The sequence below is a fragment of the Oncorhynchus mykiss genome, chromosome 1, assembly GCF_057628025.1.
Source record: "Oncorhynchus mykiss isolate SJ-2025 chromosome 1, ASM5762802v1, whole genome shotgun sequence".
In the NCBI taxonomy this organism is placed as follows: domain Eukaryota; kingdom Metazoa; phylum Chordata; class Actinopteri; order Salmoniformes; family Salmonidae; genus Oncorhynchus; species Oncorhynchus mykiss.
Genome location: NC_143022.1, coordinates 78,845,735 through 78,913,520, shown reverse-complemented (window position 1 = coordinate 78,913,520; position 67,786 = coordinate 78,845,735). Strand labels below are relative to the sequence as shown.

At 42.2% G+C, this 67,786-nt stretch overlaps 2 protein-coding genes and 1 long non-coding RNA gene across 18 annotated transcripts; 2 read left to right on the top strand and 1 right to left on the bottom strand.

Annotated features, from left to right (window-relative positions):
* Nucleotides 1-7,750: 7,750 nt before the first annotated feature.
* Nucleotides 7,751-35,896, bottom strand: LOC110529500 (pleckstrin homology domain-containing family A member 1). 16 transcript variants are annotated; one of them, XM_090241068.1, is made up of 14 exons: nucleotides 35,773-35,896; nucleotides 26,333-26,550; nucleotides 23,903-23,959; nucleotides 23,749-23,794; nucleotides 21,154-21,251; nucleotides 20,641-20,772; nucleotides 20,361-20,501; nucleotides 20,169-20,237; nucleotides 14,790-14,854; nucleotides 14,622-14,685; nucleotides 14,380-14,469; nucleotides 13,929-13,999; nucleotides 12,589-12,663; nucleotides 7,751-9,749 (listed from the first exon to the last, which is right to left on the bottom strand). In XM_090241068.1, exons 2-14 carry the CDS (start codon nucleotides 26,471-26,473, stop codon nucleotides 9,524-9,526), a joined length of 1,275 nt encoding a protein of 424 aa, XP_090097194.1. In that variant the 5' UTR covers nucleotides 26,474-26,550; nucleotides 35,773-35,896; the 3' UTR covers nucleotides 7,751-9,523. The 16 variants fall into 16 exon arrangements, with proteins under 16 accessions (XP_090097194.1, XP_036841375.2, XP_036841376.2 ...); XM_036985480.2 differs by lacking the exon at nucleotides 12,589-12,663; XM_036985481.2 differs by lacking the exon at nucleotides 12,589-12,663 and having other exon boundaries at nucleotides 7,751-9,746.
* A 2,898-nt stretch (nucleotides 35,897-38,794) lies between these two features.
* On the top strand, nucleotides 38,795-43,956 carry vkorc1 (vitamin K epoxide reductase complex, subunit 1). The gene is made up of 3 exons (XM_021611729.3): nucleotides 38,795-39,097; nucleotides 40,157-40,266; nucleotides 41,280-43,956. The coding sequence occupies exons 1-3, from the start codon at nucleotides 38,910-38,912 to the stop codon at nucleotides 41,489-41,491; spliced, it is 510 nt and encodes a 169-aa protein (XP_021467404.2). The 5' UTR covers nucleotides 38,795-38,909; the 3' UTR covers nucleotides 41,492-43,956.
* A 13,403-nt stretch (nucleotides 43,957-57,359) lies between these two features.
* LOC149985652 (uncharacterized) lies at nucleotides 57,360-64,815 on the top strand. The gene is made up of 2 exons (XR_016497253.1): nucleotides 57,360-57,790; nucleotides 64,070-64,815. It is a non-coding gene; the product is annotated as an uncharacterized LOC149985652 (long non-coding RNA).
* The last annotated feature ends 2,971 nt before the right edge of the window (nucleotides 64,816-67,786 follow it).

The following is a 67,786-nucleotide window of genomic DNA, read 5'->3' as shown; positions in this document are numbered from 1 at the left end:
AAAATTTGATTTTATGGGAAGCTATTGCATGTTTTATTAAAAACAATGCAACTGCATTTGCATCTGAGCTGAATAAATCACAATTAAAAAAGATATCTGAATTGAAAAAAATGTTAATGACACAAAAAGCAAACACTTTCTTCAGACCAGGTAGTGACTACTCTTTTCAACCTAGTCTGAGAGCATTTCGTATTATTCTGTACATAAATCCGATAACCTTTATTTGGTATAATATGTGACGTTTCGTATGCTATGTAGTAATTTGAGGATGTCCATCGCCCATTTCGTATTATATGTTACGAATTAGATTCGAATTTGCAACCTATGGGATTTGACTCCAATTTCATTCAGATTATTAAAATACTATATGCCAATACCTCGCCATAGTAATAACAGGCAATACCTGCTCTGTTCCTTTGAGAATCATTCGAAGTAGCAGGTAACGTGATCTCATCTCACCTTCGCTACTTTTATTGTCGATGGAGCCCCTGACACACACACAAAAAAAATAGACCAATATCTCTCAATTCTACGGATCACGTCAATTTATTACACACCGACAATATCTTACTTTATCTAGACAATGTACTGCAATCCCTCCTTAACGCTTTAAAAATCATGGACAAATTCTTCATCTCCATCTCAAGGTGTAAAATAAATCTAACCAAATCTGCCCTACTGCCTCTCAAGACCCCGATGAGGACTCCATCTCTACTTGTGAAATCCCAATCGTTTCCCATTTTAAATATATGGGAATAGATATACAGTATTTCCTTCCTTCCTAAAATCATTGGCAGAAACTTTAACAGAACACTCAAATCAATTCAATATCCCAGTTGCTTTAACTGGCAGAATATCGATTGTAAAAAGTAATATACTGCCACAGCTGAATTTCTGTAGCTCAATGCTTCCCTTGTCTCCCCCTTCTGGCTATTGTGATAAAAACCATAGTGCAGTTTCAAAATGTATATGGCAAGCTAAGTGATTCCAGATCAAATTAACAAACTTGGAAAGAGGGAAAGACGTAGGACTATCCATACCAAACTTAAAACTGTATTTCCAGGCACTAGCATTTAGTCCACCCTCTGGCTGAGTATAGAGATACATATGGTGTCTTCTATTGCCCTGGAAGAGGTGGTCTTCACTGATATACCTTAAACAATGTAAACTACGCTTTGGTCCTATTATTGCTCACACAATTTCTATGGCATGCCCATACTCCAAAAGGTTCCTATAACGCCTTGCGATCTGGGGGGCGACCTTTTGCATCAACCCAATGGTCGAAATGTTGAATCCTTCTCTTGCCAATATCATGGACAGTAATGGTTTGAGAACATTCCAAGATTTGAAAGACACTTACACTTATTTAGAACTCAGGTCAGCTACGCTGGCCTATGGAGCACCTTGGGAAATCCAACTACCGAACCATCCAATGATGGGATTTAGAAATAAATTATCTGGGCTCCCGAAAGGACTGATCTCTATAATACAATGAACAAAAATATAAACACAATATGTAAAGTGTTGGTCCCATGTTTCATGAGCTGAAATAAAAGATCCCAGAAATGTTCCATATGCACAAAAAGCTTATTTTTTTTCTCTCTCTCATATTTTGTGTACAAATTTGTTTACATCCCTGTTAGTGAGCATTCATCCTTTACCAAGATAATCTATGTACCTGACAGGTGTGGCATATCAAGAAGCTGATTAAACAGCATGATCATTACACAAATGCACCATGTGCTGGAGACAAATAAAGGCCCCTCTAAAATGTTTAGTTTTGTCACACAACACAATGCCACAGATGTCTCAAGTTTTGAAGGAGTGTGCCATTGGCATGCTGACTGCAGGAATGTCCACCAGAGCTGTTGTCAGATCATTTAATGTTAATTTCTCTACCATAAGCTGCCTCCAATGTCGTTTTTTAGAATTTGGCAGTACATCCAGTTGGCCTTACAACCACAGACTACGTGTAACCACGCCAGCCCAGGACCTCCACATGTTGCATGTTGTGTTTATACTTTTGGAAAGCTGATATTCTGAGCAAGCCATGAAAAGTACTTGAACAGAATATGGAATAATATGACCTTGGAATCCCATAGTCCGAACCATCAACATAAACATTTAAAGTTTGTTTGCAGACTCTATTTATACGAAGGAAATGTTTTACGATGAAATTGGCCCCAACTTCCAACTATTCACCGTGTCTCCTAAATCAGGCAGGCACATTCCTCCATATGATGCGGGAGTGCCCTGCAGTTGAATGCTGCTGGTGACAAATTATACAGTAAATATTCAATGCAGTGCATCTATTATGTTACTTAACACCGTAGCTCTTTAAATATCTCAAACAATCAGAGATGATTACTGATGGCATGCAGCACAGCCACAAAAATGATGTTGGCTCTTAGATGGCAATCACCTCACTCTCTCCCAATGCGCCAGTGAGTACAGGTACTGTTAGAAGTTATAACGTTAGAATTATCGACAGCGAGACTGAATGGTGCTAGTCAAGAAACATTTGAGGCCTGGACGAATATACTTGACTGTGTAAAGAATAATCTCAGCTAAAGCCCAACACATACATCACATGCAAAAAAAATATACAGTATACACTGAGTGTACAAAACATGAACACCTGCTCTTTCCATGGCATAAACTCATCAGGTGAAAGCTATGATACCTTATTGATGTCACCTGTTAGACTCTGTATGTATTTCTTACATTTTTTATTTTAAAGTGGCAGCCTACAGGTCCATGTTTTATGTGGTCCTGAAAACATTTGCATTTATATTATATCTTTAAACATTTAAATGTAGCTGTTCAGAGAATCCATTCAGGTATGTGTGTGCCATCATAACATTGCTCACGACGAACTAATATGATAATTCCCCAATCAATAGGAAGCTATACATATAGACCGTCTACAGCAGGAGAAATCACAGGAGAGGTCATGAAGCATGTATAATTCTGGATTCTGGATTTTCAGCTCTAAACATGCTGTTTTTTACTGTTTCCTACATGACTTAGTCACTCTTGGCAACTTACTCAACTCATATAATCGGGCTACAAAAATAACAGAGAGGGTTGTTGTGAGGCGTTCTAGGATTGCTGTGGGTTATAAACCATTTCTAAAATAATTAGTTATCTCAATCTTATTTTAAAAAGTACACACTTTGCCCATTCATTAATAATTTCATGTGCGGTCAGAAACGAAACAATCAACAGAAACCAATATTTGAGGGAACTTGGGTGATGATGAATCATTACCAATTTTGTAAGCAAAGCTAACATTCAAAGCCTTTTCATTCAACCAACATTGTTCATAAGATCATTAGCAAACAGTTTTTTTGTGGTTTTCTAACAGAAAGCTTAAACTGTTTTCTGAAGTTGTACAAATTAAAGACTAAACAAATTGCTCTCATTAGAAGAAATATTGGCCAATTTCTAGCATGAAAAGCATGTATTCCAATGTTATAGCTCGTGGCTTATATACTGTAGTGTAGCGAACAACAAATCTCTGTCAAGTTGGATGCCTGTGGTGGGCTGTAAAAGATCCAGTAAACAGTGGACCAATGAATCACTGCCATAAACTATGATTGGTTATGGGCCAGGGATATTTTAATGACTATGGTTTAATGAGGTGGTTGGACCAATACTCAGGGCCCAGGCATTGAGATGGAGGTTGCCTAAGGTCCCTTGTGGTGCTATGGGGTTTGTCTAACATGCTCCTCCCATAACCAAAGGGGTCTTGCATTGCTTTGTCTTGCATTGAAAGGGTGAGGGTATGTGGAACAATAGTGACACTTGAGTTCATGAAGTTTGGTGCTATAAACACTCTTCCCATTGGAATGTATAGCTTTGGAGGACAATATTATGTTGTGGAAATGACATGGCAACCTTTAAGGTCAACATCAACCCATTAAAACATATTCAGATGAAAACAACCTGCTTTAGGTTATACCCTAATAAGTTCAATAAGATGAGATTTGTCTTGTTAAATTGGACCCATTGTTGATGTGAGCTGTATGATTCCGAATGAGCACATGCAGAGGTCTCTCTAGGGCCAAACAGCCACTATATTAGTCAAATAAAATTTGCACATATGCACATATTTAGCAGATGTTATAAGGGGCATTGACTAAAATACAGTAGAGTAGAATAGAATAGTGTATACATATGAGATGAGTAAAGCAGTATGTAAACATTATTAAAGTGACTAGTGCTCCATTACTAAAGTGACAGGTGATTCCATGTCTATGTATATTGAGCAGCAGCCTCTAAGGTGCAGGGTTGCGTAACCGGGTGGAGGCCGGCTAGTGATGGCTATTTAACAGTCTGACGGCCTTGAGATAGAAGCTGTTTTTCAGTCTCTCAGGCCCCGCTTTGATGCACTTGTACTGACCTCACCTTCTGGATGATAGCGGGGTAAACAGGCCATGGCTCGGGTGGTTGATGTCCTTGATAATCTTTTTGGCCTTCCTGTGACATCGGGTGCTGTAGGTGTCCTGGAGGGCATGCAGTGTACCCACGGTGATGCTTTGAGAAGACCATACCACCCTCTGGAGAGCCCTGTGTTTGCGAGCAGTGCAGTTGCCGTACCAGGCAGTGATACAGCCCGACAATAAGCTCTCGGTTGTGCATCTGTAAAAGTTTCTGAGGGTCTTAGGGGCCAAGCCACATTTATTCAGCCTCCTGAAGTTGAAAAGGCGCTGTTGCGCCTTCTTCACCACACTGTCTGTGTGGATGGACCATTTCAGATCGTCAGTGATGTGTACGCCGAGGAACTTGAAGCTTTCCACATTCACTACTGCGGCCGTCGATGTGGATAGGAGCAGTCTCCCTCTGCTGTTTCCTGAAGTCAACGATCAGCTCCTTCGTTTTGTTTACATTGAGGTTATTTTCCTGGCACCACTCCTCCAGGGCCATTACCGTGTAGGCTTTCTCGTCATTGTTGGTAATCAGGCATACTACTGTTGTGTCGTCTGCAAACTTGAGTAGGAGGCGTGCGTGGCCACGCAGTCATGGGTGAACAGGGAGTACAGGACGGGGCTGAACAAACACCTTTGTGGGGCCTCTGTGTTGAGGATCAGCGAAGTGGAGGTGTTGTTTCCTACCTTCACCACTTGGGGGCGGCCCGTCAGGAAGTCCATGACAGTGTGCAGTGCAATGTCGATTGCATCGTCTGTGGATCTATTGGCGTGGTAAGCAAATTGAAGTGTGTCTAGGGTGTCAGGTAAGGTAGAGGTGATATGATCCTTAACTAGCCTCTCAAAGCACTTCATGATGACAGAAGTGAGTGCTATGGGGCGATAGTCATTTAGTTCCGTTACCTTTGCTTTCTTGGGTACAGGAACAATGGTGGACATCTTGAAGCAAGTGGGAACAGCAGATTGGGATAGGGAGAGATTGAATATGTCCATAAACACTCCAGCCAGCTGGTCTGCGCATGCTCTGAGGACGCGGCTAGAGACGCTGTCTGGGCTAGCAGACTTGCGAGGGTTAACATGCTTAAATGTCTTACTCACGTCAGCCACGGAGAACGAGAGCCCACAGTCCTTGGGAGCGGGCCATATCGGTGGCACTGTGTTATCCTCAAAGCGGGCGAAGGCGTTTAGCCTGTCTGGGAGCAAGATGTTGGTGTTTTTTTCCCTTTGTAATCCGTGAATGTCTGTTGTCCCTGCCAACAGTGGCGATTTTAGCATGTAAATCTTGGTGGGGGAAAAAAATAAATATGTGGCATGCAAGGCCACTACACTACACAACACTAAACAATACATTATTACACTATAACGGTGACAGACAGTGCACACAAACTGTAAAGCTGTCCCAACAGCAGTCCCAACACCTTACCACTGCTACAGCTGGCTATCAGCAGAGTCTTGTCTGGCAGCGAAACAGTTCATTCATTCTCATTTAATGCCTTTAAAAAAAACATTGCTGATTTGGCTGACTTGCTTAAACAAATGTTGGTTTCTACTGACAATTGAAATGTACAAACTATGGCATACAACAAGCGGATAAGAAGCAATCGGTAATTTCGAATAAGACATTAATGAGCAAGTTAGGATGGACGCAGTCAATATAACTATTTGTTCAGCACTTTTGAAATGCACAGCAAATTCAGAACATGGGTGTTCTCCCTGTACACCAAGTCAGAACCATGGGATAAATAAAGCAGACAATGAAAGCTCTTACAAAATTTGATGATTACATTTCTCTAAAACAGGTTATAGGCTACATGTACACCACCAAGTTAGAACAGCAGGCGAAATTAAGAGGGGAAAATAGACCAAATTATTAGGGTGAGGCACATGGGCTAATAACAGCTTACTACACAACATACACTTAGTATTACTTTCTTAGCTACAGTATACATATCTCCCTGGCATATTACATAATTTATGCAGTAGCATATAAGACATTTTTGGAGCCACCTTGTTGTGCTGTGCTCACTTGAACAGGAAGGTGGAGCGGCGGTCCTTCCTGGCGGTCCTTCTTGGGTAAATTTTGTCATCAACGTCTGGCATTCTCTGGATTTATGGTGCTTTCAAGACAACTGGGAACTCTGAAAAAAGGTTGAATCATGATGACATCATTGATCTTCAGGTCGTAGCTCTAGAAAGATGCCCGAGTTCCCGATTTACAATTCCGAGTTGGATGACTGTTCAAAATTTATTTTCTCAGTCTGACCTAGTTTTTCCCCCAAGTTCCCAGTTGTCTTGACTCACTGAAGTCCGAGACTTCTCAGTTCCGAGTTGAATTGCTACTCCACTTTGTCTCTACTGACGTTTTGCCTGTTTGATTGCCTTATGGAGGGAATAACTACACTGTTTGTATTCGACCATATTCCCAGTCACCTTGTCATGGTTAAATGAGGTGGTTCGCGCTTTCAGTTTTGCGCGAATGCTGCCATCTATCCACCATTTTTGGTTTGGTTGGGTTTTAATAGACACCGTGGGAACAGCATCCCCTATACACTTCCTGACAAACCCAAGTCACCGTGTCCGTGTAAACGTCAGTGTTATTCTCTGAGGGTACCCGGAACATATCCCAGTCCATGTGATCAAAACAATGTTGAAGCATGGACTCCGATTGGAGTCTCTCAGAAGCCCAACAAAAGTCACTGTTGCAGGCCAATAAAAGCATAAACAGACTGGGCTACCTCACCCACTTCTTACTGGCCCTGAGTCAATCCAGATGTAGTCGTTTCTGTTTTCCACAAGCAACCGTATTGCATCATCATTGGTCACTGTGAGCCTCCATTTGACTAAACACAACTCATACCACCACACCCTGTTCAGACTTGACAGGTCAATGATTGGACACACAAATAATGCTGACTGACCATCATTACCAAAGTTCAGTCTGTATAGGAGGGAGTCAAATGTAGTGGCATTTCTACCCTGGGAAGAAAGTTAACCGTGTACATTTCACCACCAGGGGGCAGAGTGGTCATACAATTAAGTGTGAGGCTACGTAAGAGCAGTTGAACCATTTCTTAGTATTTAGAAGTTTATTCCAGTTTTTTATGCATTCATAGAATTGTCTGCTTTATCTGGACTTCCTCCTTGATTTTATTTCAAAATGTGTTAATGACTAGTGGGAGTTGTATGAGCTGCTGCTGATCTTGATTGAACTGATTTGCAATAATTTAATCAACACATGAACATTATCAAAGTATTTCTTTCAAGTCATCCACGTAATAAATAGCAACACAATTACAATCTAGTACACAAGACAAAAAGGATTAGAATAACATTTTATTTTTATAGAATTTATGGCACTTTAGCAGCTATATGGTTTTGCAAAACCACTACTGAGAGCTATTGAAATAAGACCTTTGAGTAGTATTGCTGGGTTAACCTCCACTACCTGGCAATACAGGCACAGGGAAGTTCAAACGGAAATATACATCTTACCACATCATTTTACAACATAAAATAAAACCATCCCATACAAACTGTTGAAGAAAACCAATGATATCACACGCACAAAACAGCAGCTGTCATTGTCATAACTCAACAAATAGGGCAGCAGTCATTAAAATGGTTGAAGCCACTGTACAGTATACAGGTCTGAAGAGGTCAGGCAGGTTTGGTGACCAGTATTTATTTAAACATCATCTCTGCAAGACACTCTGGCCATCCCTTCCCTAGTAGTGACTGCTGTTGACTTTGGTCCCGTACTGAAGCCACCTCACTCTGTCGCTCAACTCACTCCCCCACTAAGCTCCTATTGGTACAAGTCAGAAGATAACCCCAAAACAGTACCCTGCAGGATTAGGCAAACATCCGTGGATCGTTGCACGAAATGAGTGCCTTTTGCTTCCCTTTGATATGTTAAGTAAAAATTGTGCACCAACAACACATTTAAGTCTGTTATATTAAATGAAGTAGCCTTTAATATAGACAACACAAAGAATTCAATAAATCAGATTTTTTTGCATCTGAATAAAGACTTGCTAAAGTTGAAAATGTGCTCTTTATGACAGAATGCTAATTAAGGTCATTATTTTTTTTTTTTTACCACTTTATACTTCTCAAAAAGGCACCGAAGTGGTGGAATGACCCACATGGCTTGCTTTGGAGCTGCACAGTCCTCTCGTACCAGTCCACAGTGTGTGCCAACAACTTTCTAACTATAATACTATGGTGTGGATCTTGAGTGGTATTGTAAAATCAGAAAAAGGAAATGTCTGTTAGAATAATTTGGGTCATACACCATACAGTAAAGTAAAAAAATAAAGACAATGTTCAATAAGAACAACAGTGAATGTATGAAATGACCAGGCATGATTATTTCTGTAGCTTGACAACTATTCCCTCAGACAATATAGCTTGCTCCCTTAAAATATACACTCACTAACACACAAATTGTTGAATTAATCTTTGTGTGTAGTCAGGAGTTGCAGGTAAAACTCTTCATTGCATTTTAAATCTAAATGTGTAGGCGAACATTAACGTTTGATCTGAGGTGGGAGAAAATGGCGTATCTTTGGCATAGAGCTCAGTGTGAATCCCACCCCACCCACACACCTGATTGCATGACTTTATGCATGTGTACACAGGCCTCAACTTCAACTGAGCAGATGACTAACAATGAAACACCAGGAGAGAACGCAACCCCTCTGTCCCTGAGTGACTTTCAACTCTAATATCTGACCAGGGTTGACTAGTTGGGTTAGGTAACGAGATGGATGGAGGTCAGACATATTATACAGTCATTCACTTTGGCATGGAGTCCAGTTCCTGCTTTCTGCCATTTCTATCCAGATTACTTCTGGTCAGTTTGGTGGAGGAGACCAGCAACCCCCTGGTTCTGCTTCTCTCGGTTATTCAAAAGCACTCCTCTCATTTCCTCCATTATCACTGTTGTCACACATCATCTCCTAGTTTGTTGGTAGGGGTCAGACTTCACTGACTGGCAGGTCGGTAGGGTCCAAGTCAAGGGGGGGGTTCTGGTGTGTAGCCCTCAAAGGTGCTGCACCGTCTCCATGGCGACTCGAGTGTGGTGGCAGCAGTCACTTGGACAGGCGTGTCTCCTGCAGTGACAGTCGGGCGTGGCTGGGTCGTGGCAGGAGGCTCATGAAATGCTCGCTGTCCCACGCCAGGCTCCGGGCGTGCGCCGCCCGTGACAGCAGGGCACTCTGGGTAGGGTGGCACTGCAGATATGGGCGAGCGAGGGACGGGGGGCCCCGGGTGGCTGCTGTAGAATGTGGAAGAGGAGGAACAGCCACAGTGCTCCTGCTGAGAGAGGACAGAGGGGTGTGTCCCACAGAATCACAGTCAGACAGGCACCAAGGGTGGTGACGAAAATCTAATTTGGAAAACAGTTGTGAATAGAGTCAGTGGCAGACTTGTGGTGTAGCGGCTGATGCAGCAGCGGTGGTACTAGTAGCAGACAGTAGAAGTGCTGGTAAAGCTGTGACGGTGGTAGTGCAAGTAGTAGTAGCAGTAGTGCTTGTTTTTTTTAAGTTAGTATTTCACTGTCATTTCACTCTCTGTAAAAACAAGAGGGGGTGAGGAATAAAGAAAGACCATGTCAGTGGCCAGTTGGTGGTGTTGTTACGGATCTGCCCCTTTAAAAAATATATATATTTTACATTTTCGCCTAAAATGACATACCCAAATCTAACTGCCTGTAGGTCAGGCCCTGAAGCAAGGATATGCAAATTCTTGGTACCATTTGAAAGGAAACACTGAAGTTTGTGGAAATGTGAAAGGAATGTAGGAGAATAACACAATAGATCTGGTAAAAGATAATACAAAGAAAGAAAAAAAACATTTTGTATAATCATCTTTGAAATGCAAGAGAAAGGCCATAATGTATTATTCCAGCCCAGGTGAAATGTAGATTTTGGCCACTAGATGGCAGCAGTGTATGTGAAATGTTCTAGACTGATCCAATGAACCATTTCATTTCTGTTAAAAAAATTGCCCATGTGCTTAATTTGTTTATTATTAACTTTATGTTCAAAATTGTGCACTCTCCTCAAACAATGGCATGGTATTATTTCACTGTAATAGCTACTGTAAATTGGACAGTGCAGTTAGATTAACAAGAATTTAAGCTTTCTGCCAATATCAGGTATGTCAATGTCCTGGGAAATGTACAACCTCATGGTATTAGCCTACGTTAGCTCAACCGTCCCGTGGAGGTTGTTAAGGAGGGAGCAAGCCAAGTAGCACTTATTAGATGTTAACCCAATCCATTCACCCAGCAAAAACAGTTTGTGAACATAAATAAAATAAAGCCTGATTGCCCATGCTGGCATTTCAAATCCCCCCCCAATCAGTTCAAAATGATATGTAAAACATCAAAGTCATCATAATTCTGTACCATTAATTCAAACATGCAGCCGGACAGAGAACATGTAAAAATGTGCAGTACCAACCGAAAGTTTGGACACACCTACTCATTCCATGGTTTTCCTTTACTATTTTCTACATTGTAGAATAATAGTGAAGACATCAAAACTACGAAATAACATATATGGAATCATGTAGTAACCAAAGAACGTGTTAAACAATCTAAATATATTTTAGATTTAATATTCTTCAAAATAGCCACCCTTTGCCTTGATGACAGCTTTGCACACTCTTGGAATTCTCTCAAACAGCTTCACCTGGAATGCTTCTCCAACAGTCTTGAAGGAGTTCCCACATATGCTGAGCACTTGTTGGCTGCTTTTCCTTCAATCTGCAGTCAAACTCATCCCAAACCATCTCAATTGGGTTGAGGTTAGGTGATTGTGGAGGCCAGGTCATCTGATGCAGCACTCTCCTTCTTGGTCAAATAGCCCTTACACAGCCTGGAGGTGTGTTGGGTCCTTGTCCTGTTGAAAAACAAATGATAGTCCCACTATGCCCAAACCAGATGGGATGGCGTATTGCTGCAGAATGCTGTGGTTACCATGCTGGTTAAGCGTGCCTTGAATTCTAAATAAATCACTGACAGTGTCACCAGCAAAACACCCCCACACCACCTCCTCCATGCTTCATGGTGGGAACCTCACATGCAGAGATCATCACCTACTCTGCGTCTCACAAAGAAAGAGGTCGGAACCAAAAATCTCAAATTTGGACATGTCACACCAAAGGACAGATTTCCACCGGTCTAACGTCCATTGCTCATGTTTCTAGGCCCAAGCAAGTCTCTTCTTCTTATTGGTGTCCTTTAGTAGTGGTTTCTTTGCAACAATTAGACCATTAAGGACTGATTCACACAGTCTCCTCTGAACAGTTGATGTTGAGATGTGTCTGTTACTTGAACTCTGTGAAGCATTTAGAGGTACCTACCTGCAGCAGAGGTAACTCTGGGTCTTCCTTTCCTGTGGTGGTCCTCCTGAGAGCCAGTTTCATCATAGTGCTTGATGGTTTTTGCGACTGCACTTGTAGAAACTTCAAAGTTCTTGACATTTTCCAGATTGACTAAACTTCATGTCTAAAAGTAATGGACTGTTGTTTCTCTTTGCTTATTTGAGCTGTTTGTTCCATAATATGGACTTGGTCTTTTACAAAATAGGGCTGTCTTCTGTATACCACCCCAACCTTCTTACAACAAAACTGATTGGCTCAAACGCATTAAGAAGGAAAGAAATTCTAGGGTTGCTACTTTGAAGAATCTCAAAAAGAGAATTTGTTTAACACTTTGTTGGTTACTACATGATTCCATGTGTGTTATTTTATACTTTTGATGTCTTCACTATTAAAAGAAGAAAAAGAAAAACCCTGGAATGAATAGGTGTGTCCAAACTTTTGACTGGTACTGAAAGAGCAGTTTAATTACATGACAAGAGGCAGACCATTCAACAGAAACACCTACACCATAACGGCCTGTGTGAGAGCAAACAAAGGGCTACGTGATTCTTCAGGTATGCTAGGTCGGTTAGTTCAAGAGCTTCCAAGTGTACATATACAGTGGATGTCATCATACAAAACATAAACATAAACAGCTAAATAGTTATTTATGTGAAGATGATTGTGGTTTAGCTCCCAAAGATAAAGTTAATTCTCATTTTCTAAATAAAGTTTGAATTTAACTGGGTTATGCAAGTCGACGGTGTGAGAGAGTAAACAGAAATACAGGCAGCGGACAGGAAGTAGAACTAGTGACAGGCAAGATGTGAGACGTCTAAGACAGGTATACAGCTGCAGGAGACTGCAGAGACACAGAGAGAGAAAGAGAGACAAGGAGAGTGCGAGTGCACATATGAAGTGATAGACAGAAACAGGAAACAGGTCTGTACAACATTTTTTACACAACACTGCAGCACATCTTAGAGAGGTAGCGTCCCAATTCTCATGAAGTGTGCATTCATACACTCCCTCCCTACGACGCATTTAAAAAGAATTGGGTGTTTCCACCATATTGTCCTTTACTTTTAAATCCATCAGGGGAAGGGAACAAGTGCACACTAAGGTAAGATTCAAATCAGGCTGGCTCCATTATACACCCCTTGGACAATCAATACGAAGACCATCAAAAGGGGAAACCAGTGTTTTATACCTTTTCTAAATTGTGGTAGTACCAGAGATGCGTTAGTACAGATTTCAAATGTGTGTGTGTGTGTGTGTGTGGTAAGGGTTTTCAAAGTTGCAGAGGGATGTTTAAAACGTTTTGTCATCTTCAAATGTTAACAGAGCAACAACAGCAAATTACATTTTATGAATTTAGTAGACGCTCTTATCCAGAGCAACTTACAGGAGCAATTAGGGTTAAGGTGCCTTGCTCAAGGGCAAAGACAAATCTTTCCCCATGTCGGCTCCTAGCGACCTTTCGATTACTGGCCCAATGCTCTAAACCGCTAGGCTACCAGCGGTTAAGAGCGGGATGAGTGGGTGTGGAAGTGAATGGGAGGCCGTGACTAGCTGCAGAGGTCCAGGGAAGTTACTCAGAGTCAGATGAACTCTTGGATACCATGTTTATGTCTCTGCGTGCTGTATGAAGGAAGTTAGCGGTAGTATTGTGAGCCAATGCTAACTAGCATTAGTTGTAATGACAAAGTCTACAGGTACGGTAGCATTGCGAAACTACCACTAACGTCCCTAACACAGCACACAGAGATCAAAAAATGTATCAACGAGTTCATCGGACTCTAAATTCCAGAGTTTCACAGTATCCCTTTAAGATACATTAAGTTAAGGGAATGAGTTTATGGGACTAACCCCAGAGCTGAGGTAGAGCATGAACAGGACGACAGGAAAGGCAAAGAAGCAGAGGTAGAGGAGAGAAGGTCTGAGTTGGAGTTACAGAATGGGCAGCAGGGTGGAGAGGTTAGAGCCCACACAGGGAGGTAATTTACAGTTTGGTTTTTAGGGAGGCAGAGTGGTGACTCTCCAGTCCACTCCATGACATCAGAGACCAAAGGTTAGTGAAAAACAACAGTACAGAGAAGAAGCTTTGGGGAACAGGAGCTGACATACGTGCTGCACTCCCCGATTCGGGCCGTATACCTCTGTATACAGGGGTTCGACAGCCGTCTGGCTTGCCGCATCTGCAACAACACAGTGGACAGCTGGATTAGAGCAGGTTGGGAAGGGCCAGGCTTGCCCACAGTACAGGGGGAAAAGAGAGGGAGTGGAAGAGAAAAGAGGATATGTGGCGACTGCACTACCCATACTATGCCAGGGGGGCTAACACCTACAGTAGAAGGGGGACCAACCTCTACCCTCTGTAGTGAGTACAGAAAGTGACACACTTTACACTCCTCCCTGCATCTTCACTGTTTGTGTGTGTTGGGCTGCCATGAACACGTGACACAAATAGAGAACAGATCAATGTGTTTCTACTAAGGACCAGACAGGCGGGAGACTGAAGAGCCAGAGGGCATGCAGTAGCCCTATAATCCCAGTGACGTGGTGGGTGGTTACGTACTGTGGCTGCAGATCTCCCAGGTCCCCGCTGGGCTACGATGGCCCCAGAGACAGCCTTGATCCAGCTGTGCATCTCCTCTGGACTGTCAGCCTGCAGGGAGAGAGGAGACAGGGGACAAAAGGGGCAAATTGTAAAGGGGGAAAGTCAGAGGTGAGAGAAATACATATACTGAGTGGGATATTTCTTAATATTAATCTAGACATATGTCATAGAAAAAAAATCTGTGTTTAATCTCTTCTCACCTGAATGTAAAAGGTCCTAGAAGTGGTGACAACCTCAAAGAGATTATCCCTCATCATGATGTCACTGGAAATACAAATATAAACAGTGATCAAAATTAAAGTTACATGCAATATATGTGGATGTAGAGGCTTCCTTCAACCATGACAATGCTGAGAGTTGTGCAGTACCTCTGTTTGCACTCCTGAACTTTGTGGACCTCCTTCAATGGAATAATTCTCAGAGGGTCCTTCTCCTGGAGAGAGAGAGAGGGGGGGGGGGGGTCAAGAGGAATATAAGTAATTACATTCTATTTTAAGAACTCCAAATTAATAACAAACTGTTTTAACGTGCTATAGCTCAGTTCTGGTGACTTTTTAAAAGGACATTCTACTCCAAAATGACGGAAATGCTGACGATCTAAAATATAATGTCCACCTCCAGAATCGAGCTAAAGAACATATTATTATTAAATTTTTTCACCTTTATTTAACCAGGTAGGCAAGTTGAGAACAAGTTCTCATTTACAATTGCGACCTGGCCAAGAAAGCAAAGCAGTTCGACACATACAACAACAGAGTTACACATGGAGTAAAACAAACATACAGTCAATAATACAGTAGAAACAAGTCTATATACGATGTGAGCAAATTAGGTGAGATAAGGGAGGTAAAGGCAAAAAAAAGGCCATGGTGGCGAAGTAAATACAATATAGCAAGTAAAACACTGGAATAGTTGATTTGCAGTGGAAGAATGTGCAAAGTAGAAATACTACTTTGTAGTTCGTTCCAGTCATTGGCAGCAGAGAACTGGAAGGAGAGGCGGCCAAAGGAGCAATTGGTTTTGGGTTAAAGTATTTGTAAAAAAAATATTATAACATAGGAGGGGGACCAACCTCTACCCTCTAACCTTAAGTCCATATTGTCAGGTATGCTATTAGCAATAAGCATTATTGAGAGGGGGAAGAGAGAGAGACATAACGTTCTGTGTGGATTTCCAGTGCTTAAGTATGGATTTCCTACCGCCTTGCTGTCCTTTTCCCCCATAGGATTCCAAGTTGAAGAAGACCCGTTTTGATCTCCTTACTAAGGGTTAGTATATCCCCTGATAATGACCCTTTTCGTCCAGTGGAAAAACTAAAAACTATCTGTTACTGGCAGAGAGATGTGGAACTCTTTCTTATAGGTCTATTAACTCATTAACCGCCTGGTGATGTCACCAAGAAGGCCAAAACTGTCAAGCAGTCTTTTCAAACAGCTCTTACACTAAAAGGGCATTATTGTAATTTTCACAATATTATACCAAACTCAGTGTGGACATATATTTAAAAAATATATATATAAAACAAAAAAAGAAATGTTTGAGTACACTGGGCTTTAACCTCATCTGCCCATTCCTGCTATTTACAGGGTTACCGTGGAGACGCTGATGGATTTTACTAAAACCAACCCCCCTCCCCACACACACCAATGTAGCTTCTCTTTCAACATTTTGCTATGTTACAGCCTTACTCTAAAATAAATGACACACAACAACCCTTAATGACAAAGCAAAAACAGTTCATTTGAAATTTTTGAAAATGTATTACAAATTCAAATCTAAAATATCACATAAGTACTCATAAGTACCCTTTACTCTAGAGGTCGACCAATTAATCGGAATGGCCGATTAATCGGAATGGCCGATTAATTAGGGCCGATTTCAAGTTTTCATAACGATCGGAAATCTGTATTTTTGGGCGCCGATTTCCGATCATTTTTAAATTATTTTTTATACCTTTTATTTAACTAGGCAAGTCAGTTAAATAACACATTCTTATTTTCAATGCCTGCCTAGGAACTCAGGGGCAGAACGACAGATTTTCACCTTGTCAGCTCAGGGGTTCCAATCTTACAACCGCACAGTTAACTAGTCCAACGCTCTAACCATTGCACTCCACGAGTAGCCTGCCTGTTATGTGCATGTAGTAGAAGCCAAGGTAAATTGCTAGCTAGCATTAAACTTATCTTATAAAAAACAATCAATCATAATCACTAGTTATAACTACAGATCCAGTTTAGCAGGCAACCAGGTGAAATTATCTCATTTCTCTTGTGTTCATTGCACGCAGAGTCAGGGTATATGCAACAGTTTGGGCTGCCTGGCTCATTGCGAACTAATTTGCCAGAATTTTACATAATTATGACATACATTCAAGGTTGTGCAATGTAACAAGAATATTTAGACTTAGGGATGCCACCCGTTAGATAAAATACCAAACGGTTCCGTATTTCACTGAAATAATAAACGTTTTGTTTTCTAAATGATAGTTTCCGGATTCGATCATATTAATGACCAAAGGCTCGTATTTGTGTGTGTTATTATGTTATAATTATGTCTGATTTGATAGAGCAGTCTGACTGAGCAGCAGCAGGCCCGTAATCATTGATTCAAACAGCACTTTCGTGCGTTTTGCCAGCAGCTCTTCGCAAGCACGGCGCTGTTTATGACTTCAAGCCTATCAGCCTAATGGCTGGTGTAACCAATGTGAAATGGCTAGCTAGTTAGCTGGGTGTGCACTAATACTGTTTCAAATGTCACTCACTTTTAGATTTGGAGAAGTTATTCCCCTTGCGCTGCAAGGGCCGCGGCTTTTGTGGAGCGATGGGTAACGATGCTTCGAGTGTGGCTGTTGTCTATGTGTTCCTGGTTCGAGCTCAGGTAGGGGCAAGGAGGGGGACGGAAGCTATACTGTTACACTGGCAATACTAAATAAAGTGCCTATAAGAACATCCAATAGTAAAGGTATATGAAATACAAATGGTAGAGAGACAAATAGTCCTATAAATACTATATTAACTACAACCTAAAACCTCTTACCTTGGAATATTGAAGTCTCATGTTAAATGGAACCACCAACTTTCATATGTTCTCATGTTCTGAGCAAGGAAATTAAACGTTAGCTTTTTTACATGGCGCATATTTTACATGGCGCATATTTTTACATGGCACATATTACTTTCTTCTCCAACACTTTGTTTTTGCATTATTTAAACCAAATTGAACATGTTTCATTATTTATTTGAGGCTAAATTGATTTCATTGATGTTTTATATTAAGTTAAAATAAGTGTTAATTCAGTATTATGGTAATTGTCATTATTACAAACTAAAAAAGGCAGATTAATCAGTATCGGCTTTTTTGGTCCTACAATAATCAGTATCGGTATTGAAAAATCATAATCGGTCGACCTCTACTTTACTCAGTACTTTGTTGAAGCACCTTTGGCAGCGATTTCAGCGATGAGTCTTCTTGGGTATGACACTACAAGCTTGGCACACCAATATTTGGGGAGTTTCTCCCATTCTTCACTGCAGAGCCTCTCAAGCTCTGTCAGGTTGGATGGGGAGTGTCACTGCACAGCTATTTTCAGGTCTCTCCAGAGATGTTCGATCGGGTTCAAGTCCAGGCTCTGGCTGGGCCACTCAGGACATTCAGAGACTTGTCCCGAAGTCACTCCGTTGTTTTGACGGTGTGCTTAGGGTCGTTGTCCTGTTGGAACATAAACCCTCACCCCAGTTTGAGGTCCTGAGAAGGTTTTAATCAAGGATCCCTCTGTACTTTGCTCCATTCATCTTTGCCTCGATCCTGACTAGTCCTCCTAGTCCTTGCCGCTGAAAAACATCCCCACAGCAGGATGCCGCCACCACGTTTCACCATAGGGATGGTGCCAGGTCTCCTCCAGACATGACACTGGGCATTCAGGCCAAATAATTCAATCTTGGTTTCATCAGACCAGAGAACCTTGTTTCTCATGGTCTGAGTCCTTTAGGTGCCATTTGGCAAACTTCCAAGAGGCTGTCCAGTGCCTTTTTACTGAGGAGTGGCTTCCGTCTGGTTTCCGTCTGGCCATAAAGGCCTTATTGGTGGAGTGCTGCAGAGATGGTTGTCCTTCAGGAAGGTTATCCCATCTCCACAGAGGACCATCGGGTTCTTGAGCACCTCCCTGACAAAGGCCCTTTGGCCAGGTGGCCAACTCTAGGAAGAGTCTTGGTGGATCCAAACTTCTTCCATTTAAGAAGTGTGGAGGCCACTGTGTTCTTTTTTTTTACCCCCCTTTTTCTCCCCAATTTCGTGGTATCCAACAGTTTTTAGTAGCTACTATCTTGTCTCATCGCTACAACTCCCGCGCAGGCTCGGGAGAGACGAAGGTTGAAAGTCATGCGTCCTCCGATACACAACCCAACCAAGCCGCACTGCTTCTTAACACAGCGCGCATCCAACCCGGAAGCCAGCCGCACCAATGTGTTGGTGCGCGATGAGACAAGGATATCCGTACCGACCAAGCCCTCCCTAACCTGGACGACGCTATGCCAATTGTGCGTCGCCTCACAGACCTCCCGGTCGCGGCCGGTTACGACAGAGCCTGGGCGCGAACCCAGAGTCTCTGGTGGCATAGCTGGCACTGCAGTACAGCGCCCTTAACCACTGCGCCACCCGGGAGGCCCCGCCACTGTGTTCTGGGGACATTTAATGCTGCAGGCATTTTTTGGTACCATTCCACAGATCTGTGCCTCAACACAATCCTGTCTCGGAGCGCTACAGACAATCCCTTTGACCTCATAGCTTGGTTTTTGCTCAGACATGCACTGTCAACTGTGGGACCTTATATAGACAGGTGTGTGCCCTTCCAAATCATGTCCAATCAATTGAATTTCCCACAGGTTGACTCCAATCAAGTTGTAGAAACATCTCAAGGATGATCAATGGAAACAGGATGCGCCTGAGCTCAATTTCAAGTCACATAGCAAAGGGCTGAATGCTTATGTAAAAAAGGGATGTTTTTTTTTTTAATATAAATTTGCCAACATTTCTAAAAACCTGTTTTCGCTTTGTCATTATGGGGCACTGTGTGTAGATTGATGAGGAAAATGTGTTATTTAATTCATTTTAGAATAAGGTTGTAACGTAACAAAATGGGCAAAAAGGGAAGGGGTCTGAATACTTTCCGAATGCATTGTATATTAGACTCTGGGAATTCCCTCCCTATGGCACTCTTAACCTGAATGCTCCTCGAGAGGAATATTTCTCTCACACACAAGCTGACTAGGTAAATAGATAAACTATTTTACAATGGGGTTGTCTGATTTTTCTATTCATTATTTGTTTTGTTTGCAGAGGAAATGTAAATGTGGACTGTTTTAGCCACTTCAAAGTGCACCTTGGACAATTATTATTTAAAAAATAAAAATGTAATGCACGGGTCTTTTGGACTCCTTTCTGTTGAGCAAAACCAACTTTCAAGGCCTTATTGATACAGTATTATTTGGAACGCAAAGAAGACAAGGGAGAAAAACTGTCCTTGGGCATTGTTGATGATAAATAGACACATGCTGGAGAAAAATTTGGGCAAGCATGGAAGTTCTTTGTGGAGTGTGTGTGTAGTAGGGCACATAGACAAGGACATGCTAGGACATGTGTAGCAGAGGCACAAGATTCCAGGAACATGAGGTGGAGCATGCCAGGACAAGCAAGTGTGTGAGTCATAAGTCATTCTAGTATGCTTTCCAGTGTTGATGAAAAGGACTTACCAGGTCTGATTTGAAGTAACTCATTGAGTTCTCCTCCAGTAAGAAATATCTCCTTTTCCAATTCCTCATCTGGGGAAAAAGAGCATAAAAACACACATTCCTTCTTCATTCTACTGCCCCCCTACTGTAACACTCCAGACCTCAAACTAAGAGCCCCCCCTACTGTAACCCACTATAGTCCCCTGCACTCACCACAGCTCCCTGCTTCACACAATAGCCAGACTTAATGACCGTCTTGTCTTGGGTCGGCCTGCCCAGGAAGTATGGCAGCTGGTTGTGGGATCTCTGCAGCAACTCTCGCTCGGAACCCTCCTGGCCCTCTCCCCTTTCCTGCTTTTGGGTTGGGGGGGGGTACACCTGAGTTGTGTAGTCCCCTAAAAATGGTCTATAGATGCTCAAACTATCAACTGCAACTCTACTGAAAATGAACTAACTAGGGTTAGGGATAGATAGGGGGGCTAGCCTTGCCTACCTGCATCTGAGTTATGATGGGAACTCCCCCGATGATGTCAGTCCTGTAGGAGACCTGCTTCTTGGGTCCCAGGTTGTCCAGAAGGGCTTTCTGGGTCTCCACATTCTGTTGGCCATCATAGGATTTTGGCACCTGCAAGAGAAAATGGTGTGAAAAAACATTCCTAACATGTACAGGATACCTTGATTCCTCCTGTTTTACTACTTTTACTGATTACTCCTGCTTCTAGCTCTGTGGTCGGACCAGCGACCTTTCGGTTACTTGCCCAACGTTCTAACCGTTAGGCCACCTGCTGCCCAGAAAGGTCTCTCCTAACAATAACCATCCTGCCAGTCACCCTCTTGACTATCACACACATGGGAAATCTTGAGATTTTACTCACTTTACTAGGAGTCTATGACTTCAGTCATTAACAGGAAGTCAATTTTCTAAAGAGGACTAGGCTATGTATTCTTGTGTGTGAAACAAGTCCTCTGCAAAAAAAGACAGTGCAGCATTTAGTGAGAGACTCACAGTGATTTTGGTGGCCTTATTGAGAGCGTTCACCCAGTCCACCAGGTCCTGCTGATCATTGGCCTGGACGAAGAATTTCCTCATGCCAGCGTTGATGACTGAGAAAGAGGAAGGGAAATACCAAGAAAGGGATGGAAGACATCAAAAATAGGCCTAATAGGGAGTGACACATTCAAAAGAGAAAAAAAAATAGCACAAATACATATATACATATAAAAAATAAAATTGGGTCCCTGGTGACAATATAGAAGTTAAAAGGCTGTAGCTTAATTAGAGCTGGTTGAGAGGAAATAGAGTGGATTGTCCAGCCTGCTCTCAGACTACACATAACATAGCAAATGTAAATCCGGGACACTAAAATTAGTATGAGATTTTCCATTTTGTATGGTTACATAAGACAGGTTACTTAAGGCAAATAATAGAAAATGCTCTGACCAGGTTGGATTGTGTGCTGTTCCTAATAGGACAGGGCATAGCAGGAGCATTGGGTCCATTATATGAGAGTGGAGAATTGCATCAAGGCAATCATCAGCCCATTCTAATGACCTTCCACCAATATGTTAACAAAAGGGGCTCAAGACAATTGCAAATTACACAGACCAATGACAAAGGGTTTTTAGGTCAAAGCCTGATTAGCTCTGAACCAGTGATTCTGGCACAGAGTCTCCTGTCGCCATCTTTCATTATCTCTTAATTATTTGATCCCTCCCTTTACTTTCCCGCTTTCGCTTTCAGATCATTGGGTTAAATTACATTGCATTATAGCCTGGGTGATGGTGCAGCGAATAGCTCTAAGCACTAGAACTTTGTGACACAATGGCCATCATTCTTTTTAGTTTCTATGAGCATGGGTGTGCACATGTGTTGCTTGCACCAGTGACCAAACAGACTCACACTAGCTAGTCAAACTTGTACATGCCATAGGTTATCATTCCATCTGGTCGTGCCGGTTTTGACCGCATCAAATCGATGTAATGAAGCTAGCTAAGATAGCCAGCTAGCTCGCTAGCTACCAAGGCGAAATGAGGCTATTTTGATGCCCTTCCCATCCTTGTCTACAACTCCATTCAAAATCAATCCATTTTTCATTCTCGTAACTATTCGAATAACAACGTCCATTTGGATATTTGAAAAACCATCCCTAAGTCCCACTTGTTCTGACCACACAAAAACCGCAGTGATGGAAACTGAAAGGAGACATCGTGACCATTGACTGAACATTAATGGTGTGGAATGAATGAGTGACTCAATGAGTGGGAGATGGTTAGTAAGAGGCTGTCATGCCATGGGCATTTTGTTAAACCTACTGACAACAGAATCATGGAAAAAGAAAGACGAGGTGATAAATCAATCCAAAAGTGACAGAATCTAAACAAGAAGAAACCAAAATCGTACCAATGTGGCATGTATGCCGGGTGTGTATGCCACATTACCACGTACAATTTACCCCACTATAAACTGTAAGTCTGACTGAAGGGGTGTGTAGACCAAGGGTGGTGGGGGCTCTCAAAGGAAGTGAATAATAAGCTGGGAGGGCCATATCTAAGATCTGACTCACAGCTGCGATCACACACAAAACATGTGTGTTGTTGAGTCACACAGCTGGGCCGCAGCATCAGAGCCACACACACGGACAGGAATCCTAGATTGCCACTGATCCTTGTTTTACTGTAAGCCCATCTGGAAGTATGACAGCCTTTCCCAAATTACTTTTCCTGAAAACACCAATTAAGAGCTACTTTTAAAAGACATGGGAGTTAGGAAGGGGTGCGATGGTAATAAATGTGGAAATCAACAAAAACATGGCATGCAAACAGTGGTTTAAAAATACCCCAGACTTTTGAGAATGGGTTCCGATTCGGATGCCAGCATCCTGTCAAAACCCCAACACACACACACAACGGTGTGGTGATGACGGGGTCGGTTCTGTCACACACACACTTGTGTTTCCTTCTATTGAGGGCGAAGGGGGGAATGCTGACACACACACACACACACAGGCCAAAAAGAGATTGTATTTTAAAATAATAATTTCAAACCTTTTATTATATTGAGACATGATCACATAGGCCTATGTCTGTTTTTTTGTTCGTGGGAGTTCTTGGGAACAGAAAAAAATAAAAATTGGTCCGTGGGCCACCAGTTGATGACCCCTGATGTACAGTATCCTGATCAGCTGCTATCCTGCATGTCTCTTTTGGATAAACAGCTGAAGCTATGCTGGGTTGTCCGTAGCGTGGAGACAAGCCACAGGAAAATCAAGCTGAGGTGATAGAGGTGAGAGAAGGACAAGAAGGATGCATTCCTCCCTTAGGTTCAAGTCAATCTAAACGACCCAGCCTTGTGTACATGGTGGCATCTGTCAGGGCAGACCTTGAACTGAGAAATTCTGTCTCTTTGAGATGTCACTGTCATGTCAATCCTGAAAAAAATCTAGAAACTAAGTTTGCTGAAATCTGTATATCTATAGCTGTGGTTTAGTATGAGTTTAAAAATACTGAAGGTCATGAAAAAAGTTGAGCCAAGTTACAACCACTTCCCTATTAATTGAGCAGAGGAACTGAGAGGAAAGAGAATAGTTGTCCTCAATCTTACCGAAGCAATACTCTGCCTTGGGTCTCTGCTTAGTGGCGTCGCTGACCTACGAGGCAAGAGAAGTACAAAAACCTAAATTAATTAATTTAATATCCCTTTTTCAACAAGCACCTATAAAATAAATTATTTGCAAATTCTTCAGCAAATCTCTTACCTTGGAGATGTAGGTGAGTTTGAGTGAGCCAACACAGTCCGCACTGATGGGCAGGTTCTAATGGGAAAATGTGGGTGAGGAACTATTAGATACCATTGAATAATGTCCATTGTTGCAAACCCTTGCCTTATAATATGCGGGGTGCTATCATATTATGTATTTGTATTACTCAAAAGAAGAGCGACTTGGTGGTTGGAGGGGACTGGATGGGGGTGAGAACTTCAGTAATCAATTCAAGGTTATTCCATTGTTGATAATCTAATACAAGAACAAAATTTTTAAGCAGGTTCAATTTTTTAGCAGGTTCAATGTATAAGCACTAACAGAATTTCAAACTCTAAGATGTGTTTAATGTTTGTGGAGTGTCAGTGCAGTGGAAATATATTAAGTCATTTTCAGAACCACCAGTTATTTTTTGCATTCAGCCCCGTTTCACACCAACAAGCATACTCAAAATGATATGTATACGGAACAAAAATAAAATGTAACATGTAAAAGGTTGGCCCATGTTTCATGAGCTGAAACCAAAAAGATCCCTGAAATGTTCCATACGCACAAATAGCTTATTTCTCTCCAATTTTGTTTACATCCCAGTTAGTGAGTATTTCTCCTTTGCCAAGATAATACATCCACCTGACAGGGGTGGCATATCAAGAAGCTGATTAAATAGCACAATCATTCCACAGGTGCACCTTGTGCTGGGGACAATAAAAGGCCACTCTAAATGTGCAGTTTTTTCGCACAACGCAATGCCACATGTCTAAAGTTGAGGGAGAGTGAAATTGGCATGCTGACTGCAGGAATGTCCACCAGAGCTATTGCCAGCAAATTGAATGTTCCTTTCTCTACCATAATCTGCCTCCAACGTAATTTTAGAGAATTTGGCAGTACATCCAACCGGCCTCACAACCACGCCAGTCCAGGACCTCCACATCCGGTTTCTTCACCTGCGGGATCTTCTGAGACCAGCCACCCGGACAGCTGATGAACTGGAGGACTATTTCTGTCTCTATTTCTATCTCAAACTCCTTTTGTGGAGAAAAAAACTAATCCTGATTGGCTGCACCCCTGCCCAGTCATGTGAAATCCATAGATTAAGTCCGAATTAATTCATTTTAATTGACTGATTTCCTTATATGCACTGTAACTCAGTAAAATCTTTGAAATTGTTGCGTTTATATTTTAATTCAGTAGAGAGAGTTGAGAAAGAGAGAGATTATTTCAAATGCCCATCCCTACAAGTAACATCCACAGACCTGGGTGATTCTCATGTTGAATCCAGTACCCTATTTTTTCTCAATCCTAGTTATATTAGCAACCCATACTCGTTGTTGCATCTTTAGAGCTCCCCTCTTTCTAAATTTCTAACAGATATTTTAATCTGTCACATGAAACCACTTGTATGTGCAGTTCGCTTTTGACAACAGTATTTTCCCGCTAATTGCATTGTACCTAGTCGATCTGTGCAAGAGAATAGCCTATTCCAAACAGACTCTGGGACAATAGATCCCATATTCATACAAGCAGTAGGCCATGGCAACATCAAAAACAAACTTTAAAAACCAAATGAGGCTGATGCAACCGATCAGAACGTTTTACTGAAAATGTTGATCAACTTATTTCTTCACATTATAAGCGCAGCAATGCGCACAAGGCAGTAGACAACACACAAATGTTCATTCCATAATGCAATTAGCGGGAAAACACTGTAGTCAAAACCACACTGCACATACACGCGGTTTCATGTGACAGAGATGAACCTATAGACAGATAAGCATGACCGGTCAAATATATTTCTATTGACTGGTATTTCCATCAATGAATAGGCTACAAAGCATTATTTTGCAATGGGATTTTTCCCCCCCTTATAGCGGACAATTGGTCGGTGGCAGTTTAATTGATCTGCTTTTCATTTTTATTACCGGCTAATGGAAACCCTGGTACAAACACTCTCTGAGGACATGAGTCTCATTACGTAACACGTTTACAAGTTCCTGTAAAAACCCCAATCAGTTTTTAAATAACATTTTATTCACCTATGAGGTATCATCTAGAGTAGTAAAAGTTATTTTATTCGCTTATATGCCTTCAGACTGGGGTTCTTATGTTCAAAACACTCATTACCGAAACGGCAAAGAAGCTAAAGTTCAGGAAAAAGTCTGATTTAAAGTTATAATAATGTTATTATTTTATTTGGTTTTATGTTCACCTCAGGTCTTTTCATTAGGGGAGCAATGTTGAAAAATACTTGAATTTGATTTGTGTATTACTTTTTTGGACTGCTGCAGTAATGACAATGATGTGGAAATTGTGGTCAAATGCATATTATCTGATCAATAAACAGAATTATGAAATAGATAAGAACATATGCTAATCTCAGTAGTGAAAAAATGACCCAGCTAATGCTAGCCATCAGTCGTACTGTGTTACCTGAGGGTTGTCCATGTACCACACCAGGCTGCCTGGTTGGGTGTCCAGGATGAAGTAGCGACGCAGGAACTTCCCACTGCTCTCGTTTTCCTCGATGTCCAGGAAGCCACAGATCCGGTTCTGCCGATCCACGTAAGGCATCTCCCAGCCGGCACATTCCCTGGCCCAGGGGCCGGGAGAGAGGAGAGAGGAGGGGAAGAGGGTAGATGGAGGACAGCCTGGAGGGAGGAGAGAGGGGGTACTGAAGAGTTGCGGTCTAGTGCTAGAAAGCCTTGCCTGCCTCTCTGCTACTCTGCCCCCTGGTACAGGCTACACTCGGGATCATGTGACAAACTTCAACCCCGCCTCCTTTATCCCTTGGTCACCCATTCTACCATCCCCCTCTTGCTCCTTTTTTCTCCTCCCTCCGGCTCTTCATTCACATCTGGTAAGCCTTTGCAGTCTTCCCAAGCCTTTCCTTCTTTTACCTCCACAAAATCAGAGCTGAGAATTATTAGCCCCGGTCTACTTAAGTTATCCATTCAGTTCCTTGAAGGTACCCCCCTCTCTCCTCCCTCCAGAGATCACAATTTCATTTACAGTACAGTCCAGGAGCTTTATCCCTCGGTCACCCATTCTACCATCCCCCTCTTGCTCCTTTTTTCTCCTCCCTCCGGCTCTTCATTCACATCTGGTAAGCCTTTGCAGTCTTCCCAAGCCTTTCCTTCTTTTACCTCCACAAAATCAGAGCTGAGAATTATTAGCCCCGGTCTACTTAAGTTATCCATTCAGTTCCTTGAAGGTACCCCCCTCTCTCCTCCCTCCAGAGATCACAATTTAATTTACAGTACAGTCCAGGAGCTCAGTCATCAACACAACAATCAAATACTCTGAGGAGCTGGGGTGAGCAATATTTAACCCAAAGACTAAGCAGCCAGCCAACTAACTCACTGACATCTCCTGGTGGATAAAGTTGTATTACAGATATCAGCTCTCCAACTCAAAGACTAGTGAAAGGTTAAGACATGCAGTTCAAAGTAAAAATTGTGGGGGCATAATACTGTATACATTTCTGTAATTTCTGATTGAAGGAATTGGAGTTATTAACAGACCTTTGAGTCCACGATAAAGGACCCTCTTTCTCTCCCTACCTCTGCCTCAGATAAAGAGGCTGGGACATTATGAGCATTGTGTGGGAGGATAGGGGTAAAGCTGGGACAAAAGGCCTGCTTGTTGTGCATTGTGTAAAGGGCTGACGACATCAGGGCTAGCCCCCGCAGCCCCTGGAGTCATTCAGTAGACACACGCACAGACGCTTGACGAAACACTGTCAGGGCTGATCCTAAACATTGATTTTAAAGAGTGTATGAAGGGGAGGTTCAGACTAGCTGGAGATGCTTCTTGGTCAACGGTGACTGGAGCATGTGTACGTCCACACTTACACAAGAGTGCCATAAGATTTTCAGGGGGAGATTTCTATAGTATTGCAACATGCGAGGCCTCTAAATCCAACTGACACGTTGACTGTCAGGCAACATAGAAAGTAGGCTTCCCATCTGTGATGAGAGAGTGAGAGAAAGAGCTCAAAAACAGAGAAGAGGGGGGCAAGCAACAGACTACAGAACCACCATGTTAGAAAGGTCAAATAAGAGAAGGTCAAGGAAACAGATCATGGACTATGGGCTTGGTCCCAACTCAAACATCAGTGTCCACATTCATTCCTCGTATAATGCGAGAGTGGCTTTGTCCACCACTGGCAACCAACGGCTGGGCAATAAAACAGAACAAAAGGAGAGGTGTAGCGAGAGAGGGAGAAAGAAAGTGACAAAAGAAGGAGAGATCATTGGGGATGTGAGACAGGAGAACGACGGAAACGGTAAGGGAGTGAAGTGGGATGGGGCTTGTGATGAAGAACAATGGCTACCTACTGTGTCATCATGAGTAAGGGAGGGCGAAGGTTAACTTTGTGCGACTTTCATCTAAACATTCTTCACTGGTTCGAATAGGTCAAATTAATTCCAGTCTCACAAAAAGATTCTGCAATGAGTTTGTTAAGATTGCGGCTGACAAGCCTAATATTTATTAAGAGTAAAGATTCTTGTCCCAGGCACCTACTCTGTGTTCTAGCAGAGCAATCAGTGAAGAGACTAGTCCAACTGGGGGGGACATTCCTTGATTTGAGGGGTAAAAATGTAATACAAATGTTTATACTGATCTAAAACAATGCATAAATCCATGATGCTTTTTAGGCCAGAAACAAGTGATAAAATGCCCTAGGAAGACGCAACTGATGCACATTGGAATATCTTTGGTTTGTCTCTATGAGCTACGACCTTCTAAATTCAAGGAGTTAAAGAAATTGGATTTTGTTTGGGAAGTAATCTTATTCAATGTTTGACTGTCGATATCAATACTTTTTGACCGTACCACTTTGATTTCAACAAACCTTTACATACATATTTGCCCATGGTAGAAGTGGCCTGAAAGTGACATTGTGAACCTGAATGCCAAAACATTCATTAGATAGAGGTGCTGAAAGTTCACACATTTTGCATTCCCAACCATTCAATGAGACATCCATGTTTTCATCACTGGAAAAGATAAACGGTTGTGTTTGATATCGTTTAAAAGCTTATTCAGGTTTGTCAAACTATTTGATCATTTCTTGAAAAATTCTACATTTTATCTTAGATCCTAATTTACATAATCTGAGGTGATTGTGTGTTGTGCCCGCCATCAGTTGACATACAGCATGCTCTTGAATGTTTTGGCATTCAGGTACAAAAAGTCATTTTCTGACCACTTCTACCAAGGGCAAATATGTACGGCAAGTTTCGTTCAAATCAGAAGGGGTGCGGTCAAAGAGTGATTGAAATCAAATGGAACGATCCCATAACCAGTCTCTCACTCTGCCCGTCTGCTCAGACTAGGCCTTTTAGGCTATATATTTTTTTAAATATTTATTTGCCTCTCGTTCACGATATGCTCAGTCTCAGCACGCCTGGTGAAGTCAGGCCAAAAGGTCCACAAATTAACTAACAGACAGTTAAGACAATGCTACCGAGAAGCCTGGTCACGCTCCTGCTGGCATGCACCATTATCTGCAGTTTGGTGGGGTTTCACACAGGAATCGACCAACAACCAAGTCAAGCACTTCAGTCCACCCACAAAATATTGTTAAAACCATAGCCGGCCAGTCTCAAAATAAAATATCACAGCATTACACTGCCATAGCGTGTGTTTGTGTCAGTATGCACTTGTGAATTCCTGAGGCTTTGAGCGGAAAAATATCACCTGTCGGACAGAACAGCTGGATAGGCTGAGTCATTGCGCAACAATTCTAAATGCAATCGCATGTTAAAAACATAGCCACGGTTAACAAGAGGATCCTAGCTTTATTTGGCTAACATTTTTGTTTCTCAACTCCTAATTGAAGCCCGTCATGCATTAGCTATTCTAGTGTATAGGCAATACGGTAGGCAGGCATGTCACCCACCACCTTGCAATTGGAGACAGCATGCATTTTGAAAACATACAGGATACTTCATTGTTTGAAACCTGGACGTTTTACTTCATATTATGAGGCATGTCTTACATTGTATCAAAATAGCCAGCCTAGCCAAATCCGACCATAGAAACCACTATTTCTCTCCTGTTCCATTGGTTTTCATATCAACTTTCTTTAGTTGTCCAGAAGCCAGAGGCACAATCCTTATCATATTCGCAACCCATCCTAGTTGTTGCATCTTTATTCCCTCTCTTTAAGTTTCTAAAGTTTCTGTCACATATGGATCAGATGCCCCACGTAGAACAGAGAATTACATTTTGCCAAATGTTTGAAATTATGTTTTACATTGGCTGCTTATTACAGTAGTTGTATTTTCAATAACTTAGCCTTTCGGCTGTGAGACAATTGGCTTGATGCTATTGCATGTTTCAATTAAGCTCTATAATGGAAAAAGTATGTTTCTTGTATGCACGCATAGTATTTTCTGTTGGTCACCATTTTAATATTTGGAACAAATTCAACCGTTTGTTAACCGGTTAATGAGGGTTGGTAAGTCAGCAGGAAAATTGACATCCCGAGTTGACAATTTGCATCTGCAATATCCATGGCTTGGCACTCCACTGTGTAAATTAAATATACAGGTAAATTCAATTCTGTTTGCCAGCTAGCTTGGTTTTATTTTTGTCATGCTTTACAAAAGGCCTGGGCTTTGCACACTGTTTGATACACAGTTTCCCTGTAAATTGGATGATGTGGTCCATCATAAACACTAGGCAGTACTTGATGCAAGACCATATGATGCAAGAGTAGGCTACATCCCATGCTTAACACGTTGGTTAGTGTTAGCTATAGAAACAGAAAAGGTAGTATTCTCACTAAATCAACAGAAGTTCTATTGGATAGTTTTAATACTAGGCAACACAACACACGTGTAATAGGATGTTTGAAAGCCCTCCAAGCAAAGCCCAGTCAGAAGGAGCACGCCCCCATCCACATGGACAGGGCCGCAGTGGAGGTGAAAAGCTTCAAGTTCCTCGGCTTAAACATCACTGACAATGTGAAATGGTCCACCCGCACAGAGTGCGGTGAAGGAGGCCCAACAGCAGCTGTCCAACTTCAGAAGGCTGAAGAAATTAGTCTTGGACCCTAAGAGCCTCACAAACTTTGACAGACGCACCATTGAGAGCATCCTGTCGAGCTGTATCACCAACTGCATCATCCGGTCAGGCTGTATCGTCGCCTTGGATTTATTTACTACAATTAAAAAAAATAATAATAATTCTAGTCCTGCTCTGAACACACAAGCTTGTTAGCTAGCTAACATTTGCTCTGGTCCAACGTTAAACCAAGAAGTGCCAACCCCTGCATGAAACATACATTATGGAAAATATGCATCACACTCACTCATAATGGATTGGAAATAATTTGGCAGTCAACTTTTAGAAGGTTAGGCAACTGCTGACTTTTGAGAACTCCTCTGGTTTATTGCATAGCACATTGTATACATTTTGCCAAGTTGTTAGAAAAGATTGTAATGCAAGCTACACTACTGGTCAAAAGTTTTAGAACACCTACTCATGCAAGGATTTAAAAAAATTTTTTTTTACTATTTTCTATAGTGAAGAAATCAAAACTATGAAATAAACATTTTTAAAAAAACAAAGCTGTCATCAATGCAAAGGGTGGCAATTTGAAGAATCTCAAATATAAAATATATTTTGTTTTGATTAACACCTTGTTGGTTACTACATACACAGCAGGATATGTTGTGTTGGCAAATATATATATGCAGCTGTAGGTTTTTAAACCTCCACTCTAGCATTCATGACACACGTCTTTCTATCTTCATACTTTTATTTGGGTTTCTATGCAAAGTATATGATTGAATGTTTCTTTGAGCCTGCAGCTAGTTACTTGAAATGAGACAATCATGCATAAACATGATTCAAAAATGTGATTCACTGACAGAGAAAGTTAATAAAACACTAGCCTCCTGAGCAGGTAAATTGATATTTAAATATCTGGCTAAGCTAGTCAAACTAACATTGGCTAGCTTTCAAAGAATTTACTAAATGTGACCCGTTTCAGGAAAGTAGGCACATAGGGTCACTACGTCAAAGGAAAGCCGTTTGAACAAACTTTTTTATTTATTTTTTATCAAAATGTTTTTTTTTGGTAGAAATGCCTTCTCGAACGTGAACTTATGTGCCTTATTTACAAACGTGTATGTCATTTGTAAATACGAATAAAATTGTTAAATTACGAGCCTAGTTGGTTTAGCCACAGAAAAAGACTAAACGTCCCGCTAGCCATGATTGGCTGAGATAATGAGTGGGCTGGACATGCTGAGAGATGAGTATGGATTTGTTTGCCATTTAGCACCATTCTGTCTATTTGAGATGGTCAGTATATCTAGGTAATCCTGTCTAATGCAGCTTTAAAAATGCATTGCGTAGTAAAACTGCATAAGCCTAATGTCAAGTTAAAGTGTACTGTTAGCTAGCTAACGTTAGCTGGCTGGCTCGCTAGTTAACATTACAAATATTTTTTGCTCATATAATTTAAATGAACAAGTCGTTAAGTGTAGGCCATAAGCAAATAGGTTAAGTGGGACAAGACTATAAAGAGTTAAATCGTGAAGATGTTTCCACCAAAGGACAGGTATTTTCATATCCTTGGTAGCAAGATGTTATCTATTTTTGCTAACTTTCTATTAAAAATGTTTTGTAGTGAGATCATTTATTTATTTTGGGATACGAGTACCGAGTATGTACACTTTAGACCATTTTATTGGAAAACTACACGATAATGTTAAAGTTACATTTTTAGTAGTGGGGATGTTGTAGTTTCAATGAGCAAGGCAAAAAGATTGATATGGACAGTGATGGTGCAGAGATGGCAGGAGCAGTGGAATAGGGACACTAAGGGAAAACATATATCCCAAATACAGAGATAAGTCAGGGAGGGGGGGACGGCAGGAAGAGAGGAGGCTATTTTTACAAGACTACGGATGGGACACAGCCAGTTGAATAAGACTTTAAATGTTATAGGAAAACATCCAACAGGAAAGTGTGATTATTGCCAGGAAACAGAGACAGTGGAGCATGTATAAATGTTGTACTGTAGGAAACCATCCAACAGGAAAGTGTGACCGGCAAACTGTGCCAAAATATCCTACAAACAACAGCTGTATCACTTTTATACAACAGTTTACCAACATATTCAAATAATGATTGAACATTTTTATGAATTTATTCATAATATTTCATCCTTCCACAAGATATAGTCCCGACCCAAATCTAAGGTTTTTACCTAAGCCAGCTGGTCGTTCATTCTATCGGTTCGGTTGCTAGAGACGCAGCCCAGTTGTTCGTTCTAAATGTTCCATTCCCATAATGGCTGGCAACGTTCTTATTAGAGGTCGACCGATTAATCGGAATCGCTGATTAGTTAGGGCATATTTCAAGCTTTCATAACAATCGGAAATCTGTATTTTTGGACACCGATTTGGCCGGCTTAAAAAATGTCATATATTTTTTTACACCTTTATTTAATCTTTATTTAACTAAGCAAGTCCGTTAGGAACACATTCTTATTTTCAATGACTGCCTAGGAACGGTGGGTTAACTGCCTCGTTCAGGGGCAGAACGACAGATTTTCACCTTGTCAGTTCGGGGGATCCAATCTTGCAACCCTACAGTCAACTAGTCCAACGCTATAACCACCTGCCTCTCGTTGCACTCCACAAGAAGACTGACTGCCTGTTACGTGAATGCAGTAAGCCAAGGTAAGTTGCTAGCTAGCATTAAACTTATCTTATAAAAAACAATCAATCATAATCACTAGTTAACTACAAATGGTTGATGATATAACTAGTTTATCTAGCGTGTCCTGCGTTGCATATAATCTGACTGAGCATACAAGTATCTGACTGAGCGGTGGTAGGCAGCAGGCTCGTAAGCATTCATTCAAAGAGCACTTTTGTGTGTTTTGCCAGCAGCTCTTTGCTGTGCGTCAAGCATTGCGCTGTTTATGACTTCAAACCTATCAACTCCCGAGATGAGGCTAGTGTAACCATTGTGAAATGGCTAGCTAGTTAGCGGGGTTCATGCTAATAGTGTTTCAAACGTCACTCGCTCTGAGACTTGGAGTAGTTGTTCCCCTTGCTCTGCATGGGTAACGCTGCTTCGAGGGTGGCTGTTGTCCTTGTTCCTGGTTTGAGCACAGGGAGGAGCAAGGAGAGGGAAGGAAGCTATACTGTTACACTGGCAATACTAAAGTGCCTATAAGAACATCCAATAGTCAAAGGTATATGAAATACAAATGGTAAAGAGAGAAATAATCCTAAAATTACTATAATAAATACAACCTAAAACTTCTTACCTGGGAATATTGAAGACTCATGTTAAAAGGAACAACCAGCTTTAATATGTTCTCATGTTCTGAGCAAGGAACTTAAACGTTAGCTTTCGTACATGGCACATATTGCACTTTTACTTTCTTCTCCAACACTTTGTTTTTGCATTATTTAAACCAAATTGAACATGTGTCATTATTTATTTGAGGCTAAATTTATTTTATTTATGTATTATTTTAAGTTAAAATAAAGTGTTCATTCAGTATTGTTGTAATTGTCATTATTACAAAAAATAAAAAATAATAATAATTTAAATTAAAAAAAAAAATTAAAAAATTGCCCGATTTAATGGTATCGGCTTTTTTTTGGTCCTCCAATAATCGGTATTGGCGCTGCCCGTCTTGTCCCGACATGTCCATTACTATGGGACAGTTGGAGATCAAATTTGAATATTGAAACAATGTTGCAAATATCGGGGAGACAGACAATGTTTATACAAATCTCTACTGTTGAAAACGAAATGTTAGTCTAAAAGAAATGTGAGATAATGTCCACATGCTTTTTATAGTGGAGATCAAGTTTATAAAGTGCCTGGGTGGGGCTGATGAGACAGTGGATTGCGCAGTCAGATGGAACAGAGTAAATAGGCATTTTAAGGTCATAGATTTAGCAGGTGGTAACTTGTGGAATAGACACCAGCTGGAATGCGGTTTTAACCAATCAGCATTCAGGATTAGACCCACGCCTTGTATAAAGGAGCATACTGAGTAGAATGTCATTAGATACAGTTTCAAATATTTTTTATATATTTTAAAAGAAATGGGGCTGGCTGGCTGGATTTAGTATCTCCCAGTCTCTGGCCCACAATCCAATCCAGTACAGTAGGTGGGGGAAATCCCGAGTGGCGCAGCGGTCTAAGGCACTGCATCTCAGTGCTTGAGGCGTCACTACAGACACCCTGGTTCGAATACAAAATGTATCACAACCGGCAGTGATTGGGAGTCCCATAAACGGCGCACAATTGGCCCAGCGTCGCCCGGGTTTGGCCGTCATTGTAAATAAGAATTTGTTATTAACTGACTTGCCTAGTTAAAATAAAAACGACGGATGCCAACCACCGATAAACCCCACCGAAGAAGTAGTAGTCGTTTGGCTAAAAAACGTTATAACGAATTGTGGCTTTTATTTAGGAAGTATAAGGCTAGTTAGCAGCTAAAAACACAATACGCTTCTCGTGTAGTGATAGTTCTACTTTGCAAACTACTACTTTACCTAACTAGTGAAACACAGAATGCAGCGGACGGACTTTTTTCTCCTTCACTAACGTAGTTAGCTAACGTTACTGGCCTGGCACAGAATGAGCTCTGACAACTAGCTCTAGTTAGCTAATTTGCATAACTGTAGCTAACCCATTCATAGACGCTAACTGCTACGGATCAGAAGGGTTTTCGAAAGGTAAACCTTAGCTAACAAACGCACTTCAACTGTTCGCCAGCTTCACGTCAAGGCTTTAACTATAGCTAGCTAGCTACCAAAACTTTGTCTCGAATAAACGTTTACATGTATATTTGGCGGCTTGCAACCAGTGCAACTTACTCAAGTTTTCTTCACACAGGAGCTCATTGATTCAGCCTCTCCTCTTGTTATGCTGGGTTGGTTGAGTTCCCACTCACTGTATAAAACGTAGCTAGTGTACTAACTTTAGGCTGATACTGCGTGTGTTAAACATGGATTATTTGCCCCATCTAGCGGCCACAATCAGAACTGCTTTTTATAAAAACAATTGCAAAGCGAAAAACTTTATATTCAGCATAATTTCCCGCTAAAGTACGCTCGTAGCTCCTTTGCCTGATCTAATTGCCGTCACATCAACTAAGTGGCGTGTATTCATGGATGGACCCGAAAAATAACAAAATAATGTATATTTCGTCTCTGTGCTTCATAATTTTCCTTCAATTCGCAAGAGGCTGAATGGGTGCTGTCTGGTGAAAAATGATATGATATTGCTGGCGCCCATAGCGTTGAATAAAGGGAAGCCGGTGAGCGTTTGGCCTCCCTTGATAAAAAATTATAAAATAACCAATCAGTGTTTAGCTAAACTGAGCGAGCTGAACTGTGAATGGTCCTGGAGCACCAAAAAAAGTGTCAAGGGAAGACAGCTTGGATTTGGCTTCACACCATTCACATCACACCGAAATCCAAATGTAATTTACAGACAAAAATGGAATTGTTGCATCTCCTTTTGTTTGTAGCTAGCTAGCTAAAATTGTCCCTTTCCTACATTAACCGTGGATGGAGATAGATATTTGGACTTCATTCTCTGTACTGGCCAATGATTATAATGGCAATTCGGATCCAACCATAAATACATACATTATGCCCCTGGCCTGAAAGGCTTGAAGTTCAACATGTAGCTTGATGTAGTAGGCTAATGTTAACTCTCGAGCTGCACAGCGGTGCTAGAGGCGTCATTACAGACCCTGGTTCGATTCCAGGATGTATCATAACTGGATGTGAGTCCCATAGGGTGGCGCACAATTGACCCAGCATCGTTAGGGTTTGGCCAAGGTAGGCAGTCATTGTAAATAAGAATTTGTTCTTAACTGAATTGCCTAGTTAAATAAAGGTACACAAATACAAATAAACTAGCTGGCCTGGCATTATAGGCAGGTAGCCTTGGACAACAAAAACTAAAAATGTGTACTGTATGACATAGTCATAGACCTTTTAGGCAACATGAAAGAGGAGGATGGCATTGACGTTTCTCTACAAGTAGGGTGAGTCAACACTTCCTGTGCATACAGAAATCAGTACCATGGACAGCAACGTCATATTTAGCTTTGATTGGACTAAATAGTTTTTTCACTATTTTAAACTAAGCATAGGTGATTAGATGATGTTGCAGTTGAAATGGCGCAGGAATAGTGGAGGCAGTGCCAGTTCTTTGCAACTTGCAGTAACTCTCCCTGGTTCTAAATCAATAGTTGTTTAGTTGGCCGAAAATCTCGTAAACATTAACTTGCTTGACCATACTGTAGGTCATGTAAACTGTTTGTTACATTAAATATGTTTTGTGGACTTCACCGACTGATGTTGCTCTCCGGTTTAGTGAAGAAACAAAGCTGTGGTTTAATTTATTCTGCCACTGTGTCTTCTTATTGACTCGGCCTTAGGCCTATATATCACGGTGTCATGGCATATGAAGTAACAGGTTATAGAGCAAACAATGCAATTATCACAAGACGGGTTGTAATAAGGCTTTTATTCCTGGCTTGGCTTTTTCAGTGATTTTACCCATGCACCGCTACTGCTTCAACTACACCTAATCATTTCATCCGTAAATCGTAAGAGCCAATCAATGATTTTGTGCCTGAATAAAAGAGTTGGCTGCGCTGTGTAAACAGCCCACATCTCTGCTACAGCTATCAAAGTCCGCACCCTGGAGGCTATGGCATGCGAATGTTTATTTTCTTTGTGGAGTTCTGTATCACCTCTGGCGTAACATCTGCATTGCCGTCCAATGGACCAGTGTGTTGTGAACAATATTAGCGTGAGCAACGATAGTGTAATCGATGGTTCATCTTCAAAATAAAAGTCCCCACTGATGCAAACGGATAAAAATAGCAGAATCATGCCACCATTGGACTAGATGTTATATACATTTAACAAGACAATTGTGTTAATTTGACCCACCGAAAAGTAAAAATCAGTTGAAATCTCACATATTTATTTATTTATTTATTTAACCTTTATTTAACCAGGAAGGGTTACAGTACAGCCTCACATATGGACTGTGCATGAAATGGGGTATCAGCCTACTCAGTGACACTCACAGAACACAACTGTGTAGAGTTGACACAAATATTAGTGCCTTAGCTCTTATTGTGGGACTCTAAAACTACTGAAATTAGCAACAAATTAGCTCACCAGTCAATCTGTGTATTGAACATTCATATTGCAATGTACAGCCCAACCTATGGATTGAGCAATCAAATTGCCATCAATAAAATCGAATTGTGTACATTGTCCGTAGCTTATGCCTGCCCGTACCATAACCCCACCGCCACCATGGGGCATTCTGTTCACACCGTTGAAATCAAGAAAACCGCTCGCCCACACAATGCCATACAGTTGGTCTGCGGTTGTGAGGCTGGTTGGATGTACTGCCCAATTCTCTAAAATTACGTTTGGGGCTGCTTATGGTGGAGAAATTAACATTCAATACTCTGGCAACAGCTCTGGTGTACATTCCTGCAGTCAGCACGCCAATTGCAATTTTCGTTCAGCTCATTTTTTATATTTTTTATTTAACCTTTATTTAACTAGGCAAGTCAGTTAAGAACAAATTATTATTTACAATGACAGCCTATGAAACATGAAACATGGGACCAACACTTTACATGTTGCGTTTATATTTTTTTCAGTGTGTATAGTTTACACAAATATTAGCTCTTGAATGAATTTGAATTGTTTACAGTTGTGTTGAATTTATAAAACAACATTCCAACATTGTATAGCATTATCTAGGCCAATTGTGGCATGATTCCACAACTTCTCACCGTTTGCATCAGTTTCAATGGGGGACTTTTATTTTTGAAGGCGAACCGTTGATTCCAAATGTTTTGCTCACACTGTAGTTCACGAAACACACCGACTCTCTGACTGGCGACCAGCCGGGATTGAAAAGGTTGTCCGTAGTAGGCTCGAATAACTTAATTGAAAGGCAATAGAACATGGCATCGAATAGTTGCAGTGAAGTTCCCAAATGGGAGGGAAAAACACGTTTGTTTCTTTGTATCTTCGGTTTGTTTTTGTCATTCTATGCTCTGCACGTTGAGATTTCGCGAGAGAGGGACCCTGAGTATCGGGCGATGTGCGACCTGGGAGATTCTGTGAGCTGCTCTAAAGTTTTCACCTCGAGGTAAAATAGTGGAGAATGTATTTTCTTCATGCATAGGCCTATAGTTTATTGGTATGTTTTGAAGCCGTTTTCATATTTATTAGTAGCCTAGGCCTATATGTGTGCGATGTTGGGCAATGAACGCACTTCTATAACTCAACCAGCGTGCTAAACACAATTATCGCAGTTCCGTAGCATACGAATAGACAACGTTGTTCATATAATTCATAGATAAAGATGATTATAATATTTAAAAGAGTCGAGTGACCACTCTAACAATGGAAATACATGTCCTCGAAGATGGAAGGCAGTCGGGAGGAGAGATCAGGTGGAACCATTCTAGCCAATGACAGGGCAGATACGCGAGTGACAAGGGGCACAACTCCGATATAAAGTCGTTTTTATTTTTTATTTGCTGAAATGACACGTGCGTCTTGTTATCAGGGGATTCATAACAACCGAAGCATTACGAACCTTCTATTCGATCAAATAAGCCTCACGTAGCAAATTAGCAATTACATTTGTTGTTTACCAAATTAAAAAAATCCTCACTTCGTGGTTATTTTCGTAAAACCTCTCGCTTCGTCTCTTCCTGTAGAATCTCCACCCCCTCTCAATGCCACGTACAGCCTACATTTTTATCTGGGCAGCACTGATTGCACTGCACAGGTCCTTCTCATTTTTTTAGTTATTATTTATTTTGATGACTTGCAACACATGCTGGCTTTTAAATTATTTACTTTTTTTTGTTTTGTTAGGTGAATCTTAGTCAAGATGATACCAAAGAAAGTCTGATTTTCTATCGCTGTTATGGCCTACTTATTATTTTCTATAGCTTGGGTGTGTAGTTTAGTCTTTGGTAGAATCTTGAATTAAATTGTGGCATTCAGATTAGACAAACAATTTACACATGACAGATAGGATACAGTGCATTGTAGTATTTATAAAAATAGGCCTACACAGTCACAGTAATCCATTTTCATTTAAAAGCTGCACTGATGCCACACAATGACATGTTGTATCATACTTATCACATTATGCATGACAAAGCGTTGTGTTTTGCCTCTTTTTTTTTGTCAGATGGGGACGTGGTTTTGGACTTGTACAGTTCTTCTTTGCTAAAGACAGTGTACTGAATCAACCCAACAGTCTGTTGGGGATCATTTTCTACACATTGCAACTGGCTCTGGGTAGGTCAAATACTCTATGTAGGCTACTCTCTTGTGAGTTGAGATGTCTGTTTCTGATCAGTTTAGGCTAACTTTTGACCAACACAATACAGCTCAACTGACCAATTGTCACCCCCCTTTGGATTGTCATTAGCTGACGCCGTGATGACAGCTAATCTTACTGGGTTGGGGGTCCATATATATTTTAGTGGTTATTGTTTTGAATTATCACTAGGTCGTACACGAGAATTTCTTATCAAGTGCTTTCAAGTGCTTTTCACTACTATTCAATTCTTGAATTTGCTCATTAAGTGGAGAATTTATGTTGAGTTCAATTTGAATTTGAAGATGGTTGATAAATTCTCCATTTAATGAGCAAATTCAAGAATTTCAATTATGGAATTGGTATTAGACTGTTAGAATTGGAATTAAATTTGTAAAACAGTTTTTTTTTCATTGGAATTCAATATTTGTATATTTAATTGAATTAATGCACTTAGTATAACAAAATGTACTAAAGGATTTGTATTGAATTATATAAACTTGTATTTCTATATTTCCAGTATAACTAGGCTCTCTGAACAGTGACGTGATCAGCCTGAAAGCCCCGGGGAATTGAATTCAAATTTGTAGATTTGAATTACTAGAGTTTACCTAACGTTGGAGTTGAGGGGAATTTAATTCACTCTGAATTCAAAGACGGACATGGAATTTAAATGGAATTTACAGGGAGAGGGAATTGAATTAGAATGTAATTTGTGGAATTAACCCCAACCCTGTCATATACGATTATTCAACATTTCAGACACCCACGACAGTTCCCCATTTTGATTATTTTATGTTATGCAGGGATGCTATAATGTCTCCTTACTCACTGGTTGCATCCCAAATGGCACCCTATTCCCGTTTTGCAAGACTTCTGACCAAAGCCCTATGGCGGCTCATAGGGCTCTGGTCAAAAATAGTGTACCAAATAGAGAATAGGTTACCATTTGGGACACACACCAACATTCACTGTCTCTTTGTGTCTACAGGTCAGTCTGTGTCCAGTAGGGCAGCGTTCCTCCTGGTCTTGGCCTCCTGGGTGTCCATGGCTGGATCGCTGTACCTAGCCGGAGTACTTGCCTTCATTCTGGGAGATTTCTGCGTGGTCTGCGTCTCAACCTATGTGGTTAACTTTTTGCTGCTCTTCACCAATCTGAAGAGGAGGACGGGACTGGAAGCAGTCAAGACAAAGACTGGCTGAGAGACTATCTTTGTGTGCATCTCAATAGTCTAAGTAGTTTTTTCCCCCTTGCCTTCCACCCTACTGCACTGATAATATATAGCGCATTCGTAAAGTATTCAGACCCCTTGACTTTTTCCACATTTTGTTACGTTAGACTTATTCTAAAAATACGATTTAAGAAATTTTTTCACTTTTAAGAAAAACGGAAATATAACATTTACTTAAGTATTCAGACCTTTTACTCAGTACTTTGTTGAAGCACCTTTGACACAGATTACAGCCTTGAGTGTTCTTGGGTATCACGCTACAAGCTTGGCAACCCTGCATTTGGGGAGTTTCTCCCATTCATCTCTGCAGATCCTCTCAAGCTCTGTCAGGTTGGACGGGGAGCATCATTGCACATCTATTTTCAGGTCTCTCCAGAGATGTTCGATCGGGTTCAAGTCCGGGCTCTGGCTGGGCCACTCAGGACATTCAGAGACTTGTCCCGAAGCCACTCCTGCATTGCCTTGGCCGTGTGCTTAGGGTCGTTGTCCTGTTGGAAGGTGAACCTTCACCCCAGTCTGAGGTCCTGAGCGCTCTGGAGCAGGTTTTCATCAAGGATCTCTGTACTTTTCTCCGTTCATCTTTCCCGCAATCCTGACTAGTCTCCCAGTCCCTGCCCCTGAAAAACAACCCCACAGCATGATGGCGTCAGGTTTCCTCCAGACGTGATGTTTGGCATTCAGGTCAAAGAGTTCAATCTTGTTTCATCAGACCAGAGAATCTTGTATCTCATGGTCTGAGTCTTTTATGTGCCTTTTGGCAAACTCCAAGCGGGTTGTCATGTGCAAACCCCAAGCGGGTGGCTTCCGTCTGGCCATTCTATCATAAAGACCTGATTAGTGGAGTGCTGCAGAGGTGGTTGTCCTTCTGGATGGTTCTCCCATCTCCACAGAAGAACTCTGGAGCTCTGTCAGAGTGACCATCAGGTTCTTGGTTTTATTTTTTTATTTAACTATGCAAGTCAGTTAAGAACACATTCTTATTTACAATGACGGCCTACCAAAAGGCATAAGTCTTCCTGCAGGGGACAGGGGCCTGGGATAAAAAATAAATACAATATAAATATAGGAGAAAACACACAACACAACGAGAGACAACACAACACTACATAAAGAGAGACCTGGTAACCTCCCTGACCAAGGCCCTTCTCCCCCGAGTGCTCAGTTTGGCCCGGGAGGCCAGCTCTAGGAAGAGTCTTGGTGGTTCCAAACTTCTTTCATTTAAGAATGATGAAGGCCACTGTGTTTTTTTGGACTTTCAATGCTGCAGACATTTTTTGGTACCCTTCCCCAGTCTGTGTCTTGACATAATCCTGTCTCGGATCTCTATGGACAATTCCTTTGACCTCAAGGCTTGGTTTTTGCTCTGACGTGCACTGTCAACTGTGGGACCTAATATTGACAGGTGTGTGCCTTTCCAAATCATGTCCAGTCAATTGAATTGACAACAGGACTCCAATCAAGTTGTAGAAACATCTCAAGGATGATCAATGGAAACAGGATACACCTGAACTCAATTTCGAATCTCATAGCAAATACTTATGTAAATAAAGTATGTTTTTTACTCTGAATACATTAGTAAAAAATTCTACAAACCTTTTTTCGCTTTGTCATTATGGGGTATTGTGTGTAGATTGATGAGAATTATATATTTTTTGTCCATTTTAGAATAAGGCCACGTAACAAAATGTGAAAAAATCCAAGAGCCCTGAATACTTTCCAAATGCACTGTATACAGTTATAATGTGCCATTTAGTAGACACTTTCATCCAAACTGACATACAGCCATGCGCGCATACATTTTTTGTATAGGTGGCCCCAGTGGGAAATTGAACCCATTATCCATGGGTTGCAAGCACCATGCACTACTACCTACTGAGCCACCCAGGACCAGCACTAATCTTGACTGATAAAAGAACTGGACAGGTGAAAGCAAATCCCCCAATAGACCTGATACTTATTGCTTTTCACCAGTCAACCAAACCTTTTCCAATCAGTGGAAACAGTGAGGAAAGGAGATGAGGTGAGGCAGCCACTTAACATTGTTGAGATGCACCCTGCATTTTATTACGTGGCCGCAGGCATTTGAATTGGGTACAAAAAATTGGTTACTGGCAAAGAAAATAAGCTAAACGGATCCTGTGAAAATGAAGCATAGGAATCTTTCAGACCCGGCTTAACATTACTTAGGACATTGATGCATCAGTGACAGATCAGCCGTATTGTTCTTGCATTGGGTGCTCTTGGGACTGGTACAAAGGTTTGAGTACATTATAATTATGATACTACATACCCCTTTTCTGAAGTGAAAGCAGTTATTCCATCCACCTTTATTGACCAATTCACAATATACTTACATCATCCAGACTGTTACAGATAAATGGGCCAATTCATTCAATGTCTGTTTCTTTTAATATAATAAAATCGTGTGTTCTCTCATAGCTGCATGTTTCTTCTACGCTGTTCAGCTGGCCAAGCTTGTAATACATGTTTACAGGTACAAATGGTTTATTTGAAGGGGGTATGCACACCACCTTTATGAACCAGTCATAACACCTTTGAGGGTTGCAGTATCGTTCATAACACCGCCTTTTAAATAAGTCCCCTTTTAGATCCGTATTTATCCATTGTACCACGGAAATGTGACACGCCATTCAAGCAACAGGCTGGGAGCAGCAGTGTCAGCATTCAAGCATTACCCTTGTAGCAGTTTAGAGGTAAAATGTCTTGCTTAAGGCCACATTGGCAGTAGGTGATGGCACCAGACCTGGGCATCTTTCAAATACTTTAAGGAGCTGTGCCTTTTTGGGAAGTAACACAGTTGGTTATGTAATATTTGTCAATACACCATTCATACAGTATGATAAGCATTGATGATTTGTGAAGCATCTATGTCATGCTAAATAAGTAGTTTAATTTAAAGTGGTACCCAAATGTCCACCTGAGGTCCCTGGACTGAAAACACACACCAGAAGGGATTTTAAGATACCACTAGAGATTCCAAAACCTTTATCTTTGCACATGTTGATGAATACGCAATTTAACTGGTACACTTGTATGTCGTTTGCTATACTATACTGGACAAAAATATACAGTTGAAGTCGGAAGTTTACATACACTTAGGTTGGAGTCATAACTAGTTTTTCAACCACTCCACAAATTTGTTGTAAACAAACTATAGTTTTGGCAAGTCGGTGAAGACATCTACTTTATGCATGACACAAATCATTTTTCCAACAATTGTTTACAGACAGATTATTTCACTTATCACTGTATCACAATTCCAGTGGGTCAGAAGTTTACCTACACTAAATTGACTGTGCCTTTAAACAGCTTGGAAAATTCCAGAAAATGTTGTCATGGCTTTAGAAACTTGACATAATCTGAATCAATTGGAGGTGTACCTGTGGATGTATTTCAAGGCCTACCTTCAAACTCAGTGCCTCTTTGCTTGACATCATGGGAAAATCAAAAGAAATCAGCCAAGACCTCAGAAAAAACAGCAAAGGACCCTGTGAAGATGCTAGAGGAAACAGGTACAAAGGTATCTATATCCACAGTAAAATAAGTCCTATATCGACATAACCTGAAAGGTCGTTCAGCAAGGAATAAGCCACTGCTCCAAAACCGCCATAAAAAAGCCAGACTACGGTTTGCAACTGCACATGGGGACAAAGATAGTACATTTTGGAGAAATGTCCTCTGATTTGATGAAACAAAAATAGAAGTGTTTGGGCACAATGACCATCGTTAAGTTTGGAGGAAAAAGGGGGAGGCTTGCAAGCCGAAGAACACCATCCCAACCGTGAAGCACGGGGGTGGCAGCATCATGTTGTGGGGGTGCTTTGCTGCAGAAGGGACTGGTGCACTTCACAAAATAGATGGCATCACGAGGGAGGGAAATTATGTGGATATATTGAAGCAACATCTCAAGACATCAGTCAGGAAGTTAAATCTTGGTCGCAAATGGGTCTTCCAAATGGACAATGATCCCAAGCATACTTCCAACGTTGTGGCAAAATGGCTTAAGGACAACAAAGTCATGGTATTGGAGTGGCCATCACAAAGCCATGACCTCAATCCCTTACAATTTGTTGGGGCAGAACTGTAAAAGCGTGTGCGAGCAAGGAGGCCTACAAACCTGACTCAGTTACACCAGCTCTGTCAGGAGGAAGGGGCCAAAATTAACCCAACTTATTGTGGGAAGCTTGTGGATGGCTACCCGAAACATTTGACCCAAGTTAAACAATTTAAAGGCAATGCTACCCAATACTATTTGAGTGTATGTAAACTTCTGACCCACTGGGAATTTGATGAAAGAAATCAAATTTGAAATAAATCATTCTCTCTACTATTATTCTGCCATTTCACATTCTTAAAATAAAGTGGTGATCCTAACTGATCTAAGACAGGGAATTTTTACTAGGCTTAAATGTCTGGAATTGTGAAAAAACTGAGTTTAAATGTATTTGGCTAAGGTGTATGTAAACTTCCGACTTCAACTGTAAATGCAACATGCAACAATTAACCATTTTAACCCACTGGGGATCCTGGACCTGCCAATCAGAATTAGTTTTTCCCCACACAAGGGATTTATTACAGACAGTCAGCTTTCCGGTCTCAGATGATCCTGCAGGTGAAGAAGCCAGATGTGGAGGTCCTGGGCTGGTGTGGTTACACGTGGTCTGGGGTTGTGAAGCCGTTTGGACTTACTGCCAAATTCTCTAAAACAACGTTGGAGGCGGCATATCATAAGTAAATTAACATTTAATTTTCTAGCAAAAGCTCTGGTGGACATTCCTGCAGTCAGCATGACAATTGCACGCTTGAGACGTGGCATTGTGTTGTGTGACAAAACAGCAAATTGCTGTTTAATCAGCTTCTTAATATGTATTCATGTATACGGGCTGGGCCCCTTAGTTCCAGTGAAGGGTTAATCTTAACGCTACAGTATACAATGACATTCTAGACGATTCTGTGCTTCCAACATTGTGGCAACAGTTTGGGGAAGGCCCTTTTCTGTTTCAACATGACAATGCCCCCGTGCACAAAGCGAGGTCCATACAGAAATGGTTTGTCGAGATCTATGTGGAAGAACTTGACTGGCCTGCACAGAGCCCTGACCTCAACCCCATCAAACAACTTTGGGTTGAATTGGAACGCTGACTGCGAGCCAGGCCTAATTGCCCAACATCAGTGCCCGACTTCACTAATGCTCTTGTGGCTGAATGGAAGCAAGTCCCCGCAGTAATGTTCCAACATCTAGTGGATATTAATGCCCATGAGTTTGGAATGAGATGCAGTGCATATGTTGAGTTAAAGTATTCAGTAAATTATTAGCCAACATTGGAGTCACAATTAATTACAGTTCTAGAAGTTGGCAGCTAAGATATGAGGTGAAGAATATTCAGATAATAATCTGCTGCCATGGATAATAAACCTCACTCTCAGGCACATTTCTTACATCTCAATCCACTCTTTTAATGGCACCTCAAGATATCTACTGGCATTGTTTCTGCTGGTATTTCTACATGGCATTGTTTCTGCTGGCATTTCTACTGTCATCGTTCTCAGTTAATTTCATAAAAATACTGGAATATTTTAAAAAGTTATCCTTTTTAGATAAAACTATATTAAATATATTCACATGTCACCAAATAATTTATTAAAACAGTTTTACAAAGAAGTTCCACAGTAGCCTCAGCAGCACTCCAGTCCACCATGGTGTAGCTGGAGGACAGCTAGCTTCTGTCCTCATCTGGGTACTCATTGACTTCAATACAAAACCTAGGAGGCTCATGGTTCCCACCCCTTCCATAGACTTACACAGTAATTGTAACAACTTCTGGAGAATGTCCTCCAACCTATCCGAGCTTCCAAAATTGAGACACAAGAGATTTTTTTAAACTTTCACACAGCTAGAAAATGCAGCTAACTAGTTTAGCCTACTCAAACACCCAGCTCAAACAGAGAGGGATGCTATGTTAGCTAGCTGGCTATGGCTATCCAATGCTGGAACTCTTCCAAGTCAAGGTAAGCTTTTGGTTTCATTCATTTATTGCCACCGGGGTACACTTGTGTAACTGCTAAACTGCTTTCCGACTGTACACTGTACTGCATGATTGTAGCTAGCGAGTTTACCAATGAATTAGTTCTAGTAGCTATATTAACTGACGTGACAACGATGTAGGCTGTGTGCAGTTAGCGGTCCTGATGTGAAGGTTTGGTATGGAAAGTTTTTTTTTTTGCCTGGTCATACTGTATACTGATGTGTTGTGCACTGAAGTCCATAAGCGAAGGGAAAAGGTGAGAGGATGAGAGTACGTAGATAGTTGCGAGAAGGAATTATATATACAACAAGCAAAGTGTTCACGCTGATATGAAAAGCGAACTGTGTTTGCTTGTGATCAGGGGTGTATTCATTCCACCGATTCGGTTCAAATGTTTCATAAACGTAAGCAAACAATGAAACGGGATTAAAAATACCTGAACTTGTCCAACAGAAATTCACATTTGCAAGTGTTGGACTACTGATTGCTCCCTAGATCAGCTAGATGCAGGTAAGTGTGTGCAATGCGGTATTGAATGTGTCACTGTCTGTCCCCTTGAATACTAAATGATCTACGTTGTAAACTTTCATTCATAGGCTAGGTTGTAGAAAACTCATGATGGGTATGGGGAAAATGTTAGTATCATATAGTAGCCTAAACTTAGCGATGATACATTGAGCTGGGTGAATGGAATTTGAATGACCGTCATCCAAAATGCTGTAATTGAAATAAGGTCAAGCTTAAACTGCACTGACCATCACTGGTATGGGTATGGTCAAATATGCAAGCATGTGTGCCTTTCTCCACATGGAATTCAAAAGTGAACAGAATGCATTTACATTTTAGGGACCAAATTTTGCACAGTGTCAGGTTGGACACATTACATTTTTAACAATGCTTTTTCTGGTAAAACTGGTTCATTACATCGTTGCAACCCCTATTACTAGCCTGTTCAACCTCTCTTTCATGTCGTCTGAGATTTCCGAAGATTGGAAAACAGCTGCGGTCATCCCCCTCTTCAAAGGGGGTGACACTCTTGACCCAAACTGCTACAGACCTATATCTATCCTACCCTGCCTTTCTAAGGTCTTCGAAAGTCAAGTTAACAAACAGATTACAGACCATTTCGAATCGCACCGTACCTTCTCCGCTATACAATCTGGTTTCAGAGCTGGTCATGGGTGCACCTCAGCCACGCGCAAGGTTCTAAACGATATCTTAACCACCATCGATAAGAAACAATACTGTGCAGCCGTATTCATTGACCTGGCCAAGGCTTTCGACTCTGTCAATCACCACATCCTCATCGGCAGACTCAACCGCCTTGGTTTCTCAAATGATTGCCTCGCCTGGTTCACCAATAACTTCTCCGACTGAGTTCAGTGTGTCAAATCTGAGGGCCTGTTGTCCGGGTCTCTGGCAGTCTCTATGGGGGTGCCACAGGGTTCAATTCTTGGGCCAACTATCTTCTCTGTATATATCAATGATGTCGCTCTTGCTGCTTGTGAATCTCTGATCCACCTCTACGCAGACGACACCATTCTGTATACTTCTGAGCCTTCTAAGGACACTGTGTTTGACAACCTTCCAGACGAGCTTCAATGCCATACAACTCTCCTTCCGTGGCCTCCAACTGCTCTTAAATACAAGTAAAACTAAATGCATGCTCTTCAACCGATCACTGCCTGCACCAGCCCGCCCGTCCAGCATCACTACTCTGGAGGGTTCTGACTTAGAATATGTGGACAACTACAAATACCAAGGTGTCTGGTTATAGACTGTAAACTCTCCTTCCAGACTCACATAAAACATCTCCAATCCAAAGTTAAATCTAGAATTGGCCTCCTATTTCGCAACAAAGCATCCTTCACTCATGCTGCCAAACATACCCTAGTAAAACTGACCATCTTACCGATCCTCGACTTTGGCGATGTAATTTACAAAATAGCCTCCAACACCCTACTCAACAAATTGGACGCAGTCTATCACAGTGCCATCCGTTTTGTCACCAAAGCCCCATATACCACCCACCACTGTGACCTGTACACTCTCATTGGCTGGCCCTCGCTTCATACTCGTCGCCAAACCCACTGTCTAGAGGTCATCTACAAGACCCTGCTAGGTAAAGTCCCGCCTTATCTCTGCTCGCTGGTCACCATAGCTGCACCCACCCGTAGCAAGCGTTCCAGCAGGTATATCTCACTTGTCACCCCCAAAGCCAATTCCTCCTTTGGAGGTGCCAATGACTGGAACAAAATACAAAAATCTCTGAAACTGGAAACACTTATCTCCCTCACTAGCTTTAAGCACCAGCTGTCAGAGCAGCTCACAGATCTCTGCGCCTGTACATAGCCCATCTATAAATAGCCCAAACAACTATCTCTTCCCCTACTGCATTTATTTATTTATTTTGCTCCTTTGCACCTTAGTATTTCTACTTTGCACACTCATCTACTGCCAAATCTACCATTCCAGTGTTTTAATTGCTATATTGTATTTACTTCGCCACCATGGCCTATTTATTGCCTTTACCTCCCTTATCTCACCTCATTTGCTCGCATTTTATATAGACTTATTTTTCTACGGTATTATTGACTGTATGTATGTTTTACTCCATGTGTAACTCTGTTTTGTTATATGTGTCGAACTGCTTTGCTTTATATTTCCCAGGTCGCAGTTGTAAATGAGAACTTGTTCTCAACTTGCCTACCTGGTTAAATAAAGGTGAAATTAAAAAATGTAAAAAATAAAATCTGTTTCATAATATTACCATATGTCCCAGCTGCTTGCTGTAGTTTTGAAGTAATCACGAAAAAACAGGCCTTATTTTAGGGCATTTTTCACCCTGCCAGCTCCTACTGTATTAGTTCTATTGAGCACTGTGGCACCAACTCGCCCTCTGAATGTTCTATTCCCAGTTTATTGTTCTACGTTACAATGCCTGCTTTGCTATTGATGGCAAAGAGACCTGCCCACGTTGCTGGTAGTTGTAAACTACCAAATGTAAACAACAACAAAAAATTACTCTGAGGTCGTCCCATTGTTTACTATAGGGAAATATAGGTATGTCTGTCTATTTTGCCAAATATCTCGCAATGTGTATATTTAGATTTGTTCAAATTGGACCCCTTTTTAAACATGATAATTGTTATGTGTGTAAGATGGTGCGGTGTTGCCATCTGTTGGTAAATGTTAATTACTGCAACTCCAGTGTTTTTACCGGTGTGCTTGAGATACCTGGAGGTATTGCAATGTACTGAACAAGACTGGTTACTCGCATCAATGCCTCTGTCTCGTCATTTAACATTCAAACATGGTGTCAGAGTCGGATAACTAACCATGATTTCCGCAAATTAGAGTCACCTGTTCTGGTTTACAAAAGAAATGACAGAGAAACTCCAACAGAGCAGAACTATCCCCAGATAGAGAAGGAGTGCCTCAGCATTGTGTTTGCATGCCAACGCTTCCACCACTACCTGTACTGGCATGGCAACATTACAGCAGAAATAGATCACAAGCCCCTAATTGCTATATTCAGCAAGCCTCTCCTGAATGCCCTTAAACGACTGCAGAGCATGCTACTGGCCCTACAAAACTACAACCTCGTTTGAGTGACACGCTCAGCAGGTCTACTGCATCAGGCACACACACACACGCTCCATGCATGAACAACACGCAGTGTGCAGCTTACAAACAGAGCAAGTGGATATTAAACACATCAACCAGGCTGAACACCTCAATGTTACGCACCAGCGCCTTATACAAATCAGACAGCACACAGATGAACAACTCCAGGCATTGAGGCATTGTGAGTCTGATGGGCTGGCCCGACTGCAAGGAAGAAACTGCTTTAGCCATCAGAGAATATTGGCCAGTCAAAGAGGAGCTCAGTGTTCAAAACGGAGTAATATTCAAGGGTCAGGTCTCTGCGCCCTGAGATGTTGGCGTGGGTGCACTCAAGTCACATAGGAGGTGAGGCCTGTTACAGACAAGTATGTGACACACTGTATTGGCCAGGAATGCAGAGTGAAATCAAAGACTATTTCAGTAAATGCACAATCTGCAATGAATATACCATTGAGCAACAGAGAGAGACAATGATGTCCCACGAGCTACCGATGCACCCCTGGCAGATAGTAAATCTAAATCTCTTCCAGCACAGTGGCAAAGACTTTCTGCTGGTAGTCGATTATTACTCAGACTTCTGGGAGATTGACCTCCTCCCCGACCTCTTAGCAGAGACAACAATAAAAGGCTGCAAGGCTCAGCTTGCCTGCTATGGCCAGCCAGATTTCAGATAATGGACACCAATTCCTTCGACAGAAGGCATGGATAGCAGCCCGGCCCAGTGCCTCATGGCACGGTGCTTAAAAGCAGCTCTGCCAGTAGCCAGTACTCTCCTGGAGCCATGTGTGGTGACAGATGTGCTGGTGAAGCTATGTCATAGAAGACAGGTCTCCAAGTTCTTCTACAACAAATCAGCAAAATACTTACCTGAGCTCAGGGTGGGTGAAACAGTGCGAATGAAGCCACTAATGGACGTGCTACCTGTCCCAGACCTGCTGTTTTCAACTCTCTAGAGACAGCAGGAGCGATAGAGATACTCTGAATAATTGGCTATGAAAAGTCAGCTGACATTTACTCCTGAGGTGCTGACCTGTTGCACCCTCGACATCCACTGTGATTATTATTATTTTATCCTGCTGGTCACCTATGAACATTTGAACATCTTGGCCATGTTCTGTTATAATCTCCACCCAGCACAGCCAGAAGAGGACTGGCCATCCCTCATAGCCTGGTTCCTCTCTAGGTTTCTTCCTAGGTTCTGGCCTTTCTAGGGAGTTTTTCCTAGCCATCGTGCTTCTACACCTGCATTGCTTGCTGTTTGAGGTTTTAGGCTGGGTTTCTGTACAGCACTTTGAGATATCAGCTGATGTAAGAAGGGCTTTATAAATACATTTGATTTGATTTAGCTGCAAATAGATGACCACACCTTCAGGAGACATCTGTTACCCACGCCCAGTTTGACAACCTTACCATCCAACTGAAACAGCAGGAGCTCGACGACACACATCAGCCTGAACGTTGCCCTAACATTCCTCTGATCAATGAAGTCCTGGGGCCTCATTTATGAATCATGCATAGGCACAAATCTGTGCATAAACCATGCATGGGATTATTTCCACTCAAAGTGTGAGATTTATTGATATGAACATTTGCTTGAGAGTGTGCATACATTTTCCCACAGCCATGACAATGAATATGCACAGGTGCCAAGTAGTGGAATAAGGGAACTGCTTGTCAAGTGTAGAATGGTGAAAATACTGTATCTGTTGAAAATCTCTGAAATTGTAAGAGTAATGAAATAATTGTTTGATTTCCATTGTGAATTCATGCAATATAACTTCACAGGCTATAGCATATAATTTGACCACAGTGAGTGCATTTGTTACCTTAAATCCATGCAAAGTACAGTCATTTGTTAAATTTGAGGCACATGTGAAAGTGACAAACCATTGTTGAAATACTATAACAATGTGATAATGGGAAATTGAATGAGAGATGGCTGATCTTCCTCTGTTGTAGGATTTGGCACACTCTGCAGAGAGCAGGGTTTTGGAGACAGGTGGGACTTTTTTGCATAAAGTACAGATTGGTTTTAGGAAACAAAATCTCCTAAGAGTTTTGCGACGATTTAAGACCTGTTTTAGAAAAGTAAATGCATGCTTTTCCAGTGCACTTCCAAGTGCTATCCATCCTCGGGTTTTTGGCAATGGGCACTTTTCAGCAGGAGCTTGCCCATCAGCATCTCACAGCCCTCAATGAGCCAATGTTTTGCATGCAATCATCAGAAAAACTAACAGTATCATACAATATCCATGCAACATTATACAACAGGTTGAAGGTGAGGGGTTTCTTTGCCATCAATGGGTTCCTAAAACATTAATGGAGCGGTGGCGACCCGTCATTCAGGACAGGTGGGGAAGAGCCCCACCTGTTTTGAGCCCCACCTGTTTAGCAAAAAAAACAATTACAATTATTTTTTGTTGTTGCCTGTTTCGCATGTTATTTTTGAATTAATACGTGTCACATATCAGTTTGCAAACAATCCCAAAAATATTTGATTATGTTAATAAAGCCGCCTACTAACATGGTCTCTTTTTTGCTTTCTTGAGTAAGGCAGCTCAAAAATGCAGGTGTTTCAGCCTAGCTCAGTGCTTTTTGTGGCTGAGGGGCAGCCAGTGGAAAATACAGAGCATAGGGGTTGGTAATCTTCTCTAGTTGCACCGTGATTGGCTCAGTGTTCTGTCACTCATTGGGACACTGTCACCAAAAAATCTTCAAGGAGAGCTAAGAAATTCAAGCCCCCTTGGGTGCTGCCATAGATTTACAGTAAAAGTGTCTATCCAAGAAGGCTCAAGTCATTGGAAATAAATAAAATATCTACAGTAGCTTTGCTTGGACTAATGTCAAAATCAAAATCTTAGCTAGCAAGCTTGACACGCAGTCATCATGAATCACGTCAACAATCTACTGGCAAATCCCTTTCAATCCTTGTCATGTGAAGATAAATTGTAGCTAAAATGTATCGGTCCTCATCGGCCATAAACATTACATAAATTGGAAATTGCAAATTCAACAATAAGTGGTTTGTAAGGAATCAGTGCAAGCTAAATGCAAGCTTTTCAAAGCAATCACTATTTTTCTTCCCCTGCTTGATCTTCGGTGGAGAGGGTGTGTGGTCAAAGTCTGAGTTTAAGGCTCTCTTTTTCAAGCTTAAAAGGATAAACATTCACACTCAACACCATGGGCCAGAAAAGGTTGAATACATTGGCCATGCTGTCAATCCAGCATGATTTCTGCCAAGATCAAAACAACTGGAAACTCAGAACTGGGAAATATCAGACTTCAGTGAGTCCGAGACAAAACGAGCTCCAACTGGGAAAATACATTTTTGAACGGTCATCCAACTCGGAATTCAAAGTCGGGAACTCGGGACTTTCTAGAGCTCTGACCTGACGATCACTGACATCATGATTCAACCTTGTTTTTTTCCCAGTTGTCTTGAAAAAAACATAAATCCAGAGAATGACAGACTTTGATGAAAGTTTCATGACAAAATTTGCCCACAAGTAGGAACGCCGCGCCACCTTCCTCTTCAAGTGAGCACAGCACAACAACGGTGAGTAACAATGTCTTGTATGCTGCTGCATAAATGATTAAATATGACAGGGAGACATGTATACTGTAGCTAAGAAAGTAATACTAAGTGTATGTTGTGTAGTAAGCTGTTAGTAGCCCATGTGCCTTACCCTAATAATTGGGTCCCTTTCCCCCTCATTACTTAGCCTACTGTTCTGACTTGCTGGTGTGCATGTAGCCTATAGGCTGTTTTAGGGAGATGTCAGCATCGAATATTGTAAGAGCTTTCATTGTCTTCTTATATACCCCTTTATTTATCCTACGGTTCTGTCTTGGTTAAATGCAGTAAATGAGGCTGAATGAACTGTTTCGCTTCCAGACAAGGCTCTACTGATAGCCAGGTGTAGCAATGGTAAGGATTCACTCCATGGTGCTGAAAAGAAAGCCAAGCTGTCGGGACAGCTTTATATAGGCCCTAACAGTTTGTGGGCACAGTTTGTCACTGTTATAGTGCAATTAATGATCAAGGACCTTCTCCTCCGATTGCTCAGTTTGAGCGGGTGACCAGCTCTAGGAAGAGTTTTGATGGTTCCACACTTCTTCCATTTGAGAATGTTGGAGGCCACTGTGTTCTTGGGGCCTTCAGTGCAGCAGAAATGTTTTGGTACCCTTCCCCAGATCTGTGCCTTCGACAAAATTCCTCATGGCTTGGTTTTTAGCTCTGACATACACTGTCAACTGTGAGACCTTGTATAGACAGGTGTGTGCCTTTCCAAATAATGTCCAATCATTTGAATCAAGTTGTTGAGACATCTCAAGGATGATCAATGGAAACAGGATGTAGCTGAGCTCATTTTCGAGTCTCATAGCAAAGAGTCTGAATACTTATGTAAATAAGGTGCTTTTTATTTTTAATAAAATTGCAAACATGTCTAAAAACCTGTTTTCGCGTTTGTCATTATGGGGTATTGTGTGTAGATGGATTAAATACATCATTTTCCGGATACATTTTTGAATAAGGGTGTAACGTACTGTAACAAAACGTGGAAAAAGTCACTTGGTCTGAATACTTTCCGAATTCACTGTACATCAGCGGACATTTCTTGAGCAGTTTGAGGTGACGTTGCAGGCCAGCTCAGTGCTGCCACCTCTCATTGAGTATCTCAAGTTGAAGGCCGAACGGTGTACTGCAGGGGCTGCCAGTAGTAACTAAACTATCCTTCTTGTGTGCTTTTATTTTATAGAAAAAAATAATCGTTTTAAGGACATACATCTGGTGTAATGGAATAAATGATTGGTAACAGGAATGAGTTTTAACATGAATATTGCACACGAAGATGGCCATTTTCCCCATTCACTATATTGGGGATCCTGATTTCTGAAAACAACAGCCTGCAGTAGGTAGCAGAAAGCGGATGATTCCGGTTGTCATGGATACAGTATTTTCAAACTAACTTCCGTTTCCCCTGAAAAAACGTATGTGGTGACTTCGCTCATGCTCTTTTTATACTTGCTACGTTAGGTTAGGACTCCTCTAAAAAACACGAGCAAATCACCACAGCGTGAGGGTGTTCCCAAAGCATATCGTTGATGCCACGTAGGGACAGACCGCAAATCTCAGTTCACAATGCATGTATCATCTCATCAGCTCATAACTTTTTTCTTGCGACAGGTACATTTGCTGCAGCATAGCCTACAGCCTATAGGCGACAGTATTAGGCTTAATATATCGGAATTATATATTCATATCAATTGCATCTCCATCTTTCTTCACTGGTCCCTGCAGGTTCATTATTATGGCTAGTGCTACTTTTGTGGGTCACCTATTTAAAGATGATTTTTTATAAACCACAGCTGCAGAGTTTTTAAAACTGCCTATCAATCGAACACACGCACACACACACACGGAGGCTGTTGAGTGGAGGACGGTTCATAATAATGGCTGGAATGGAGTGAATGGTATCAAACACATGGATGTGTTGTATGTGTTCTATACCATTCCGTTTATACCGTTCCAGCCATTACTATGAGTCCGTCCTCCCCAATTACGGTGCGACCGATAGCGCTAACATGCATACTGGCGCCACACACACACATACTTTCACACTCACCACATATGCTGCTGTTACTGTCTATTATTTGGCCTAGTCACTTTACCCCTAACTGTATGTACATAGCTACTTCAATTACCTCGTATCCCCCCTACACATCGGCTCGGTACTGGTACTGACTGTATATAGCCATGTTTATTTTACTCGCTATTGTTATTCACAGTGTATTTATTACTTGAGTCAGTATTTCTACTTTTATTTTATATATTTGACTCCTACATTCAATTCTTTCAAATGGTACCAAGAATATGCATATCCTTGGTTCTGTGCCTGAGATACAGGCTGTTAAATTTGGGTATGTCTTCAGGCGGAAATTGAAAAAAAGTAGGGGGGTAGCTCTAAGAGGTTTTAAATGAAGAGTTGATGCGCTTCACACTTCATTTTTAATATTTGGGCTTGGGGAGGGTATCAAGTCAGGTCGAGTCATAGGGCTCAAGTCCAAGTCAAGTCACGAGTCATTGGTGTTAAAGTCAAAGTCGAGTTGCAAGTCATCATATTTGTGACTCGAGTCTCTGCTAATCAGTGGCCAAGCCCCCATGAGCACAGACATGACACGGCGTCATGGAATGCCCCCTTTTCCCAGAAGAGTATACCAAAGAGACCCATGGTAAGCAGGACGTCTCAAATGGTTAAGACCACGCAAACCATGAGACTAGAAAACCATCCCACGTGGAGCATTGGCTACACGGCTGGAGATGGTTACACTCAGACTATCAATTCACTACAGAAGGAGCAAATTCTAGATGACACAAATTACTAGTCTGCAGCTAGAAATTACGTAAACCTAGAACAAGAATACAGACAACCTCCGAAGAATCCATTTTATGAGAACATTTTTGAATGGTACTCTGAAGTAACCATTCTAAAACACCTTCAACCACCACTTTTGGGGAACACAATCAGAGACTTTTCTGTCAACTCTCTCCAGCAGATGGACCGGCGACCAGAGAGAGACAACAAGACATACTCGTAAATATGTCAATTGCAATTTCTTTTCGAATGAGCGGTTGTTCATGTAAAGTATTAGAAATTTCTATGAGTGTAGTTATCAGCTATGAATCTCCCGCTTTTGAGCGGTTCACACCCGCTTCCCTTTGTCTACCAAGCCGTCATATCGGCTTAGCCCACTATCTACTGTTTGTTTGTGATGTATTTTTGTGATTATTTAGTTATTTACTAACTAAATGATTAAGCCAATTTCTATATTGCTGATTCATTACGGAAACTAGGGTTTGTGCAGATAACCAAGAATTTTACGACGTTCAGATGAGACTGACGGAAGGTAACAGGTAATAAATAGTTAATTAATAGAAGACTAATTGTTCAAATATTAAAATATCTGAAAGTTATATTCAGAATATTATAACTTTGTAATCTCAACATTTTCCGTGGTGCCCTGACTTCCTAGTTCATTGAAGTTTACATGATTGGTTTAATCACGTAATCATTACACAGAGAATTGATTTGATAAAATAAGTCTTCACATTTAATGATAGTAGAGACACGACACAGCATACTTGGGGCCAACATGTACACTGCGGCATGCATGGGCTTCAGGTAGAAGTCTTCACGCTTTTTGATGTATTTCAGGACTGCAGTTTCCTCTGCTTGGAGCAACAGTGAAGTGGGCAGGGCAGTACGGATTTCTTCTCTTACATCTGCAAGCAGAGACTGAACATCAGACAGGATGGCATTGTCTCCCTCAATCCGTGCAATGACTACTGCTATAGGTTTCAGGAGTTTCAGGCTGCTTACCACTCTCTCCCAAAATACATCATCCAGGAGGATCCTCTTGATGGGGCTGTCCATATCGGCAGACTGTGATATGGCCATTTCTTGGAGAGACTCCTTCCCCTCCAGGAGACTGTCAAACATGATGACAACACCACCCCAACGGGTGTTGCTGGGCAGCTTCAATGTGGTGCTCTAATTCTTCTCACTTTGCTTGGTGAGGTAGATTGCTGCTATAACTTGATGACCCTTCACATACAGTGCCTTGCGAAAGTATTCGGCCCCCTTGAACTTTGCGACCTTTTGCCACATTTCAGGCTTCAAACATAAAGATATGAAACTGTATTTTTTTGTGAAGAATCAACAACAAGTGGGACACAATCATGAAGTGGAACAACATTTATTGGATATTTCAAACTTTTCTAACAAATCAAAAACTGAAAAATTGGGCGTGCAAAATTATTCAGCCCCTTTACTTTCAGTGCAGCAAACTCTCTCCAGAAGTTCAGTGAGGATCTCTGAATGATCCAATGTTGACCTAAATGACTAATGATGATAAATACAATCCACCTGTGTGTAATCAAGTCTCCGTATAAATGCACCTGCACTGTGATAGTCTCAGAGGTCCGTTAAAAGCGCAGAGAGCATCATGAAGAACAAGGAACACACCAGGCAGGTCCGAGATACTGTTGTGAAGAAGTTTAAAGCCGGATTTGGATACAAAAATATTTCCCAAGCTTTAAACATCCCAAGGAGCACTGTGCAAGCGATAATATTGAAATGGAAGGAGTATCAGACCACTGCAAATCTACCAAGACCTGGCCGTCCCTCTAAACTTTCAGCTCATACAAGGAGAAGACTGATCAGAGATGCAGCCAAGAGGCCCATGATCACTCTGGATGAACTGCAGAGATCTACAGCTGAGGTGGGAGACTCTGTCCATAGGACAACAATCAGTCGTATATTGCACAAATCTGGCCTTTATGGAAGAGTGGCAAGAAGAAAGCCATTTCTTAAAGATATCCAGAAAAAGTGTTGTTTAAAGTTTGCCACAAGCCACCTGGGAGACACACCAAACATGTGGAAGAAGGTGCTCTGGTTAGATGAAACCAACATTGAACTTTTTGGCAACAATGCAAAACGTTATGTTTGGCGTAAAAGCAACACAGCCCATCACCATCCCCACTGTCAAACATGGTGGTGGCAGCATCATGGTTTGGGCCTGCTTTTCTTCAGCAGGGACAGGGAAGATGGTTAAAATTGATGGGAAGATGGATGGAGCCAAATACAGGACCATTCTGGAAGAAAACCTGATGGAGTCTGCAAAAGACCTGAGACAGGGACGGAGATTTGTCTTCCAACAAGACAATGATCCAAAACATAAAGCAAAATCTACAATGGAATGGTTCAATAATAAACATATCCAGGTGTTAGAATGGCCAAGTCAAAGTCCAGACCTGAATCCAATCGAGAATCTGTGGAAAGAACTGAAAACTGCTGTTCACAAATGCTCTCCATCCAACCTCACTGAGCTCGAGCTGTTTTGCAAGGAGGAATGGGAAAAAATGTCAGTCTCTCGATGTGCAAAACTGATAGAGACATACCCCAAGCGACTTACAGCTGTAATCGCAGCAAAAGGTGGCGCTACAAAGTATTAACTTAAGGGGGCTGAATAATTTTGCACGCCCAGTTTTTCAGTTTTTGATTTGTTAAAAAAGTTTGAAATATCCAATAAATGTCGTTCCACTTCATGATTGTGTCCCACTTGTTGTTGATTCTTCACAAAAAAATACAGTTTTATATCTTTATGTTTGAAGCCTGAAATGTGCCAAAAGGTCGCAAAGTTCAAGGGGGCCGAATACTTTCGCAAGGCACTGTATAGAGCTCCATTTTTATGGAACGGTCTGCCTACCCATGTCAGAGACGCAAACTCGGTCTCAACCTTTAAGTCTTTACTGAAGACTCATCTCTTCAGTGGGTCATATGATTGAGTGTAGTCTGGCCCAGGAGTGGGAAGGTGAACGGAAAGGCTCTGGAGCAACGCACCGCCCTTGCTGTCTCTGCCTGGCCGGTTCCCCTCTTTCCACTGGGATTCTCTGCCTCTAACCCTATTACAGGGGCTGAGTCACTGGCTTACTGGGGCTCTCTCATGCCGTCCCTGGAAGGGGTGCGTCACCTGAGTGGGTTGATTCACTGATGTGGTCATCCTGTCTGGGTTGGCGCCCCCCCTTGGGTTGTGCCATGGCGGAGATCTTTGTGGGCTATACTCAGCCTTGTCTCAGGATGGTAAGTTGGTGGTTGAAGATATCCCTCTAGTGGTGTGGGGGCTGTGCTTTGGCAAAGTGGGTGGGGTTATATCCTTCCTGTTTGGCCCTGTCCGGGGGTGTCCTCGGATGGGGCCACAGTGTCTCCTGACCCCTCCTGTCTCAGTCTCCAGTATTTATGCTGCAGTAGTTTATGTGTCGGGGGGTCTAGGGTCAGTTTGTTATATCTGGAGTACTTCTCCTGTCCTATTCGGTGTCCTGTGTGAATCTAAGTGTGCGTTCTCTAATTCTCTCCTTCTCTCTTTCTTTCTCTCTCTCGGAGGACCTGAGCCCTAGGACCATGCCCCAGGACTACCTGACATGATGACTCCTTGCTGTCCCCAGTCCACCTGGCCGTGCTGCTGCTCCAGTTTCAACTGTTCTGCCTTATTATTATTTGACCATGCTGGTCATTTATGAACATTTGAACATCTTGGCCATGTTCTGTTATAATCTCCACCCGGCACAGCCAGAAGAGGACTGGCCACCCCACATAGCCTGGTTCCTCTCTAGGTTTCTTCCTAGGTTTTGGCCTTTCTAGGGAGTTTTTCCTAGCCACCGTGCTTCTACACCTGCATTGCTTGCTGTTTGGGGTTTTAGGCTGGGTTTCTGTACAGCACTTTGAGATATCAGCTGATGGACGAAGGGCTATATAAATACATTTGATTTGATAATAAGTTGCATGGACTCACGCTGTGTGCAATAATAGTGTTTAACATGATTTCTTTAGGACTACCTCATCTCTGTATCCCACATATACAATTATCTGTTATGTATATCACTTTCCCTGAGTTTTCCCCGCATTCCCAGCATAAGGCGCTCGTCGATACAGGTGTGGCTGGGAATTTTATTGATAGAGGGTTCGCCCATAGTTTAGGGATGGATCCCCATTGTTCCCGTGGCTGTGCCCTTCCCCGTTCACGCCCTAGATAGTCGACCATTAGGGTCAGGGTTGATTAGGGAGGTCACCGCTCCTCTGGGCATGGTGGCGCAGGGTGGTCACAAGGAGAGAATTAGTCTCTTCCTTATCGACTCTCCTGCGTTTACCGTGGTGCTAGGCATACCCTGGTTAGCTTGTCATAACCCCACTGTTTCTTGGCCACAGAGGGCTCTCACGGGGTGGTTGCGAGAGTGCTCGGGTAGGTGTTTAGTGGGTTTCTGTTGGTGCTACTACTGTGGAGAGTCCAGACCAGGTCTCCACCGTGCGCATTCCCCCTGAATATGCCGATTTGGCTCTCGCCTTCTCCAAAAAGAAGGCGACTCAATTACCACCCCATCGACGGGGCGATTGCGAAAAAAAATCTCCTGGTAGATGCTGCACTTCCCAGCAGTCACGTGTATCCCCTCTCACAGGCGGAGACGGAGGCTATGGAAACATATGCCTCCAAATCCCTGCGAATTCCTGCGTCAGGGGTACATTCGGTCCTCCACTTCACCCACCTCCTCAAGTTTATTTTTTGTGAAGAAGAAGAAGGGAGGTCTGCGCCCGTGTATTGACTATAGGGGTCTGAACCAGATCACTGTGAGGTATAGTTACCCGCTACCGCTCATAGCCACAGCGATTGAGTCATTGCACTGGGCGCGCTTCTTCACCGAACTAGATCTCAGGAGCGCTTACAACCTAGTGCGTATCCGGGAGGGAGACAAGTGGAAGGCGGCTTTCAGTACCACCTGTCATGCCATACGGGTTGATGAATGCGCCATCAGTCTTCCAAGCCTTTGTAGACAAGATTTTCAGGGACCTGCACAGGCAGGGTGTAGTGGTGTATATTGATGATATTTTGACCTTTACGTCAAGGCTGAGAGATGCCTGTTCTTCCAGCAGTCCGTCTCCTTCCTAGGGTATCGCATTTCCATCCCAGGGGTGGAGATGGAGAGTGACCGCATTCAGCCGTGCATAATTGGCCGACTCCCATCACGATAAAGGAGGTGCAGGGGTTCTTAGGGTTTGCCAACTACTACCGGAGGTTTATCCAGGGTTTTGGTCTGGTAGCGGCTCCCATTACCTCACTGCTGAAGGGGGGCCCGGTACGCTTGCAGTGGTCAGCTGAGGCGGACAGGGCTTTTAGTCACCTGAGGGCTCTGTTTACCTTGGCTACCGTGCTGGCCCATCCGGATCCCTTTTTGGCATTCATAGTGGAGGTGGACACGTCCGAGGCTGGGATAGGAGCTGTGCTCTCTCAGCGCTCGGGTACGCCACCGAAGCTCCGCCCCTGTGCCTTCTTCTCGAAGAAGCTCAGCCCTGCGGAGCGAAACTATGACTATGGGGACCGGGAGCTGTTGGCTGTCGTCAAAGCCTTGAAGGCGTGGAGACATTGGCTTGAGTGGGCTAGACACCCTTTTCTCATCTGGACTGACCACCGTAACCTGGAGTACATCTGGGCGGCGAGGAGACTGAACTCTCGCCATGCAAGGTGGGACATGTTTTTCACCCGTTTTGTGTTTACCCTTTCCTATAGACCAGGCTCCCAGAACGTGAAGGCAGACTCATTGACTCAACTGTATAACACAGAGGAGCGGCCCATGGATCCCACTCCCATTCTCCCCGCCTCCTGCCTGGTGGCGCCGGTACGTCTTCCGGCACTACGGGGTGCCTGAGGATATAGTGTCTGATCGAGGTCCCCAGTTCACGTCTAGGGTCTGGAAGGCGTTCAAGGAACGTCTGGGGGTCTCGATTAGCCTTACTTCAGGGTTTCACCATAAGAGTGGAGAGAGTAAACCAGGATGTGGGCAGATTTCTGCGGTCCTATTGCCAGGATCGGCCGTGGGAGTGGGTGGCATTTGTGACCTGGGCTGAGATGGCACAGAACTCACTTCGCCACTCCTCCACTAACCTCTCTCCCTTCCAGTGCGTACTGGGGTACCAGCCAGTTCTGGCGCCTTGGCATTAGAGTCAGACCGAGGTTCCTGCGGTGGACGACTGGTTCAGGCGCGCGGAGGAGACATGGGAAGCTGTCCGTGTTCACCTTCAGCAGGACATGATGCGCCAATAGAAGAACGCAGATCGCCACCGCAGTGAGGCCCCGGTGTTTGCACCAGGGCACCGGGTCTGGCTCTCGACCCGAAACCTGCCCCTCCGCCTGCCCTGCTGGAATCTGGGTCCGCGGTTTGTGGTGCCATTTAAAGTCCTGAAGAGAGTGAACAAGGTTTGTTATAGGTTACAACTTCCACCTGATTACCGTATTAACCCCTCGTTCCATGTGTCTCTCCTCAGGTCGGTGGTGGCTGGTCCCTCCAGGAGTCTGAGGTGCAGGAGGTTCCTCCGCCCCCTCTGGACATCGGGGGGGCCCCGGCGTACTCCGTTCGCTCCATACTGGAATCGAGGCGCTGGGCGAGGGGCCTTCAGTATCTTGTGGAGTGGGAGGGGTATGGTTCCGGAGGAGAGGTGCTAGGTTCCAGTCGAGGACAATGCTGTAGGAGTCTTCGTCCGGATCGCCCTGCACCTCGCCCTCTGGGTCGTCCCCGATGCCAGTGTCTGCGCGCGGCTCCGAAGATGGTCCCTCTCCTGGTTCGGGCGGCGTTCGGCGGTCGACATCACCGGCCTTCTAGCCATTGCCGATCCACCTTTCATTTTCCATTGGTTTTGTCTTGTCTTCCCTCACACCTGGTTTCAATCCCATCAATTACATGTTGTGTATTTAACACTCTGTTTCCCCCATGTCCTTGTCCGGAATTGTTTCTTGTAAGTGCTTGTGCACGTATTGTCTGGTGTGCGTCGGGTTATGTACCCATTTATTGATTGTTCTGTTTTCCGGTGGGTTATTATTATTCAACTGCGCAGTTGGAAACACAGTTTTTGCTCTCCTGCGTCTGACTTCTCTGCCGCCAGTAAGCACCCCTTACAATTCCACTATAGTAAATGACAGATTGGAAGTCTGTACAGAACAAACATTTTCCAAAACATCTTGGCAGTTTGAAATATTGCACTAAAATAATACTGCAATAAATGTGGCAAATAAATTATATTTTTGTCCGGAATACAAAGCATTATGTTCGGGGCAAATCCAACACATCACTCTGTACCACTTTTCATATTTTCAAACATACTAACCTGAATGAAAAGAAAAAATATTTCAAAACATGCATACAGTTTGCAATAAGGCACTGAAGTAAACCTGCAAGAAATGTGACAAAGAAGTTAACTTCATGTCCTGTATTTGGGGCAAATCCAACAACACATCACTGAGTACCACTCTTCATATTGTCAAGCATGGCGGTGGCTGCATAATTTTATGGGTATGCTTGTCATCGGCAAGGATTTGTGAGTTTTCTGTTAGGATAAAAAGAAACGGAAGAGCTAAGCAAAAAAATTATAGAGGAACACCTAGTTCAACAGATACTTTCCAACAGATACTGGGAGACAAATTCACCTTTCAGCAGGACAATAACCTTAAACACAAATATACTGGATTTGCTTGCCAAGATGACAATGACTGTTTCTGAGTTTCCGAGTTACCGTTTGGATTTAAATCAGCTTGAAAATCTATGACAAGACTTGAAAATGGCTATCTAGCAATGATCAACAGCGAACTTGACAGATATTTAATTTTTTAAAGAATGATGTGTAAGTATCATACCATCCAGGTGTGCAAAGCTTTTAGAGACTTACCCAGAAAGACTCACAGCTGTAATCACTGCCTAAGGTGATTCTAACATGTATTGAATGTAGGCAGGTATAATGTTGAGGGTGAAAATGGTTTAATAATATACAATTTAAGTTGGACGTTTACAAACACCTTAGCCAAATACATTTAAACTCAGTTCTTCACAATTCCTGACATTTAATCATAGTAAAAATTGTGTGAGTAAATATTCATTATACTCCACGATGCGTCGTGCCTAAGAACAGCCCTTAGCCATGGTATATTGGCCATATACCACACCCCCTCGTGCCTTATTGCTTAAAAGAAAACAACATTATCTTCAGTTAATGCCAAGTAGAATGTTCTGAAAGGTCATAACATTAACACACTAATTCAACCAGAGGTTTCATAATAGCCCGTGTGTGGATTAGTTACTTGGAGAAGTAATACATTACATATTACTTGTTATATTTAACAAAAGTAACGCATTACTTGACAATACTTTCATGAAAAAAATCTTTATCTCACCGTTAGTTTGACTGTTGGGGGGAGCAAGGCGAGCCGCGTGCGCTGTATCAAGGAATGTGAATATATTTAGGTGATTTAAATGATTAGGTTAACTTTCTAACTACACATCACAGACAAACTGAATTGGTCCACCCACATAGACAGCATCGTGAAGAAGGCGCAGCAGCGCCTCTTCAACCTCAGGAGGCTGAAGAAATTTGGCTTGTCACCAAAAGCACTCACAAACTTCTACAGATGCACAATCGAGAGCATCCTGTCGGGCTGTATCACCGCCTGGTACGACAACTGCTCCGCCCACAACCGTAAGGCTCTCCAGAGGGTAGTGAGGTCTGCACAACGCATCACCGGGGGCAAACTACCTGCCCTCCAGGACACCTACACCACCCGATGTCACAGGAAGGCCATAAAGATCATCAAGGACAACAACCACCCGAGCCACGGCCTGTTCACCCCGCTATCATCCAGAAGGCGAGGTCAGTACAGGTGCATCAAAGCTGTGACCGAGAGACTGAAAAACAGCTTCTATCTCAAGGCCATCAGACTGTTAAACAGCCACCACTAACATTGAGTGGCTGCTGCCAACACACTGACTCAACTCCAGCCACTTTAATAATGGGAATTGATGTAAAATATATCACTAGCCACTTTAAACTTTAAACAATGCTACCTAATATAATGTTTACATACCCTACATTATTCATCTCATATGTATACGTATATACTGTACTCTATATCATCTACTGCATCTTTATGTAATACTTGTATCACTAGCCACTTTAACTATGCCACTTTGTTTACATACTCATCTCATATGTATATACTGTACTCAATACCATCTACTGTATCTTGCCTATGCCGCTCTGTACCATCACTCATTCATATATCTTTATGTACATATTCTTTATCCCCTTACACTTGTGTCTATAAGGTAGTAGTTTTGGAATTGTTAGGTTAGATTACTTGTTGGTTATTACTGCATTGTCGGAACTAGAAGCACAAGCATTTCGCTACACTCGCATTAACATCTGCTAACCATGTGTATGTGACAAATAAAATTTGATTTGATTTGATTTAGTTAAATAAAGAAACCCCTCCACTACAGGGAGGGCCCTGGCAGAGTGTTTCCAGGAAAATAACCTCTCCCTCAAAAAAATGAAGGAGCTGATCGGGGAGCACCCATCCACATTGATGGCACCGCAGTGGAGAAGGGGAAAGCGTAAACGTCCTTGGCATACACATCATTGGCAATCTGAAAATGGTCCACCCACACAGACAGTATGGTGAAGAAGGTGCAAGAGCACCTCTTCAACCTCAGGAGGCTAAATAATTTATTCTCGGCCCCTAAGACCCCCACAAACTTTTAAAGATCCACTGCGCGCATCCTGTCGGGCTGTATCACCGCCTGGTATGGCAACTGCACCAACCTCAACCACAGGAATATCAAGAGGGGCCACACTGTCTGCCATTCCAGGACATCTAAAGCAGCCAGTGTCACAGGAAGGCCAAGAAGACCCCCCCCTCGAGTCACGGCCTGTTCACCCTGCTACCATCTAGAAGGCGAGGTCAGTACAGGTGCATCAAAGCTGGGACCCAGAGAGTGAAAAATAATAATTGTGTGACTTAGCAGTAAGCTAGAATTACAGTGCTATACAAAGTCTTACCAAGACACCAACATTTGCGTTGAGGTAGGCTATTATGAAACCTCTAGTTGAATTAATGTATTAATGTTTTTTCCTTTCAGAACATGCTACTTGGCATTAATTGAAGACTGTTGTTTTCAGTTTTAGATTTACTCACACTAACATTACATAACAAAAAGA

Coding starts and splice junctions, on each gene's coding strand:
- vkorc1 (XM_021611729.3), top strand. CDS start 38,910: ATGGCATCGAATAGTTGCAGTGAAGTTCCCAAATGGGAGGGAAAAACA. Junction 39,098..40,156: donor TCTAAAGTTTTCACCTCGAG/GTAAAATAGTGG, acceptor TTTTTTTGTCAG/ATGGGGACGTGGTTTTGGAC. Junction 40,267..41,279: donor CACATTGCAACTGGCTCTGG/GTAGGTCAAATA, acceptor TTGTGTCTACAG/GTCAGTCTGTGTCCAGTAGG.
- LOC110529500 (XM_090241068.1), bottom strand. CDS start 26,473: ATGCCTTACGTGGATCGGCAGAACCGGATCTGTGGCTTCCTGGACATC. Junction 14,000..14,379: donor CTGGGAGATCTGCAGCCACA/GTACGTAACCAC, acceptor GTGTTGTTGCAG/ATGCGGCAAGCCAGACGGCT. Junction 12,664..13,928: donor CGAATCGGGGAGTGCAGCAC/GTATGTCAGCTC, acceptor GTGTCTCTGCAG/TCTCCTGCAGCTGTATACCT.